Genomic DNA, 61,644 nt, shown 5'->3' with positions numbered 1-61,644 from the left:
TTTTTTTTTTTTTTCTTTCTGCTACCAAACCCAGACATTTACCTTTTTTCTTTCTACTGATGTGCATAAGCAACAAATCAAACAATTCATCCCCTTATATTTATCAACAAGTAAGGAAATTTATAATTTAAGAACATTGGTAAGAAGTTTTTCCTTAGAAATTTCCAATTGCAGAAAGTTTAACAAACCATTCGGGATTGATGAAAAAAATTGAAACCTAAATACTCATCTTCTAGACTTAAAAAAAAATTGAAATCAAAAGAATAAAATATTCATTAATTGAGTCATACCTTAATTAGAGGATTCAAAACTTCAAAACCACCATCCATCAATAGAAAAACTTGTTTTTCCCTACAAGACCTATTAGGGTTTTAGCCAAAATGAACGTAGGATAAACAAGAAGTGATGGTCGGGTTTAATGGGTCTATTGATAAATTTAAGTTTTATTATTAATTTCATTTTGTACTTAATAGTAATTATGTAATAGGGTAAAATAGACAATTAATAATTTAAATTTAAATTAGGTATAGAAAGAAGTTACATGAGTTCAAATAAAATTTTCCATATATATTACCATAAAAGTGTCATTGCCTAGCAAATATGTTAAAAGTTCTATTCCGATCAAATAGTTACAAGCCTCCATCTGTATCTGTCTTATAGAGGTTATTTATATTTTATTATTTTCATCGTGGAAATTGTTTAGCTTAAGATTTTCAATACATCGTTATAGTCTTGTCTAATATTATGTTTTTTTTTTTTTTTTTTTTCACTAAAAAAACAAATTTATCATATGCTAAGAACCAAGGGTGGATGGAAATGGGGATCAAGGTGGTCCCGAGACCACCCGAGTCTAAAAAATATACATATGAAAATGTTTCGAGGATCCTTCGAACGTTTAGTACAAATGACTTTTGTGCTTACCAAGTGTTCGATGAAATGCATGCTAAGCATATCTCGAGATGTTGTATAAACAACACTCGACAAATTCTCTCTATATCACTCATCAGATTGCTTTAACATATGTCGATATCCGTTGACATGTGCACAATAAGGTCACTATGTGAATAAACGAATTTTTTTTTTACGCACTTCGTGCTATGTTCGTATCTACTGAAGCCCTTTAAGGTTCAAATCATGAATCCGTCACGACTAAGAACGCAATGAATCTCAAGAGTTGGATATGAAATAATCGTACAAGAAATAATCGAAAAAGAAACAAAAAAATTCATCCACTCATTAGTTTTACCATCCAAAATCAAAAGGAAGAATCAATAAAGTTACCACTTGCAACCAAGCACAGATATTTTCTACTTCAAAAAGAAAATTGAAACACAGCATAACTTGTAAACCCCAAAAATAAAGTACGCCAGCCTGGAAGACCCGCAAAAACCATAATTCACCCGCACGCACGGCACTTTCTTTTTTAATTTATTCCCAAAATCCTACTTTCTCTCTGTGTTTGTTTTTCTTTCCGAGAGAGGATACTCGTCGGATCTTTTTTTTGAGAATTTCGAAAATCCTCTAATTATATTCGTTCATCGTATATCGTGCGATTAATTTTTTGTCAAGTATTGTTTATATTTAATTTTAAATAAAAATTTTACAATAATTTTTTACTGCACAATATACGATGAACGGATGTGATTGGAGGATCCCAGGATCCTCACAAAGAGAATCCGGCGAGGATCCTCCTGGTTTCTTTCCAATCTCCGTTCTCGCTCTTTGTTGCGCACAAACTTTACTACAAAAGAAACAAAAAAAATATATATAAAAACGAGTCTCCTCCTTTCGATTACCATCTTTGATAACAAATTCAAAAGTGCTTGACGATGTGTTCTTAGGTCATCTTCAGTCATAAAGGGCTAAAAGTAGCCCTTATAAAGAACATTGTTTTTCATACTCACAACACAGTTTGAAAACACTCATCTACTTTATTCTATAGTTGATTATTCTTAAAGCACAACGATTTCAAACAAGCTCCAAATTTTTCTATCTTGACTTGCGATGTGCATGTGAAAGTCCCATCGATGGGAGAGGGCTTGCCGTATGTCTCTAGCTCTTGGCTAAATTCACGCTGATTCTTTTTGACAAGTTCATTTTAGCCCTTGATGGGAGTTAGATTTTACCAATATTCAAGCTAAAAGTGTCCTATATCCTTGGCTGGAGGTGGCCTTGGTCACTTCGCAACCGTGATAACATTTCTGATATAAAAACAGAGGGAACTTGCAATCTCTCCCTGTTCTTTCTTGTTCTTTCACATGATCTACTTGCACCCTATAAAATTCCCTTCGGCAGCTTTTGACCTTCTCTAAGCAGACACTCCAGCAAACGCATCTTCTTAAACTATTTCTCACTGTCCTCTGCTTTTATCACACTCTCTGTGTCCTCTGTTTTTTGCCTATAAAACTCTGTTTTTTCCTCTGTAAATTTTGTGTAAGCAAATCAAGATGTATGTGAGGGAGAGGTCACCGAGAGAAGAAACGTTTTCGAGGCGAAGAAGAAACCCGTCTTTCTCTTCTTCGCTGCTCGACTCCATCTACCGCTCGATTGATGAATCGAGCGGTGGAGACGGAGATCAGGGTTATGTTCGAGATTCGAGTACAATGGTAAAGAAACAGAGCTGCTCTGCTAAAGGAGGCAAAGAGAAGGTTAATCTACGAAGGGCTATTATGATTGAGAAATGGGTCGAGAAGCAGAATGTTCACAGCTCTATGTTCTCGAACTCCGCTTCGAGTTCCTCGGAGTCGAGCTCGGGAGCTGCATTTTCGTCTTCCGAAACAGATTCGAGCTACAGATCAAGAATAAAGCCGAAGGCGGTCGAGGGGAGGTTCGTGCGGTTCGAGGAGAAGGAAAAGAGTGAGAGTAGCGGAGGAGGCGGGTTTTCAAAGACAAAGCTCCGAGCTTTGAAAATCTATGGAGAACTGAAGAAAGTGAAGCAACCTATTTCCCCCGGCGGGCGTATTGCGAGCTTCATCAATTCAATTTTTAATTCCGGGAACGTCAAAAAGGCAAAACTGTGTCATGTTGGAGCTGTGGAAGATGTGAGCATCACAGAGCATGTGTCGAATTCGAAATCATCTTGTTCTTCTTCTTCTGCGCCGGCTTCTACTTTCTCAAGGTCTTGCTTGAGCAAACCGTCTTCAAGAGCGAAAAAATCGAGCAATGGCATGAAAAGGACGGTTAGATTTTACCCGATGAGAATGATTCTCGGTGAGGATTCTCAGCTTTCAAGCGACCACAAATGTGTGTTTGAAGAAGACCCAAGCTTGATGCCAAAACCCTCTTTTCAAAAATATGCAAGGTCTTGTCCTGCTAATTATGATACGCTGATCCAATCGGGCGAGAGTCGAACGCAAGACCTGGTTACATTCAATTGTACCACAAAATCAACGAGTTACAGGAAGACTTGTGCGGTTAGTCCAACAAGTTATAGGACGACGGGCGCGGTTGGTCCAACTTTTGTGAGAAGTTTTTGTGACAATGCAGATGATGAAGGAAGTGATCATGATGCCGCGAGTTGTTCAAGTTCTGATCTTTTTGAGCTGAATCATCCAGTTGGGGTTGGAAGGTACATGGAAGAACTTCCAGTGTATGAGACTACTAATTTCAGAACCAATCAAGCTATTGCCCAAGGGTTCTTGTAATTTTCTTTTTTCTTTATTTTTTTCTAGTGAAAAGGTTGAGCAAATTAATTAAAGGTTTCTACTTTCAAATTCTTGAGTAAGTTATTATTTAGTTAATTTTTACGGTTTAGATTCAGTGTCTAATAACATAAGTTTGACAAACGAATTTACTTAAACTACAAGTACTTCGAACGACCTTTCTGCCAGAAAATGTGTTTAGGTTTACAATTTTACAACATAAACATTATCGTGATAAAATAAAATTTGATGAGAAAACAATACTCAAGCTACATATAAGCGCTTTCTTGCCGATGTACATGGTTTGAATTTACACTCCCAACAACACAAACATGATAAGATAGCGTTGCTCAAACTGCAAGCACTTTGGAAGCACTTTCTCTGTTGATGTCACATTCACACGCTTAAGCTATAAGTACTATAAAAAAAAGCAGATTGAAAAGAGAGAATGGAAAAAGTAAAACCACACCAATGTTATCTGCTAGAGAAGAGAGAAAGTGAAAGCAGCTATCTAGCAGTTCTTGCTTGGTGCTTTAGCACATGGCCTCAACCACCTCAAGTGTTTACAGGTAAAAATTTCAATCACTTTGGCCTCAAAGGGGTTAGAAATGATTAACAACTCAGAGCTTTTCGGCCATTTAATTATTGTCTGCACAGCAGAAATATAAATTATATTGGTCAGCACAGCAGGATTGGCAAGGGTTTTCAAAAATTGTGTTGCCTGGTTACTCAACTAAAAATATATGCTCATCGGTCTTTTAATTCGTCAAAACATATATCTATGGTCTATTTCGTCAATTCCACTAGAACTTTTGTCAAAATGAGTGTTGGTGGAAGAACCATTGCTACAATTGGTTTAAAGTTGAGGGATCATTACTTCAATTGTGTTAAAAGTGAGGGATCATTGCACAATTTTTTCATTTGATTTTTCATATTTGCCCCTTGATTCAATCTCGTGTGTGTAGCACGTGACTCATTTCGATAAAAATAACGAAAAGAACCATAGTAGCACGTTTTGATGAATTAAATGACCAATAGTCACAGATTTTTAGTTGAAGAACTATTACTCCAATTCAGTTAAAGTTGTGAGACTATTGCTACAACCTGCTCTTTTCTTTACAGATACAAAATGATTGAATTTCAATAGATTGTGACAGCAAAGTTATTATGTCACTTAAAATATTTCATTACATATTTAAGTCGAACGCATAAAATTCTACTCCGTCGCTCGGTAGAGATACAGTAGGATTCATTATTGAGTTGGCCATTAGACACATTGCAACATCCATGAACAGGAAGACAATGCTAAATCTTAAAGATGATCTGAATGTGCAGAAATGAGATTAGGGATTGAAATTTGAAGAGTTTTGAACCTTGGGAGACAAGGAGGGGGCCACTCATGGAGGAATCTAAGAAGTCAATATATTTGCAGGATCAAGCATTAAGGCATATATCCCAACAAAACTTTTACACCATAGGAGAAGATTAAAGTTCTTAGATCTTCAAATCTATATATATTCTTGGGATGGCTAATGGGACACCTATATTGGCCCCCCTTCATTGACTTTGAGCACATTAGCTCTCAATTGCTTCTCAAAAGTGAAAAAAAAAAAAAATTTGAATAAAAATTACAAAAATTTGGTATCTTAGTGAAACGGGATGGAAGGTAAAGTAAGAGTGGCGGCAATTGAAAATAAGATTTATAGATGCTCCAATTTGAAGATGCAACTATAACAAGGAGGCTCATGCAAAAAGGGTAAACGAAGGCCTGAAAAGAAGGTGCAAAACCGAATACCGTGATGTTCTAGAATTCATACACCTAAATCCTGTTGAGTGAAATAATATTTGGTGGTTGTTGTAGTGAAATGAGAGGGAAAATTTAGTTAGTCAAGATATTAAGTTAACATATGGCTCTATATATCTTGGTTAATCAGTGTGTTAACATGAGTTGAAGATCTGAAAGCAATACATGTCTTCAATTTATATTTGTGGTCACCAATTTCAATTTTTAAGGGCGAAACACGATCAATAATGTCTTTTTGTCAATTGTAAATTTGAACAACACATTTTAGTGTAAACCAACATGATCAACATATCAATAATTTAAGCTAAGCGAGATCCGCAAAATATGATATCAAACTCATTATCTACATGAAACGAACTTAAAGTTTCTTACTTAGTGAATAAAAATACCGTACTGTTCTAGTGATCGCATAAGCACGTATAAACAAATAGGAAATTGCAATCTACCAAATAAATCACTTCGTGTTTCTCAACAACCGTGCATAAATCCGTGGCAAATAGCCTGGAAAATTGATTAATGGAGGATGATTTAAAACAAATGCATGTGAGCAAATTGATAGTAATTCTTTATATAATTAATTTGAATTATATGAACACAGAGCAGATATATATAGAGGAGCAGGACTGGAGGAGGACCACGCACCAGCTATCTGTGGTTGGATCTTCTCCATATTTGTCTGTGACTAATGATCTTAACGGGTGGCCGCTGCAGAGAACTGGTTAGGTTCTCTGCAATCTGCCAGATTGCCAGTATGCCAGTTGCCCATTCTGCATTATTTGCATGATTTCCATAACATATGTGAGTCCAAAATAAAATTATGCAATTGTCTTTTCAGCTACAAGGATTTATCCAGTGTTTCGGAATATTGAATATTTTGAGTTGATAAATGTTAAGGTGATTTTCTCAAAATAAAATTTTTATCTTATATTTTTTTTGCATAATATTTAATGTTAGTACGAGAATTAAAGTTAAATTGTGTAGTGACAGACAGTCTATGGAGAATTCCTGCTTTGAGAAAGTCTCCTTAGCATTTTTTTATGGGTTTTATAATTGTTAAATTTTTGGTCCAATACACAAAAAATGAAGGGGAAATTTGGAAAAATAACCAAAATTTGGACCTCATATAGAATTATGACCACCGTTTTAAATTTATGATAATTATAACCAAAACTTAATACAAAATTACCCATACACCTTTAAACCTAGCTTTTTCACACAGAGTGGCATCCTAGAAAGCTTCATTTCTGCTGAAAAGTAGAACCCTGTTTCTTCATATCTTGTTCACTGAGGACAAATTGCCTCATTAGCATAAATTTGCTGGCAATCTCTAGGAATTCAAATGAAACCCAAAAGCATAGTCTACAATTTTGTCCCAAATGTAGCTTTGCTCAAGGCATATTTACTTGGTAAAGGATTATCTAAAGGTGGAAGAAGTTTGGATATTTACGGCAGTGTAGAGAAAAACCAGAAAGAAAACGGAACCAGACGCAAAGAAAACCATTCCCAAATCAATTTATGTTGCTGCATTTCCTTCCACGTGTATGCTCCAGACTTGTGACTCCAAAAGCAAACAACAAAATGTCAATTTTTTTGGGTCTGATTGTATAAGCAGAAGAGAAGTACCAAATTAGAGAAGGAAGAGTCGAAGAGATCTATGGTGGAGTATGGAGGAAAAAGAAGTGGAGTTCATTGGAGAACTGTATGGGTATATTAGTACTTTCATATTAAATTTTGGTTATAATTATCATAAAATTAAAAATGTGGCTATAATTTCTATATGGGGTCTAAATTTTAGTTACTTTTACAAATTTCCCAAAATTAAGGTCTAATAGTTAAAAAGTTTGAAATATCTTATATTTTGGAGTACCGTAGAATTTTGTACAAGCAATAGAAATCTACTATGCTTATTGTTTGAAAGAGCAATTTTGAGTATTGATGGTAGTAAATTGTTCAGTATTTGGTCATTAAATAAAAGTTTCCTGCGAAGGAGAACTAGCCTTTGTTGATATTCTTGAAAATGTATCGAATTAGTAGGTTTTCTTATTGAAAATGATATTTGAATTTCATAATAACAACACGTTCTTCAATAAAGAATGAATGCGCATCCCATAGTTAGACTCCATAGAATTCAAATCCTCGTTATAAAAATTGACCGTAAAATATACGATGAATGAATACGATTTACGGATCTCCAGGATCCTCATCAAAAGGATCCTGAAAGGATCTTGTTGGCATATTTAAAGCAAACATCGGTTAGAGTTTGTTTTCAAATGACTAAAAGTGTTTTTGTGGATTCATAATCATTTTGGACATGATTTTTATAGAAAAGTTTAAGGGGCAGTTTTAAAACTTTAGATTTCAGTTTTCAATTTTTAGTTTTGTACTTAAGGAAAAACTTGACATAAGAAAACTTGTTTAGTAACTATCATTAGTTTTCAATTACGAAAAAAATAAAAAATTGAAAGATAATTTTTGAAAACGCAAAGAAATAGTTTTTTCGAATAATTTTGATTTAAGTGTTCAAATTAGAAACAACTGAAAATAAAAAATAAAAATAAAATAGTTATTTAACAGTCATACAAATTTTCAAAAACATTAATTCTTCAAGAAACACTCAAAATGTTTATGAAACTTACTTCATGCTTTCATTAGAAGCTTTTTTTTTTTTTTTTTTTTTTTGAAAGAGTTATGAAATAAGTACTTCCGAACAAACCGTGAGTTCCAAAGGCGGATGCTAAAGGAACAGTATATTATACTCTCACGTACGACGTAGTGGGACAACCCGCACGTGACTCCCTGAACCCTGTCTGCGTCTTCCCGGTGTCTTTAAGACCAATGCTCCCCACGTGCACCCGTGCGCTCTGTTGCTGTCAGCTGCAAATGTACAGCTTTCACTCGGCGGTTTAAACAAAAAACCGTAAAAACGCCAGACGCCTTTTCCCGCGTGCGGTTAAACCAACCAACTTCTGACAAAAACGCCGACCCCCAAATATGGGCCTCCATTCAAAGCCCAAATATCACCGTACGGGCCTCAGATGCAATTTGAGAAGGTCCATTGGGCCTTCGAGAAACAGTTTAACAAAAATCGTACGAAAAAAACGATCGTGCGGGGCCCAGCACTAGAGGTTTGCAGCGTTTAAGGTGTGTCGTCGTCGTCGACGACGCTTCCATTCCTTAACCACTACACAAACACACCGCGTGAAGGGAAAGCTCGACGAATCGAGAGGCAAAAGCTTTGAAAAGCCGACGAATTCAATCGGTTTTCTGAGAAATCGGAGTCGAACGCGCGCAGGGACGATCTGATCCGATCCGGGCAGGAGAAGTTTCAGATTGATTTTCGACCCTTCGATCCGGCGCCATGAGTTTCCTCTTCGGGAAGCGGAAGACGCCCGCAGGTTCGTAGATTGATCCAGTTTTGGTGAATTTGGTTTGGTTTTATGTTATTGAGGGTTTTGATTTGTTGAATTTCTTTGATATTTGTCTTTCCTGATGTAAAATTTGTAGCATCTTTGAACAAAATTGGGAATTTTGTGTTATGTTTTAATAGATTTGGAAATTATAGAGGGACTGATTGGAGCAAATCGAGAAATTTAAATAATTTGTGTGTTAATCAAAGAATTTAATGATTTTTGTTGCTAATTATTGATGCTTAGGAGCTGATATAAAAAATTTATGCTTTACAATTCAATCTAGTTAGTCAATGCTTTTTCCAGTGCTTAGTTTTTCAATATATCTGTATACGTAGTAGGCGTCGTAATGATTATAGACCTTAAATTCCACCCGATATCCGGAGTTGAACCTGTAGTGGTGTGTAAATTTGTAATGTGTAACCTTCAATTGGGTTATGTATAGACGAAATGAAGAAATTCTAAGTACTTGAAGCACAAGGATGTCTATAATTATTGATAATCTTTGGTTTCTGCATTATACACCGTTATTTGCACATCGATATCTGAATTTGATTGCTCAATTGGTAATCCGGTTGTTTGGTTTTTGGACACGTAACACTATTTTGTTATTCATATCAGTGTTCTTTAAGAATTACTTTTTTATAAGCTGAAATTGTGCTTATGCGTCTGAATTTGAGATTTCAGAACTTTTGCGGGAAAACAAGAGGATGTTGGACAAATCTATTCGAGAAATAGAGAGGGAGAGAGGAGCTCTCCAAGGACAAGAGAAGAAACTAATTCTAGAGATTAAGAAAAGTGCCAAGCAAGGGCAGATGGTATGTTATTTTCTCTCTGCTACTTGTTGTTTTGCTTTATTGTTCGTGAAGGTCGATTTTAGTATCTTCCTCTGTCTGCACTCTGTGGCTGATCTACTGTTGACCGCAGACCTAAACTCCCTCGGCTCATTGTTGCCTAATTATCTGTTGCTGAGTTTTAGTTATGCAGTTGGTGTTATACATGCGTTGAACATTTTCCGTGTTTATCTTGTAGTGTATATGACTTTGATTTGATGGTCACAAAGCCTAACTGTGGTTTTTATTTGTCCAACTTTGTTTCAGGGAGCTGTTAAAGTTATGGCGAAAGACCTTGTTCGAACACGGCATCAGATTGAAAAGTTCTACAAGCTCAAATCACAACTCCAGGGTGTATCTCTTAGAATTCAGGTATATCCTACATTATCCCTTTTTAATTATATGAATGAAAGTTTCTTTCGCAATTTTTAACACCGTCATTTTTTTGTTATCATATTGGATGGGTTGGGTTCTAAAATTCACTTTTTCTTTTCAGACATTGAAATCGACACAAGCTATGGGAGAGGCGATGAAAGGAGTGACAAAGGCAATGGGCCAGATGAACAGGCAGATGAACTTGCCATCACTGCAGAAAATTATGCAAGAATTCGAGAGGCAGAATGAGAAGATGGAATTGACAACTGAGGTGATGGGCGATGCCATTGATGATGCGCTGGAAGGAGATGAGGAAGAGGAGGAAACCGACGAACTAGTGAGCCAAGTTCTTGATGAGATTGGAATTGACGTCAACCAAGAGGTACTTTACATCAGTAGATAAATAGATTTTTCCTCTGCACTCTGATTACCAAGAATTAAAATTTTTGAGCAGCAATAACGATTTTTCGGTTTTCTTCTTCTCTGCAGCTTGTTAATGCACCATCCGCTGCTGTTGCTGCACCGGCTGCGAAGAACAAAGTTCCACAAGTTGAAACAGCGGCAGCTGGAGCTGATGACGGTGGGATAGATAGTGATTTACAGGCGAGGCTAGACAATTTAAGAAGGATGTAGATTTCATCTCTTGTATATTATTGGCATAGTGTGAAGGGTGAGAGTAACTTTGGGCATTGTAATATCTGTGAGAAATTTATGCCGGAATTTATCGAATTAGGATCTGAGACGGACATATTTTAATAAAATTACATTCGATGAGTTTGTACACAAAAAATATTCTGCGAGAGGGAATTTGAGCTTGAACACAATGATGGAACCAATTGAAAGGCAAAATATGTTTACACTCCGTTCATCTAATCGAGTGTACTATGAACGTGGCCAAGTAACATTACTATTCTACTCAAATCACAATAAGTTGATTTGTTTTGTGTTAATATACCCTAAAAGAAGGGTATTAGCTCTATCGTTTATCTTTATTATAATACGTGAAATGGTGTATCACGTAACTTGTGTTCCTGATAATTATAAAAATATCTCCAACTAATCCTTGTTTTCTACAATCCACTCCTTGATACCATCGTCCTACACAAACCAACAAAATCCAAGAAACCCTAGATATGGAAATGAAAAAAAAAGCCGAAAAAAGGAAACCCTAGAAAGCTCACAGTAGCAGGACTTCTCTGGAATTCTCCTCCGGCGTAGTAGTCAGCTGCGGATGACTCCATGAGCTCGCCGGCAGGGGAGTGCGACAGAGCGGGCAGTCGGAGTGAGAGTTGAGCCACATGTCTATGCAAGGAGCATGAAAGGAGCGCTTGCAAGCAGGACTTCTCTGGAATTCTCCTCCGGCGTAGTAGTCAGCTGTGGATGACTCCATGAGCTCGCCGGCAGCGGAGTGCGACAGAGCGGGCAGTCGGAGTGAGAGTTGAGCCACATGTCTATGCAAGGAGCATGAAAGGAGTGCTTGCAAGTAGGAAGCTTTCTTACTTCTTCTCCGTCCTCAAAAACTGACAAGCAAACAGCACATTCGACACAACTTTCATCTTTTGACGTTGACCCCTCGTTCTTCTTGTACATGAAGCTGTCCAAGTTCTCAAAGCTCCTACTCCTCCTTGTTCTTGAGAGATCAACCAAACTGATTGATGATCTTGGTAGCGGAGACTGGTCGTGGCGGTTCGAAGTCAGTTTGACGAAGATAAGGTTGTACATGGCTAGGATTATGGCGGCTACTGAGACGATTATGAGGCCGTAATAGAACATGGGTAAGTTTGTTTTTGGTGGCGGAGTAGGCGGGGGCTGCGGTGGCTGTGAAAAAGGGCTTTGTATTGTGTGGAGCTTGTAACCCATTTTTTTGGGGGGGTTTTGGCGAAAGTGGCAATAGGATTTGGAGGGGAGGAGGGGCGTTAAATTAGTACTAGGTAGTTGTTTTCATTTCATCAAGAAGATTCTCTACCCTAATCCTGTTATTATTAATTAGGTTTAAATTAGATTAAAATAACAATTATGTTGTTGGCCTATTTTACTGTGGGAAAAGAGAAGCATGAAACCGGCGGAAGGGGAAGAGAGAGAACTGCTTGAGGAATTTTGTGTTATATATTCCTTGTGCTTTGTGTCTAGATTAATTAATAATTAAGGGATATTTCTATGTTTTGTTTTTTTTTTTTTAATCTATTTTAATAAGAGAGAGAGAATTCTTGCTCTCCAAGTAATACAATTACGACAAGAAAATTATCTAAAAAATATTGTAGAATTATGCAAATAATCTACTAAGATTTACATAATTACACTACTAATGAAATTAGGAATGCAACAAATAATACTACTTAGTCTTAGACACATAAAATTGACACATTTGCTTATACACACATTCTTCAACACAGTTGAGAGGATTCATTGTAATTTTCACCTATGTTAGATAATGTATATACAAAATAAGTTTGGACACTCGATTGGAAATGTTTTTAAATGACTAACAGTGCTTTTAGAGAAAATATTTGAAGTTTCAAAAGAACTTAGTGTTTTTTGTAAAAAGCACTAAATGTTTTTTATGTGCTCCTTTCAGGAAACATTTAAGTTTCTCTAAGATTTACTTACATTTGTACTAAAATTGGTTCCAAAAATATTTTTCACAAAAAATGCTTTCAGCCATTTTAAAAACGCTTTCAGCCATTTTAAAAACGCTTTCAAACGAGCTCTTAATCTAGTATATCAAGATAACCATTTTTATTATAACAAGTAGTTAATCGAAAAGCCGTGGTGGTTAGGTAGTTGTGGAAATAATAAACTTTGTTTAATAATCTGTCGGGGGTAAGGAATGATTGGAAGAAGACAAAAGGAATGCACAGTTAAACACAAGATAGCAAGCAAGGGTGGATGAGACTTGAGAGGGACTTAAATTTATAGATAAGAATTATTTCACTCTCAGTCTGCTGCCTTATTCTTGGCTAAGACAACAATTAAATAAATATATTATTGTTCGATTGTTTGACAGGAAAATTAATAAAAAAGGTTTGAAAACTTTGATTTTTAACGATAAGGATAAAATAAAGGGTAAAATAAATAGTATCAGGATTGACTTTTTAGTGTAAAAATGTGATTTTTCGTTAAAATGAACAGTACCGAGAAATGTTTGTTAAATTCCCTTGTTTTATTTACTAATATTGTGTAAGTATTTGTCCTTCAATTGGTAAACCATGGCTTTACAATTACAATTTTTCAATTTGAGTTGAAACTTACATACAACAATCAAATCTTATCTCGCTAGGTGGAGTTAACTGTATAAATAATTAACTGGTAAATATAGAATGTCTAAATGCAGAGACTCAGAATGCCTTTTTAACTGTCTAGCGCAATAGTCGGTTTCAATAATAGACATTTCCTAAATTTTTTTCCTTCAATATGAGACTTCTAAATGTTTTTTTACTATAAAATAGAGATTTGGAGGACTTACTCATGAAGTAACCAAAAGAACTAAGAGTAAATTGTAACAATGGTCCCTCAACTAAAAATTCATTACCATTGGTCCTCAACTCATCAAAACGTGTAGCTATAATAATTTTTGTCAACTTTATCAAAATGAGTTATGTTGGAAGAACCATTTCGCCAGTTGGGTTAAACTTGAAGGACCATTTCTCTAGTTGGATTAAAGTTGAGGGACCATTGGTAATGAATTTTTAGTTGAGGGATTATAGCTGCATGTTTTGATGAGTTGAGGAACCAGTGCTAATAGATTTTTAGTTGAAGAACCATTGCTCCAATTGAGTTAAAGTTAAGGAACCATTGCTACAATTTACTCAAAGAACTAAACCTCTTGATCTAATATTTTTCTAGTAGCATCTTGCTATTTATAGCATTTGTGTTGTAAGAGGAGTGGCACGGTTTCTGGGTCTTTAATTCAGAACAAATATCATCAACCTTGGTCTGTTGATAACAAGTCCAACAAGACTTCAATACTTTCATCGCTACTAAACTTCATGCCTGTTCCTGTCTAGATCAAATATGTGAATAGTACTCATGACCTACTGTTTTGCATGAGCCAAAACCCTAGAAGCTCCTCTGTGGTACCTGAATAACTGCCATGGTTATGTTGATCGAGCTCGAAACCTTTAAGGTACAAGATTAATCGGTTCTCAAATCCTAAAACTCCAATCTCCGTCTACAAGCCCCTTACCATAAACTAAAAAGCTACGACAACCTAATGGGCGAGGTGTCTGATTCAAACAGTTGGGCATGGAAGAAATTGAAGGATGTTATTAGTTTACCCTCTTGTGTTTTCTTCAGTTCTTATCACCAACCTTGTGTAACAGCATGCGGCACGTGTACTGGCTTCTGACGAACAACCAATATTCGCTTTTTATTAGGAAGATCATGAAGATCGATGGGAAATTACCACAGCCGGTAAGTGATAGTGAATGTTCTAATTCCAACCAACTCGTGGACTACCAAGTTCGCCTATGGTTTGATTTATTTTGATAGAAGAGAGACGTTCATGAACTTATAAGTCATGGAGATCATGATAAAAAAGTATGGAGCAAGAGACAAGCATTGAACATCAGTCTTGTAGTTCTTGGAGATCTGCAATCTACCGTGCTCCTCCTTCTCTTGTAGCACTTTACAAAAGTGATATTGCACTAATGAGAGGGTACCACAGAGTAATCTTTTACAAATTTCAGGATTCTAGTTGTAACGTGGTTAGGCTAAAGGATCAACAACCTGATGAGATTTTTAAGCTGCAGTCGGATTTTGAGAAAGTTAATTTGAAGGGTCCATGGAGATGGCAAGATTTTAGCTTCATCTTCTTCTTGTTTGCGTTTGCTATGTTTAGTTATGGTTTATGTTTTGTGTTAGGTTTATAAGTACTGCCTTTGTATTTTAGTTAATTAATTTCTTGTCTAATGATTTACTTATGATCTACTTTGCTAGGTTTTTTTTGTATTGTTTTTGGTGTTGTACACAAAGACATGTCATATTTGTGGAAAGGTCTACAAAATTATCATTGTTACTAATTTTCATTCTACTCAGGGAGAAATTTTTGGTGTGACGGGAGTACGGCTCCATACATTAAGTATCATAATATTAGGGGTTTGATACTTAAAAAAAAAAATAAAAAAAAATACAACCACTTATACTATGCCTCTTGATGTATTGGCCTGTATTCCCGGCACACTGAAAAATCTCTCCTACCTATAGACTTTTTTTAATCAGTTTCTGATAAGCTCATATTTACGTATATTTTACATCAAATTCACTTGTCTTTTCTTAGTTAGTTCCTTATATTTTTTTAGCTATTTACTTTGTTTTTGTATTTTGTAGGATTTGTCAAGCAAATAAAAGAAAAATAGCACAAGTGGGATTTTTAGTAACAAATTCGTTAAAACTGCCTGTGCAAATCAGCTGACTTTGGAAGCAAGTTGCGGACAGCTCAGAATGAATTAGAGAATGACCCTTATATTCTTGGAAAGTTACGGATGTCTATTTTCTGGAGCATTTCGCAGATTGCTAATATCATTTTTCTAGAAGAAGTTATGGCCGTTTTAATACTAAAATATTCAAAAGAGACTGAGCAGTTTGTAACTGCTATGAAAGTAATAAACCCAATAAATCTAGCAGCCAAAACTGATGCAATCAAGAACAAGTCAGCTGACACCTGTTCAAATATCAGAGGAAATGAAATTAAAGATGAGGATTAAGAGGGAGTAATTGGCATAAAAGCTGCCCAAAGAGTTACAATTGTTTTACCATTTTCTCTCACTTATTGTCAACACTAAATTGCTATTAGTGGGGGGAGTTATGGAAATGATGCAGCAAGAATTGGTTTAAAGGAGCGTTGGGGGAGGAAATAAAGGGTATTTTTTACGGAAATAATTTTGAAAAAGAAAAAAAAAAAAAAGGGTAAAAAAAGGCAAGGCAACATCGTTAGGGAAGGAAGGAAAGGAAGAAGGAGGTCTTGGCATTCTCTTCTTTCGGTTTTATCTTCTCAAACTCATGTCTTTCTTTTGGTTTTATTTAAGGATTATGTGTAACTAATTTTTAGAAGTTAGCGGCTGTTTTGAAGCCCCAAATATGATTGCAAGTTTGTTATGACATTTTATTTGAATTACTTTTATGAATGGATGAAAATTGGTTCACTACTTGTCTCATTGATAAATTCTTTGTGTTTTCTACGGATGCATACTTAGTAAGCATATCTAGGATTCTAACGCTGTGAATATGTGTGTGCATGCCTTTGTCGAATGAGGACCTACATATGTTCTAGAGTAGTACTTGTTAATTGTGATTAACATGTGAACCAATTTCTAAGATAAGTAAGACAACACTAGTACTTACGATGTCTTATGATGACTCAAACTCTTTTCGTTCTTAATGATTTCTACTTGTTAATCTATGAACACGTCATTCTAGATTGCATGCTAGGGACTAAGTTAAGTTGAAAACGCCATTCTCTTAACATATTACATAAGAAAGAGTAATAGGTTGAGTTCTAACATTGAGCCAACTTGAGCATCTTCATCCAGAAATAAAAGGAATTTCAATGAAACATAACATGTTTGCATGATTATTTGGTGGTGGATAGCAATTCCCCTAACTCGCTTTTCTTAATTTGTGAACTACTTAAAATCTGTTTATGTTCTGTTTTTGTTCGATTTAATTTAAACAGAAAATCAACTCCAAAAATCACAAAAATTTGTGTGAGTGTAGCTCTATGTGTCTAGTGTCTTCATATAAAATTTCGTAGACTTTAGATAAGTGTAAGTCGGTCTAATAATTATGTTTCGGTGGCTGGTTAGTAGAGACATCAATCCAGTTTTTGTGACATTTTAAGTAGTTAGATAAAACAATCTTCTACAGGAAATACCCTTATTTTCATATGCTACAATTGACAAATCTTAAATACCCTTATTTTCATATGCTACAATTGACAAATCTTAGTGTTAATAAGGAAAATCAATAGGATATTTATGTTCTACATTGTGGTGTGCTTTTAATCCTATCCGTTTCTCCCTAGGGACTTGTTCAAGCAATTTCTTTTTCTTTTTCTTTTTGGGGTAAAAAGTTGCTTTCTATTACCAACCAACAAAAACATATATACAAAAAAAACTAAAGGCCCAAAGTAAACATATAAACAAACAAAAGATGGGCCAAAAACAAAACAAAATACAAAATGAACCAACTAACAGATTAGCCTAAGACCAAAACTAAACAACATAAACTAGAAACTTCACGCAATCTCCGCCTTCACAGTTCCACACGATCCATCCAATTCCTATTCCTCCATCAAGCATCGCCTCATCAATCACAACTTCCAACTCCAATTTGCTTCTTGAGCACAACCATAAAAACAGGATGGTTGGCAACCAATCAAGAGAAGCCAACTACCAAGATGAAATTTGTGGAAACCCACGAGCGGCACTGCCGGTAAAGGCAGACAACATAGATAAGGTGGTAGTGTTGGAAACACCCGAGCCGGTGAAAAAACTGGATCTCTACACACAATCTCAACAGGATGCATGACTAAAGATTGGAATAGGGATGAGCCAAGAGGAGGGATATCCACAAGAGCAGAAGAACCGTACAAATCAGTAAAGAAATTAAGGGGAAAAACCAATTAAAGCCAGGAAAAGAGAAGAGGAAGAAAGAAAAGGGAGAAAGACGACCAACCATGGCCGAAACTAGGGTTGAGACCACTGGATATGCTCAAGATTAAAAGTCTCACACTAGAAGTGAGAAAAATTCTCAATATAGAGAGAAAGGCTCTCTCTCGGAGAGAACGAACCTAATGATTTGTTCAAGCAATTTCTTTGGTCCCATTGTTCCAAAAAAAAAGAAAAAAAAAAAAAAATCTTTGGCCCCAAGTTTCCAACAGCAAGTTAAACGCAAAAAAACAATAAATTTTTGGGCATGCTATTTCTAGAGTGCAACAAGAAATAAATAGTGAAACTGGAAGCTTGTAGTGAAAGAAAATATCCTAATGTTGTGAGAGAGGGGAGATTGAAACTTAATTTTTGGACCTTTTTGAAACATAAAGAAGAGATACAACTAGACTAATACCTAATTGATACATTGTGCTAATTAAAATCACATCACATCTCGACACCCTAAGGTTCATGAGAAAATTCCAATCCTAATTCAGTCGCTCTCGAATGGCCCAATTACTTCAGAAATAGGGTTTGGTCATATTCTAGCACATAACATCACCCAATGAATTCCTTGATTAGTTGTACATGACAATTTAATGAAATTGTTTTGGTGTAACTGTTACAACCGTCATATATATCACTAACTAATTCACATGGTATACTTTAAGTGAACGATATAGGATTTCTACGTACGAGTAAAGTCCTATATTTGAGATTGGCATAATTCCTTATTTTGATCTCTGTGATTGAAAATCGATGGACCTTGTCACTAAATTTGTCCACCATCAATCACTTTAGTCATTCATTGAAAAATCTCTATTAAATAAGAGTTAAATTGAGAGTATTTTTGTCATTTTATTCTTATTTAACCGAGATTTTCTACGGAATGACCAAAATAATTGACGTGGGCAAACTCATTGACCCATTGTATCGATTTCAAATATTAGGGACTAATTATGAAACTGGAAACAGATTCTTCCCATCAATCTTGAAGTGCTTCGACATCTGGTGGCTGTTGTGCTCATCCTTCTCCTGTAACATTTTACAACAGTGACATTAAACTAATTAAAGACAGGGTTCCACAAAGTAATCTTTTACAAATTTCAGGATTCTAGTTGTACGTAATGTGGTTCGGCTAGAAAATCGATCTGACGAGGTTTTAAAGTTGCTGTCGAATTTTGAGAGAGTTAAATTGAGGGGTCAATAGAGACTGCAAGATTTTGGTTTCATCTTCTTCTTCTGGTCTACTTAGTGGTTTTAAATGCTTATATAAAGACTTGCCCACTTTAGATATAATATAGCCAACTTACAACCCATATACAGCCCACACCGACTGTAGGGAAAGATGATCAGATCAGCAGCAGCCATTGTTAACTTCTCTTCAATTTACTATTCCACAAATTTTTTTATGTTTTATTTTTTTGTCAAACGATAGATGTTGTTAGATTAGTCACCGATGTGGATGATCAGATCAGCAGCAACCATTGTTAACTTCTCTTCAATTCATTATTCCACAAATTTTTTTATGTTTTATTTTTTTGTCAAACGATAGATGTTGTTAGATTAGTCACGGATGTGTTTTTAACTCATACCATCATGTAAGGGCTCAACACCTTTTCACCACTGTGGCAAAGACCACTTGCTTCACAAATTAATTAATCAAACACAGCTTTGACTTTGAACAACAAAAAATTGATTGACAGCTGAGAGAGTTGATCCAGAAGATAAAGGAAAATTGGCAAACCCTAAACACTGAAGCCAAGTTGCTAGTTTAATTTATATTTTTAATTTCCTCATTCTCCACACCTGAGATAATTTGGATTGAAGACGACCTTTTCCTTGATTAGGAAACTGGCTGCGCCATCCACATGCCACCAACCCATGCAAAAAAAAAAAAAAAAAAAACTTGGTTTTCAAACCGAACTGAGTCTTTTTCTTCGATTCGGTTCACAATTTCAGGACCATTTTAAACCGAACCGAGCTGATCCCTACTAACAAGTAATAACGAGAACACAAGAACAGAAATGTTAATATATATACGCATGCGAGCCTCTTCTTAGTATATACAAGAATAATAATATTTTTCTTCATAAAAAAAGAGTAAGATTACATAGAAGATATTCCCACAAATAATTACTGGAATAATGTTTGCATTCTTCCTTTGGGAATATGCTCATTTCCCACTTGCAAATAATATATTCACCATAAAAATATTATAATCGGAGACATTTAATATCTTAATCTTTATTTGAAAATCATCTCTATAAAAAATCATTTGAATCGTGATCGTTTAGTCATCTAAATATATCAAATAAATCAAAGGTACAGGTGCCAAGTAGCATATTTATGATTAACTGTTGATTTCTTTTATACATTTAAATGACTAAACGATATCCAATTCGAGTGACTTTTTTTGTAAAGTTTACCTTCAAATGAAGATTGGAAGATTGAATGGTTCTGATTATAAAAGTTTTACGGTGAAGATACGTCATAAGTAATTGGGAGAATCAGCTCACCCCTAAAGAGGAATGCAAGCATTATCCTAATTATTATATCAAAAGGTGATTGTATTAAAGTTAATACTTGCATTTCTTCTTTGGGGATATGATTTCATTTCCCACTTGCAAATGAGATTCTTTCCTATATAAACTTTATAATTGAAACTGTTTAAATTCTTAACCTTCATTTGAAGATCATTCCTACAAAAATATCATTCGAAATCAAGCTAGTTTACTCATCCAAATATATTAACTGAATCAACGACATAGGTACCAAGTAACTATTAATAACGAGCCATTGATTTATTTGATACATTTTGATGACTAAATGATCTCTGATTCAAATAATTTTTTGTAAGGACAATTTTTAAATGAAGATTAAAAGTTGAACGATTTCGATTATGAATTTTCTAAAATGAAATTACATTTTTTTTGCAAATGTAGGAATGAGGTCATACTTCAAACAAGGAATGCAAGTATTATTCTTGTATTAAATATATGTAATTATTATAACCAATCTTATAAACATGTGCTCTCACATCATTGTTATATTAAATTTGTCTGTAAAAGTGATTAATTGTATAATTGAAAATAGTGTTATATGCCAAATTGTGTTTACAAAAATATTTTTATGAAAAATAATTTTCTCAGTTTCATAAAATTCTTTAATTTTTTAATTAAATAAAGGATTTCAAATTAGGGGGGTAAAAGTCACTACACTTTTTTTATCTTATTTTTCTTTTTTGTTTTGTTTGTTTGTCGTCGGATTTGTTTAAATTCGTTATTATTTCGCGGCTCAAATAAGAACACAAAATGGAAGCCTCCTCAGTCGGTCTCTCTCTATCAGTCGGTCAATAATTTCCAGCGCCATTACAACTTTATATATTCATCAATAAACGTCAAAATTTGTCTTCCCAATTTATGTTTCTAATTTTCTATCACAATCCTTTTCCATAAAATCCTATTAAATCTCTCGTTCTCTCTCCAAAACTCACATTACACCAGCACTCTGCTGCAAAATTGCTTGAAGCTCCGTCTCTCTCCGGACATTGCAAATATTCTCGAGAAATTTGAAAACTTTCCCGGAAAATACAAAGCTTGTTTTGATACTTTGCTCACTGTCCAAATGGGTATCTAAAGCTTGAATCTTCTGCTTCAGTGGCGGAGAAAAGTTACAATGGAAGGGGGAAAAGGCGTGGGGGAGAAGAAAGGAACAAACGATGTGGTTTTGCAGATTTCTGTCGGAGAAGAACAAACGAGATACAGTAACGAAATAAGAGACTCGAATCTCCAGCTGACAGAGCTTCAGAGCCTCAGGGTCTCCGGCTCTGCTTCTCCAGAAATCCCAAAGCCGAGTCCCTCCCCGCCGCCGGGGAAGCCGCCGAAAATCCCAGCCGAACCCACTTCCCGGCGAGATTCGTTTTCCCGGTCGACGTTCTCGAAGCCCAAGTCGAGGTTCGTGGAGCCGGTTCCTCCTGCTGAAAAGAAGGCGACCGACGAAATTCCCCAGTTGAAGTCGACTGCTAATTCCCCCAATGTGGCATCGCCAAGCTCCAAAATCGCAGCCACAGCACCTAGAGACGCTCTGAGATCAGCCCCGATAACCCCACGAACGCCGTTGATCAACGGTAGCGAGGACGACGACGATGAGGAGGTTTACAAGACTGCAAAGCTTAAGGTGCGTGAGAAGTCTGGTAAGAAGATGAAAAAGTTGGCACTAATTGAGTTGATTGCATTTGCTTGTATTGTTGGGTTTTTGATTGCTTGCTTAACCGTTCCTAAGTTGGAAAAGAAGATGTATTGGGGGTTGGAATTGTGGAAATGGTCTGTCTTGGTGTTGGTTGTTTTGTGTGGTAGATTGGTCACAGAATGGTTTATCAATGTTCTGGTTTTCGTGATTGAGTTGAACTTTTTGCTTAAGAAGAATGTTCTGTATTTCGTTTACGGGTTGAAAAGAAGCGTACAGATTTTTATTTGGTTGGGTTTGGTTCTTCTGGCATGGGGTTTGTTGTTCGACCGCGGAGTGAAGAGGTCAAGGAAAACCTCTAGGATTCTAGGTTACGTTACAAGGGGTCTAGCTTCGTGTCTAATTGGAGCGGGCATATGGCTGTTGAAGAATTTGTTTGTCAAAGTGGTAGCTTCTTCGTTCCAATGCAATAGATTCTTTGATCGGATTCAAGAATCAATTTTTCATCAGTATGTTCTCCGCACCCTTTCCGGGCCTCCTCTGATGGAAATGGCAGAAAGAGTCGGGAAGACCCCGAGTAGGGGCCAGTTGAGCTTCAAAAATTTAAAGGGAGGGAAAAAGGAGGGGAAGGAAGGGCCCAAAGAAGAGGTGATCGATGTAGAAAAGCTAAAAAAGATGAACCAAAAGAAAATTTCTGCTTGGACTTTGAAAGGGTTGATTAACGTGGTAAGGAGTTCCGGGCTATCTACCATCTCCGACACACTTGAGAGTCTTGACGATGAGGAGAGTGAGCAGAAGGGTAAGGAGATTACTAGTGAGTGGGAAGCAAAGGCTGTGGCTTATGATGTATTCCTGAATGTCGCCAAGGGTAGCAACAAGTAAGAATTTCATTTTTGTTTATCTGAAAAGTTCCTCCGGCCTTTTTGATGACTTATTTATCTTTAATTTTCTCACTATTTTTACGGTTAAATGGACAAGGTACATTGAGGAAGATGACCTCTTGCGCTTCATGAAAAAGGAGGAGGTCGACATTGTATTACCTCTGTTTGAAGGGGCCGCAGAAACTGGCAAGATCAAGAGAAAAGCTTTGAAGAACTGGCTGGTAAATTCCAGTTGGTTTTTGTATCTGAAACTTCTTATTCTTTTGTTTTATGTACCCACCTGCGCAAAAGTTGCATTTTGAATTCACCTGACACTTCTACACTGAGAAAAAAGCCAACAATGTATAATGCTACCACAAACTACAGTTTACATACTTCTTGTGATGTCCAGTTGTCTCACTAGTCACACACAGTTATAATTCTTATAAACGACCCCTTGATAGGATCTTAATTCTACATGTCGTGAACCTTGAATTTCAATTCTTTTTTCGTCAGCTACATCGGGTTGCAATTCTGGACTCTTAACCTGATTCTTGTTTTCAGGTGAATGTCTACCTTGAACGCAAATCTCTGGCACATTCGTTAAATGACACTAAGACAGCGATAGAGGAGCTGAATAGGCTTGCCTCAGGGGTTTTGCTTCTTGTGATCATTATCGTGTGGCTACTTCTGATGGGATTTTTGACAACCAACATACTGGTCTTTATATCATCTCAGCTTTTACTGGTGGTCTTTGTATTTGGTAATACTGCTAAAACTGTGTTTGAAGCAATCATTTTCGTCTTTGTGATGCACCCCTTTGATGTAGGGGACCGTTGTGTCGTTGATGGAGTACAGGTAACTTCGAAATCTTCATTCCTCAGTTAAATTTTCACTTCTATTAGAACGACTTTACTTGACATATTTCAACCTGACAGCTCATAGTTGAAGAGATGAACATATTGACAACGATCTTCCTAAGATATGACAACGAGAAAATTTTCTATCCAAATTCAGTACTGGCTTCCAAACCCATCAGCAACTTCTACAGGAGTCCGGAGATGGGTGATTCTGTTGAATTTGCTGTTCACGTTTCTACAACGGCTGATACTATTGTGGCTCTAAAAGCCAGAATAAAAGAGTACGTTGACTTAAACTTACTCGACCTCTCAAGTATATATTGCATTCAAATTTCAATCTATGCATAGAGAGGCTCTCTCAGCTCAACAAAACCAACTTATAACAGCATGCTGCTTTGGTCACAATATCATGACATGCAAGATTAGAGTTTAGGATCCTTGGACCAGATAGAGTTTGATAGCTGCTAGCTAGGATTCTCGCATGGATTCGTCAATAAAAAGTTCTGTTTGGGTTATTCTGCTATCCTAGAATAACTTTTTATTCATCTGTTTGTATCTTTTGGTGGTTATGTAGCTCCTTTTTTCGTTTTGCTTCTCTTTTGGTACGGGAATTGTTTACTTGTGGTTTTGGATTGCTGTTGGTATTTCTGGTTTCCTGTCGTATGTTCTCTATACACAAACATCCACTGGCATAAGCGCACCTCTGAACGATAGAAATGAGTTGCTGAAGAAAATTGAATATTTCAGGTACTTGGACAGCAAGAGTCAGCACTGGCGTCCTGCCCATAGCGTGGTGGTTAAGGATATTGAGGACGTCAACAAAATGAAAATGGCTCTTTATGTTACGCATACCATAAACTTTCAGAACTACGGAGACAAGAGCAGTCGGAGATCGGATTTGGTCTTAGAGCTGAAGAAAATATTTGAAGATCTCGGTATAAAATATAAACTTCTGCCTCAAGAAGTTCATCTCCGCTATGTCGGATCGTCCACTGCAGAACTTCCACCAACGTGGCAGTGATTTTTCATTGCGTATGCTGCAAGTATGTACCTTTCTTCTGTTTTAGTTCCAGTCCAGTTTTATGACTATGAGCGAAGATTCTGACTCGTGTCATTAACTTGAAATTTTCGTCGCATTTTCCAGGGGGAGGTGCGAGTGAAGTTGCCACAAGTCTAATCGGAACAACAACGAAAATGTTGGATGTGTTACAATTCATCTCGAGGAAGTTTTGATTGTTCGATTGAAATTATGCACTTTGTATGAGTAAGTTTGATGAAGAATGCTCAGTGGAAAGGGAAAAGGTCTCAACACTGAGATACTGAGATTTGTGAGAGCTGGTGGAAACACGATGTTGTAATTTTAGAATTGATTTGTTTTAATGCATGAAGTTTTGAGTTTTCTTCCTCTCTACCTTTTTCAATCCCTTTGATGAGAAGCCATATGTACATGGAACACTGAGTTTCAATATTAAAACACGATATTAAAGTGATTGGTTGTTGCGTTCAGTTTATAAGTTATAATTGATGACGTGAAAGTATTGATCAAAATAAAGCAGGAGATTAGGCAATTTAATTTATGGTAAACAAGTTAAGAGCGTAGGCGTGAGTGATTTATTATCATGATTCAGATTAAAACACACCTAAGCTCTCAAATTTTGTAAAGCACACTCCCACCTTTAAAGGCTAGTAGCAAATAAAAAAAATTAACTACCTTGAAAAATAATACAAGGTATACCAAACCGATTTCTTTATCCGATCAATTAATTATTATAGCTCGTTTATAGAACCGTAATTAAAATTGGAGGAATTGAATTGAAGAGATTCAGAATCCAAATTTTTGTTAAAAGCAGTTTACTAGAATGTTCTAGAAGCAAAATAGAAATGGTATTGATTCTATAAAACTGCTTATAAATTTAGCAGAATCAGAATATAAATCAGTACAATTATTAAAATGCCCTTGTCCAGTTTTGGCTTGTCCATATATCCCAATTAAATAGCCAAGATAGAATGTAACATCCAAAAATACTCCCCTCTGGGAGGTTTGACGCCATTGGACAATTCGAATGAGAAGGGTGGTGCAAATTCCAGTCTCGATGGTGATTGGTCCAATAAGATAACCTTATCGACCAATCCCAATACAGAAGCTGCCACGTCGGACAAAGATAATTGACAAACTTCCCACCTCTCAGTAAGCTCCTCTTCCCTTCCCCCCTAGCCCCCACCTCTATGACTATCTAGCAAGAAGCACCTCAAATCTGACACAAATTTTACACAGAAAAAAGCAGCCGGTTTAGAAAGAGAAAGCTGAGCTAGTCTAGAGAGAGAAAATGGCAGCAACCGCAGCAGTTGCAATGGCCGTGCCATTGACCAATGCAACCCAAAAGAGGATCCAATCCTCCGCCGAGAGCTTCTTCAAGCCACTGCCACTAAGGCCCTCAAAGGCATTGGCACCCGCCGCGTCAAAATCGAGCGGGAGGCTCCAAGTCAGGGCTTCCTTGAAGGAGAAGGCGGTGACCGGAATCACGGCGGCCGCGCTCACCGCCTCAATGGTGATCCCGGAAGTGGCAGAAGCGGCCTCGGGAGTTTCTCCTTCTCTCAAGAACTTCTTGCTCAGCATTGCGGCCGGCGGTGTTGTAGTTGTTGTGATCGTTGGTGCTGTGGTTGGCGTGGCCAATTTCGACCCTGTTAAGAGAGGCTGAGGATATGAAGCATTCACAAATCTATCTTATTGTATATGTCAAGAAATTTTCTGTCTGTTTTCCATCCGTGTAAGAAGTGACTCTTATTCAACTAGTAATTTGGCAGAAAACTGTGAATTCCGAAATTTCGCTCTTTCGTTTTTCAATTTTTGTGCTACGGTTCGAAACACAATGCAAACGTAGAGGATGAAAATAATAGAGGGCAACGGAAACGAACAAAGAAAGAAAACACCATGAACTCAAATCAGAAATTTATGGAGTTGCCGGCGAGTCCACCTATGTCTACAATACCTTCTATATAAATGCTGATGTGATGACATCAATTCAGAGTCACTAGAGAACAACTTCTGTGTAAACTTATCGAAAAAAATTAAAATAATTTCCGAACAATGCAATCAGCTGCATCTAACTAAATCCGTTCAATTTAACTCGATCATGTACTTTACCTAGAGTGCTTCGAAATCATATCGAGCATGTATCTGCTTTCTGAAGAATAGTTCACCTTATCTGCCTTCACCACAGTGATCTTCACCCTCTGCTCATCGCCATACATCTCCTCTTTGATTTTAAGCTTGAACAGAAACTGATTAAAGATGCTGCTCCGGACTATGTCTCCAAATCTTGATTCATCCTGCTCTTCGTACTTCAACAAGTACAGCTCCTTTGCTGAGCATCCTAAGATCTCTTCCCCAGCTTCCTGAAAAGCTGTCGCCCAAGTAAATCCAGTGTGGTCTTGAATTTGGGCTTGAAGGAGATATCTGTAGTCACACTCCTCGAATTCTTGATTACATCTGTCACATTGCCATCCTCTGTTTCCTGACCTCGACACCTTTTTGTTGCACTGCCTATCCCCAATCATCAACGGACAAGCTGTGTAACAGAAAGAATCTGTTTTAATAAAAGATATCGTCCCCTTCACCGTGACCCAGTCTGGCTTAACTGATCTTCCAAGACCTTCGTCCCTGATCTGAGAAACAGTTTTGCGTATCTCATTCTTAGTTCCTCCTGGAACAATGTCTTTAGAAATGGAGACAGAAGCAATATCCTTGCCCCCTCGGTCAAACCAATCTCTCAAGGTATGAGCATCAGAAATATCTGGGTTTATAAATAGCTGTGTAGAATGAATTGTTCCAACGGACTTCCCACTGAAATCGTTAATCTTCCCAGCTTTAACGGCTAAAACTGGGGAAAACCCAGAAGCCAACATCTCTTCAAGCTTTTGACCTTCCCTGTTGCAGACATCCCCCCAAAGGGTTAGCTCAACGTTCTTGCCTGACCGATCCTTTAGATTCAGAATTCTTCTCTGAGTTTCCATACCGTTCTTCCTCATGATAGGAACAGAAGGATTGACAGACATCACAATACCAATAACATCAACTATAGAATTACTTTCAGCATTTTCAATTTCACTAATCGGCCTGAAGTTGAAGTTTTGAGCTGGTATGGAACCATCTTCATCAGGGCAGAGGTCCACAGTTGAACTTGCATCCAAAGTTATCTCCCAGTCATTCTTCAGATGGTTGAAATTCTTCTGGGCAGGTTTCAAGCTTCCCTTTGAAATCAAGTAAACTCTGCCAACCTCAATAATATCATAGAAGCGGTCAAGAACAGCATTGAAGCAGGTAACTCGTATTTCCCCTCCTTCAGAGTCAAGGAGGTCAAAAGAGAAAACTTTACCATCTCCTTTAGCATTATTATACCGACGGGGATCCCCTTTTGCTGTAACCCTTGCCTTGATAGCCCATCTTCCCTGATAAGGATTCAGAGCATTAATAGGAATGATCCGTGCTGGTGCCTCGTTCTTCATGATTGGGCCATGATTTTTGTACTGTGGAGGTGGTTGGTAAGGAGGCTGAACAGTAGCTCGAAAATTTGGCCCATCGTGTGGAGAGCTTTGAGGATGAAGACGAGGTCTGACACTCAGCCTCTCAGAATGAGAAGTAGGTCTAAGATTCTGCACATTGTGAACAGGATTTTGCGTGCCATTACGCAACGCATTTTGAGCAGCTGAATCAGGTGGACCATATGGTTTTGGATTCCCAATCATGTCAGAGTTCAGTATGATAGTTTCCATGTTCAGCACAACAATAACCCTGTACAAAGAGTACAATTCAAAGCTCGCTGCATACTTAGATACAGAAAAACGAAACAAATAATCATACAGAAACACATTCTTGTGTCAAAACACTGCCGACTCTTTACATTCATTCACAAGGTTTTGCAACTGACAACGATTTCAAGCTCTTCGGTTAATTTTTAAGTTATCTTTCCTAAAATACAAACGGACTGCATTATAGCTTGTGATTAAGAAAAAATCATCCTAGCGTAGCACAAATAACATTCTTCGTTTTTCGAGTTAGATGAACATCAAGCACGGAATTGCGACAGCTAACTTACACCAATCTACACAATCAAAATAAACTAAATTATTATATACAAGCTCATAAATTGATTCATCAAATTTTGAAATCTCAATTTCTTTATAGAAAATCGCATCCGATCATTGCTCAATCAACCATAGTTTTATCAGCTCAGATTCAGACTCCATAGCACTCATTTGGTTCCAAAATCGCAATTCAGATAATTGAATTAGAACCCTAACATTATCACAAACACATTCTAATCACAAGCATAATCTCATCTAGCAATCAAAATTAATTTTAATTAACCAAACTGAAAACGAGAGAGAGGGAGAGAGATACGGACTGGCGGTTCTGGAGGACGGTGCTAATGTACTCGGTGAGCTGGACGACGGAGCCTATCTGGACTCGGTTGGTCTTGATTCGGTCGTTGAGCTGCGAAGAGATCATGGCATGCTGGCACGAAACGCCGTCGGAGACCATGAAACGGTACCTCTCCTGCGTGCCGATGAGCTTAATATCGACCACCTGCACCAACGGCTTCAAATTCACGTCGCCGCCTATCATCGCTACGATGGCGTTCGGCGTCAGGTTCACCGGCATTCTGATAAACCCTAGTGATACGCGTGTGTCGGTTCGAGGAGGACGCCGACGGCGAGGGAAGGTAGATTGGGAATTTGACGAGAGATAGACGACGGAGTGAGAGGCGGTTGTGTAATTGGCGGGGGCGTTTGGGAGGAAACGATCGAGTGAGAGGGATTTTGATTTTTCGAAATTGGTTTTTAGGGGTTTATATAGATAGGCGCTCTGGCTACTTGAAATTACAGTTATGTCACCGCCCTTCCAATTTTTTGTCTTCTTTCCGGCGCATTTGTCCAAATTCGAACGTGTGCTTTTAAAACCATATTATTTTTTGTTGGAAATTTATTAAACAAAATCTAAAATGCGAAAAAAATAGTTTTTTTAATTTTTTATTAAACCATAAATTTTGTTAGATTAGTCATCGATAGATTTCGAACCTAGTTTATCATGTAAGAAATCAACTCATTTTCACTACTGTAGTAAATGATCATTTGCTGAAAAAAAATGATTTGAATTCATGTGGACATGCATTTTAGTCAAGGTTACAGACTAAAAAATAATCCAAAATATAGAAGACTGAATTTTTTCTGAAGAAGATAAAAATGCCCTCATTGAATTATAAAGGTCGTGAATTAATATTAGATTAACGACTATCCATGTGACTATATCAAGAGTCCGAATGATTTCTCTACTTTGCACGCCCGTTGGCGATAAATAAATATGCAACTACCGACTGTTTGGGGACTATTATACGTATAGGACTCACTTCTGCTCATAAATACTTTAGCTAGAAGAGCTTTTACTAAAAGAATTTAGAAAATTCTAATTAAGGGCCCAAGTACTCCGTAGATAAATACACTTCTTCAAGAAGTACCTTCCGTGGTGTAAAATCACTTTTAATCATTCCAGAAGCAATTCCAAACAAATATCTTTTTTTAAATTTTAATTCGGACGCAGGATCCAGTTCTTTCGTTTTAGTTCAGAATTGTAAATTGAACAAAATTGAGCAATTTGAGAAACGCATCGGCCCATATTTTGGTGCCGAAAATTTGACACGGGAACCAATATAAATGAAGAAGTCGACACTCGAGTTAGAAAAGAAAAAATGGATGTCGATCTCGGAACATATGTGATGAAGGACTTCAAGCCACAATCGGGACTGGGGCCTCGACCTCAGTCGGGGCCAAAAAAGGCTCTGCAACAGGGGCAGCTAGTGCCGGCCTGATATATACGTCCTCCTTCGGTTGGTGAATTGTAACAAGGTCGGGTAAGGGGGTCTTGGGGCCTTGCTTGCCCTTGGGATCCCAATCGAGCATAATCTTGACCTTAATACCAAGCACACCCTGTATGCAAATATATGAAGTGATCAGTTGATTAAGAACGGTGAACGATTTGGACAGAACAAAACCAGCCCATGAAACACAATAAGAAGAAGGAAGAAACGGGTGAGTGGGACTAACCTGTCTAAGGAGGACGTGCCTCACAGCAGAATCAATGTATTCATTGACTGGCTGACCAGAAGAAATCATGTATCCGTCTTTGAACTTCATGGACTTGGCTCGTGCAGCTCTTAGCTTTCCACTAATGATCACCTGTTAACATACCACTATCAAATGTTAATGTACCAATAACATCTAACATCAAGTTAAAATTGCAACAGGAAAATCATAGCCGGAAACTGCTAATGACCAACCTCACAACCCTTTGCTCCACTTTCCATGACGAATCTCAAAACACCGTAGCAAGCCCTGAAAGGAACAGTCATTGGCAGATTAGTTACTGGACATCCATTTGACATATTAAAATGCATACCAATATGGAGTCCATTAATAAACATAATTGAGATCATTGGCAGTGCCACCATTTAGATAAACTAAGAAAATCACTCGCCCTCGCCAACTCGAAGATATATAGATTTCAGAGCCACTGATTAAAAAAATAGCCTGATTACTAGAAATCACAGTTCGGCTGAGCATCAGTGCCTTTGTTTATACTTCTGAATGAGTGCCAAGCCTACCTAAAAGTAATAGTGGATTGCAAATATGTTCCCTCCCCAAGGTTACAGCATGAAAACAAGGGCATTTCACAAGGAATATCTCACGGAGGATGTCAATCAATTTTGTCAACTTCCGACACAAATTTGCTATGAAAACACCAATATGCTTTGTAGATGACAGGACACAGAGCCACTAATCCCAAAAGAACGAGCCTAGAGATTATGGTTTCACTAAGCATCGTTGCCTTTATTTCCAGTTCAAAAAGAGTACCAGAAACCACAGGTGAAACTACCAGTAATAGTCTATTATAAACATGTACCCTCCCCAAGGTAACTGCAAGAAAGCAAGAGCATTTCATGAGCAATATCTCATGGAGGTTGTCAATCACTTTTGTCAACTTCCGACACAAAATTGATATGAAAACACCAAAATGCTTTGTAGATGACATGACACAAATCACAACGCCAGTGATTCCAAACAATAGCCTGATTACTAGAAAAATAGATCAAAATGAGTGTCAGATACCCCGGGCCAGACTTACAATAATGATCCATGATAAACATGTACCCTCCCTAAGATTACTACATGAATAAGAACATTTCACGGGATTATCTCACGGAGGATGTCAATCAATTTCGTCAACTTCCGACACAAATTTGGTACGGAAACACCAATATGCTTTGTAGATGACATAAGACCAAATCTAACAAATTGGAAAAATTATCGCTATATGTTTGAAATACAAACTACATCCAATTACCAAAAAAAATAATTTGAAGTCCCATTCCCAATTACTTTAAACGGAATACTGTTGGATTACATATAACTATGGTGAAAGTACACAGGTAGCAACAATTAACCATTTACCCTCCGCACGGTTACTGCATGAAAGAAAGTGACTTTCATGAGGATGATGGAATGGAGGATATGTATCAATTTCGTCAACTTCCGACACAGAGCTGGTATGAGAACACCAATCTGCTTTGTAGATGACATACCCACATCTAAAGAAAGCCAAATCAGAAATACAAATGCTGCACATTTTCAACATACAAAATACCCAATATACCTATTCCTCATCTTTCTCCAACAATGTACATTTTAATAATATTTCTAGACTGTCTAATGAATTGACTCGGCATTCGATCAGTAACGAACTAAAGTTTTGAGATGGAATCATATACCTGCGGACGGCAAGGCCACCGAGAAGCTTGTAACGGAGAGACTCGGCCTGAGCAATAGCGCACAGCCCTCTGTTGTTAACCTTCTCAGCGTAAAGCTCAACGCTGTTTTCCGGAAACTTAAACCGCTTCTGTACAGCAGAGGTTAGCTCCCTAATCCTCCTCCCCTTCTCTCCTAAGAATATACAATGCCCACAAATCTATTAATTATTTAACATAAACACTCAATTAAATCACAAAAACATCGATTATTTAGATCATTTCAAATGAGAATCATACCGAGAACGTTTTGGGTTCGGGTGGCTCGGATGATGATCTCGGTTCGCATCGGCGTAACCCTAACTTCAACGCCGGAGTAGCCATCTTCAGCGAGCTCTCTCGTCAGCACCTCGTTCAGCTCGGCGAAGAAAACGCCGTCGGCGACGAACTGCAACCAAAAACAAAGACGAGAGCTTTAGTTGAAAATGAGATTGATTTTCTCGCTTTTCTCGGGAAACAAACAAGGGAGGAGAGGGGCTGACCTTTCGCTTCTTGCTCATTTGGGTCGCAGCCGCCATGGTTGTGGGTGTGAAAGTTGCAGAGATAGGATCTGAAATGTGGTGGCGGGAGCTCTGAAAACCCTAGCTCTTGTTTGGCACCGGGTTTTGGGGTTATAGATATGAGGCGGTTTATATGCATAGGTGGAGATGGATCGGACGGTTAGATCTATGGACGGACGAGATTTGTCCTAGACTTTATTTTCCATTTTAAAAAAAATTAAAATAAAACTAACACAAGCATCAGTTTTCACTTTTCACTTTTCACTATGTTGGAGCATGTCATGACTTCAATCTCATGGTCATGGATTTAGTTTTTACTATAACAACATCGTTCTAAATTTGAATCTTATGGACGACAATAATTGATAAAAAACGTCGACTAGAGTTTAAAAACATTTATTAGATTGGACTATTGAAGGAGCGGGAAATTCAAGTTTACACATTTTCAACATTGAAAAAGTAATTGCCAAGATGTATAGTTAGTAACAAAATTAACAACTTTGTTGGAGGATTAATGTTTCTTCTTGGTTGGATGTAATCAAGAATGGTGTTCATGTTCACCAACGGAAATGGAAGATTCAAACTTCAAACCTACATACAGTAACATTGAAAGCTTGTTGTCGTAAAATGTTCTTTTTATACATGGAGGAGTATAGATTTGTGTTAAACCACACAACACATAATATAACAACTAGATTTTTTTACCTACAAGTGAAAAAAAGTATCACTACACCAGCGGTTGGTGAGATATATGTTGCCTTATACATTAACTGTTGTGAGTCAGGCAAATATGACCTTAACAAACTCAATTTTGTGCACGTTAAGGCCCAAAAACCAAGAAAGTAGCCCAAAATTTTGTTTTCGGCTATAGTTTGTGGTAAATTATGATGGACCACTGTCCGTCAGTCCATGTCTAGAAGATTTGGGTTGTATAAGTAGAAGTTAACTATGCGACCCAAGTCCTTCCATTATGTTCTTAGCTGAAGAGAATTTTTGAAGGTAACATTGGTACCAATTGTTTAAACGTGGGTTAGGACTAGAGAGGATCCAATTATTAAAGGTGTGATTAGAGAGTAAGTTGATTATCGAGGGGAACGAGGCTAAAGTCAACACAACTAATGAATAAGTTGAACGGAAACCTAACTTAATTAATTGAAAATTCCATAGTCCAATAGACAAATTGATCAGGCATGATTCAAAGAAGTTAACACACTATATACCTCATTTGTATGGTAGAAGAAGTGTGTATTTTGCATAAGTTTTAGGGTATATATTTATAATTAATGACACTGATACCTTATAAATAATAAAATACAGATTGTTGAATATTGGAAGACGGACACCTACCGAACTACAAGCTGAAGAGTAGGGCGAAATTCTGTCTTCAAGACATTGCATTCGTGCAAGCTTGGAGATTGTCAACTCTCTTCGACTCTTTACTCAATTATTCTATTGTTGATGTTGTTTATGAGTTCGTCGTTGTAACATGTTTGCATTGTTAAACTACTTTGTTGTTTGATATAACGCTAATCAATAATTTCGTGCTTAATATAACAAACACATAAAATCATGTTCTTCTTCTTCTTATGTAAATATTACATATTATTGTTTTTCATATTTTCTCATATTGCTGCACATAATATTTGTTAATATCCAAATTATTTGGGGCTCGATGAATCTGTCTACTCACCACCAAACTTCTTTCCTTAGGGAAAAAGAAACAAAGTGGAGAACTTAAGGGACTAATATCATCATTACTGGCATTGTCATTAGGGCATAAATAGGTCCTTTCAAGTATGGGAAGTCGATCATTATAATCTGATTACCTAATTTAGTTCAACTAATAATGATTTAGAGGGATATGTAAAATTACATGACCAATTGGTCTAACGACCTTTAAACTCCGCACAGTTGAATGAGGTTTCATGTTCAAATCACTAGCAGTTGAATGAGGTTTCATGTTCAAATCACTAGAGTGCGAGGATGATATATATTTAACAATTTATAGTAAGTTTGATTAGTTTTTCTTTAATATTACACAACATTGAGTGCTACGTAAAATGAATGGTTGAAAATGAAAATAGAAGATCTAATAATCGTATAAAATAAATCTAATGACTAAAACACATGTAATATTTCTTCGCAGCATTGGAACCATACCCGAGTGTCATGTTTAACTCGCCAAGATACGAAGAGAGTGCACGTTTAGAGTTAGCTCGATACTAAATTGTGATTCATTGTGACTTTTTGTGAGTGGATTAATCAAAGAATTGTAAAACTTTGTCAAAAGGGGAAAACTAGACATTATGGGCTCCTTTCCAACCTGCAGTTTGCTGGAAATGCAAGGAACACAAAAGAAGGAAGGGACACAAAAGTAGATTCCCACTGCAGAATTGCACATGTTATAGCAATGTTTAATTTGTCTGGCCTGGTTTATTAGGGGACCAATTATATCTGATCTTTCTAGTTTTTCTTTTTCTTAATGATAATTTATTATTATACACAAAAGTACATAAAGTGGTCATGCAAAGTTAAGCGCAAATTAAAGATGTGGACAGCCAAGCAACAAAATAAGGGGTCTAATACAAGGACTTCAGCCCAAAACATACGAACAAATCCTAAGAATCCGAACTACTCGTCTACCGCAGGAACTGCCGTCATCGCCATTAGCAACCAAGGAAGAGGCAAAGAACAAGCCTCGATAAAAAAATCTTTAGAGGATGGGGTTGGAGCTTCGCACCCGATTCAATGTGTGTCATTCTCAATCGATCAAGGAAAGGGTCAAAATTGACCTTAGGTCTATCTGTTGATCACTGTAGACTCATAGTCCACATATGTGGTGAGGATGAGGATGAGGATGAGCATGAGCAACAATATGAGGCAAAGAAAAAGCCGAAATTGAAAAATTCAAGGCCCAATACAATTATGTATTTTTTTTTAAAGTATAATTAGACATTTATTTATATGTTATGTAAAAAATATAATTAAAATAAAAATTTTCATGGGCCCCCGTCTAGACGCTTAAGCGTTAGGCCCTTGCCTAGATGCCCAAGCGTTAGGCCCTTGCCTAGATGCCCAAGCGCTAGATCTCTGCCTGCCACTAGCCTAGTGCCTTTTAGAATCTTGGGTTTCAGAGAAGAAGAAGAAGATGGGGCGGATGTGCCAGTGATGAAAGGAAGAGGTGGAGGAAGATGGAAATCGATTGAATTTTTATGACAAATCCCATTAGGGTTTTTTACTCTTCCTTTTTTCTCATTGTCTGCTCTCTTGCCCAAACAAAAACCAAGCTTCCTTGTTGTCGATCCTGATTTCGGTTGAGGTCGGTGGCAACCTCTCTCTTTTCTAAGTGTTTTTTTTTTCTCAATTTTCTGAGCTTCTTATTTTTTAGCAATTGTCTCAGATTTGGATGTTTTCTTCTTGTCGTTTTTCTTCATCCTCTTCCTCAATCTTCCAGCTCTCTTAGCCTAAGGTTTTCAAAACTTTTATCTTAGTTTTTCCGAGTGATTGTCTCAAATTTGGATGTTTTCTTCTTGTCTTAGTTTTTCCTCACCCTCTTTTTCTATCTTCTAGTTTTCTAACCCCTTTGTGATTACCTTAATTTTTCACAATAAACAAAGAATTCCATATTTGTTAATTAATTGTACGATCATGTTTATAACAAAGCATCCCACAATCGTTAATTAATTGTACGACCATGGTTTAGCAGGTTAATTGTTAGTTTATATGTTGAACTTGATCAAGTGGATTACCAAGCAAACGCACTTTTTTATTTGCATTGTTGGCCAGCTCGTATTAGGCGCGATTTGACGGTGTGATCAAGATTATTGTCACTAATTATAATTAGCACATGTGATCATTCTATGTTTAATGTTGTTGATTAGCTGTTGTTCTCATTGTTCATGTTTATTCTATAAAATCTAATTAGGCATGGCCGCATGAGACATACCGTATTTTGATTACAAGGATTAGTGTGATCTTATGCAATATTTAGATGAATCTTCCCGTGGAATATGCACAACTAAGCAGACATACCGTGTTTTGGCGCTTAACGCTCACATACGAGGTCATAGTTGCCTAGTGCAATCTAGGGACAAGCTAACATCTACTACGGATTCAAAGCGAACGTATGATTATTATACGAGTTTTTACATTGACGAGTTGGTATGTTCGAAACATAACTGATTTTTAAAAATCTTTATTTTTTTGTCCACTCACACCTTTTATTTTGCCTCATTTTAATTTATTTACACTTTTTCCACATCACTTACCTTTTATGAATTCGCCACTCTACAATTATTGACCGGAACACTTCGAATGTCCGGTGTCCACGTTCGATATCCGGATCGAAGTGTGTCAATTTAATATCATTATACCGATACGATATATTCGACATAATCTACCCACTCAGGTGAGCGTTTACATAACTTTAATTTATTTTTCAGTTGATCTCACCCCTCCATTGAATATTCAAAAATCCAAAAACCATTTGCAGCAATCACTCATGTGGGCCCCTGCTCCAAAGATCAGGAAATTAGGTTGCAAAATAAATGGGTCCATCAACAGAGACATGTACTCAATCAGAGAAAGTGAAATAGATGCCAAGGAATCATCAACTTGAGAATAGGCATAAAGGATATTTATTGCTTAAAGGCAATAAGTAAATTATAGGAAACATTCATAAATATAACCGGGTGTATATCGTCTCATCAGCGTCCCTCTCAGCATGTGATATGAGCGGATAATAAGAGAGACTATTGGGAGTATACACTCGATTTCAATACAAAAAGTTCCTTTAGTGGGAGAATCACTTAAGTGTATATTGATGACATGCTAGCGTTATTTAAAATCAATCACACGCTGCCACTTGTCTTTATTTTATTTATTTCCGTACGTCAGTGCATAGTTACTTCGAAATATCAATAACGTGACATCCTAGGTGCATAAAATATCTATGAGAGTGGAGGGAATAAGCATAGGATGGGGATTCTTTCCCCTCCCTCCCGTCCTCTCATAGTTTTTTTTTCCTTCTCTCTTTTTTCTATTGTTTTTTTTTCTCTTTCTTTTATAAAGATAAAATCTTGAACATTTAAAGAAAAAAAAAGAAAAAAGAGAATCCTTTCCAAAAGCGTAGGCATGGGGAAGTTGAGTTCAATCTACGAGAGAGTGAGAGAGGGAGGGGAAGCTTTGGGGCCCCTGTCATGTTGTTGGGGTCACTGTTTATACATATCTGTCTGTCTCTTGGAAATATGGTGCTTTGTTTTAAACTGCCTATGGAATACATTATTTTCTCTATCAGTACAATCAAAAGGACTGTCATTGGTTACAGCAAATATAATAAAATTAATAAATAAAAAAAATGGAAAAACTGGTCAAAAAAGCTCATCATCTCTTATCTGAGATTCTGTTCCTGTGGTGGTGTGTGATTGGGAACCAAAAAGATTAATCTAAAAGCTGCTTTTCCTTCCAATTATTTCAGAGCATCTTCACGCTACAGATGTATGTATCATATGCCTGTAAAAATATGTACCTAAACACAAGTTCTCCAGAGTCCACAGCTGAAAACAATAACAAAATCCATAAAAACAGCATAAAGAAGTGTGGGAAAAAGCAGTTTTGGCTTCATGGGAAGCAGATTACTGAGAAAACTCTCTCTCTCTCTCTCTCTCTCTCTCTCCAGTTCTTAGTTAAAATCAAGAAGAAAACTTTGAGAAAAAGGGGAATAAAGGGTTTTTGTTTCTGTGGAAGAATTTGCATCAAAAGTTAATCTTGAACCCTTGATCAAAAAGGGGATTCATAGATAGATAGTCCTTTTTGACAACAGCAAAAGTTAAATAAAAGCTGTACAGCTCTTACGGAATATATCAGCACTCTTTAAATTCCCTGAGAAATTATATGGTTTGACTCTATCAATGTGCTTCTCCATCTGCACCCAAGTTTGGATTGTCCTCTCGGTGATTTGTATTTGATTAATTAGAATATCGCTCCAATTAAGAGAGAGAGAAGGAGGAACACAGATAAACAAAAGGGCAAATATAAACTTTTATTACCAATTAAGAAGATATGGGATTACACAAACACAGCTTAACTTCTTTTTATCTCTTCAATTAGATCCACAGTTACAGACTTACAGTGAAACAGCGATTCTGGGGAATTATTATCTAACAGATACAGCGGAGTTTACAGAATCTGATCAATTTTTCTCCTTTTTTTCTTTCTACCATCTCAACATGCAAAAGAATTAGGAAGACATTATAATCTCTCTCTCTCTCTCTCAAACTTTCTCTCTCTAAGCAGGCCTAATTCTCTTGTGCCCAGCTTTTCCATCAGACTTCAAAGCCCCGCTGGAATCTCCTCCCTCAGAAGAAGTATCCATGGACTTGGTGAAGGAGCTTGAGAGATCAGCATAAAGATCAACCACTCTCCTGATGTTGTTGTTGAGCTCCCTGATCAGACCCACATTTCTGCTTAAATTGTCAGGGATTTTGGATTCATGGTTGTGATTAATCTCATTTATCAGCAGCCTGTTTTGGTCCAAGATATTCTGCACTTGCACAAAGCTCTTCTGAAACGTCTGCAGAACTTTTCCATCAATTTGTGTGCTGCCATTGCCAAGCCCTGAGAATGTGTCACCCTCCATTGACTGGATTAAATTAAAACTCTTTTATTTTCTGAGGACTCAGAAAAATTCGGATCAGATCAGAACCAGTCCTGCAACATCAAGAACAGAAAAAGAAAAAGATTGTGATGATGGTCGAAAAAAAAAAAAAAAGAAACCCCAATAAGCAAAATCGGAAAAGAAGCATACTTTAATCCAATTTAAGATAAAGTTCTTATCTTTTAGTTTTTTTACAAACACCCACAATCATAATTTCCTATCTGAACATGCTTGCACTAACCAAAACGCCCAAAGAAAAAGTAGAAAAGTGATTTCCGCACTCCCTTTCTCTCCCTGCCACACTTATCAACCTTGTTTTTGTCCTTTGATTATGCTTTAACAAGTGTCAGAAGAGAAAAAGAGAGTGCGATAATCACTGCCAGAACATAAGTGTACACGAGACAGTTTCTGTGGAAAAAATCATGACCTCCAAGGGTTCTTCTTTTCCACGGGAGAATCAGAAAACAGACATGAGTTTTGCTGTGATTATAATTATTATTATTGTTTTTATTATTGTTTTTATGTGATTTATGATAAGATGGGGGAAAAAGCAGATCCCATTTCCACAAAAGGGAACCTTTTATAATGTACTAAGAAAATACCCAACTAAAGCTCAGAGTTCCCAAAGAAGAATCTCAAACACCCCAAAATTAAAATAAATAAATAAAAAATAAAAAGTCAGTCAATGATGCAAAGAAGATGAGGCCATGAGAGTACTACTGCTGCAGATACAAACAGCATTCTTTGATCTTTCCAGACAAAAGTACAAGAACTAAATTAAATCTCTTAAATCACAATTAAATAAATTAAATACCCCAATTGGGTTAAGTTAACAACCAAAAAAAAAAAAATCTAAATTGGGTTATTACAAGAAATTAAAAAAATAGCAGAAACCAGAGCTAATTGGGAATTCAGAGGTACATGAAATTTGCAAAAACTCCTGAAGTGGAAAACAATACTGAATAAAGTAAGAAAAAAATAATGCCTGTAATAAAAAAAATATAAATATCTTCACAATCCAAATTTACACACCAAGAAAATATCTCAAATTTCCATTTGGGAAGAACCAAAAACTCCAGAAATCCACAATAAAGATCAGAACTTTGGAGGAAGAACAAGAAGCCGACATGGTCAATGTGTTAGCAGAAGAAAATTAAACAAAACCCATAAATTCAATATACAAAAAAAATACATATAATCGAGCTAAAAAATAAATCTTTTTGCGTTTTTTTATTCAACCCTGTTTTTCTAAATACGTAATTAAATTATAATAAATTCGTACCTTGAAAATCTGGAACATTATATTCTGCGAAGAGACAGAGATTGAATGGAGGAGGAGGAAGACGACGACGGAATCCGAAAAAACGCTGCAAAAGATCGGCGATTGAATCGAATCTCCGGAACAGGAGAACAGAGAGAGAGGAGAAGAGAACAGAACACCACACCTCTGAATTCTGAAAATTTTTAGAGAGAGAGAAGAGAAGAGAGAATATGTAGATTTGACAGTCACGCTCACGCTCGGACCCCCTCAGAGTGTGTCTAAATATTTTAGCTCTCTTAATATATTGTCGTCGTATAATAGTATAAATTCCATATCTACCTGTTATTTCCCTATTTTATTTTAGAATGCATTTTGTTCACCACCTTGAAGTGGCGTTAACGTCACCTTACTTATTACTATTACATGAATTTAAATTTTGAGATTTATGTCTGTCTATTATACATATATTAAAATTTAATCTTATCCAATCTTTAGAAAAAGGGTGAAGACAGAGATTTTTCAGAGTATCGGAAAGATCACTCATTATACCAAGTGTCATAATACAAGTAGTTGGATACTTGAATAATTTTTTTAACAATTTGTAGTATGATACTTGGAATACCAAACCGTGTTCACAGTAAGTAAAAATATTTCCTTTATTTTATTTTGGATTTAGTTGGGATTTGCTTGTGTGTTTCCTCATATCCTAATATGAGTTGTCTATTGGTCTATTTATGAGCCACGTTGCTAGTGATTGATGATAGAATCTACAATTGTTGCCTGAATTAAGGTATCTAGAGGTTTGATCATATTGATGACCACACCTCTGATATAACCGTGTAATTTATTGTAATAGAATCATTTGATATACTCACCACATCTGTAATATAACCATTTAATTGACTGACCACATCTATATACATTGTAATAGAGTCGTTAACACTCATCTTTCTGTATTGTATCACTTTGTAGTACACAAGCAAATGTTGCATATAAGTTTCTTGATAAAGTCTCATTGCTCTTATAAGGCGATTGTCACTGTTCTTTAATTTTTGTGCCATGTGTGAAACCACATTTTTCTCATTTAATAAGCAATCACTTTGTAATTTTTCTTAAAGTTGCGATTGTTGTATTTTGTTTAATTAATAATAGTCGCCTTTTACCCTCCCTCTCCCTCTCCCTCTATTTTATAATTTCATGTGAATAAAAGATATGAATCATTAACAATGTGTAAAACATGCATAAGATTTATCTGTAATGTAGTCTATAAACTCATCTATGTATTAATGATTGAACTTTTAGAATTTAAGAACCAACTTGTTTTAGACTCTAAAGCAATGTTAGTTAGGTTTGCATTTACATGCGAGATTCATCTGATATATACATGGAAAGTCTCTCAAGGGTTGGTTTACGTACGTTTTTGCTTGAAAGAAGTTTTGGTTTTGTGTGTGAATTAGATCCATATTTTTCAGGATGTTTTCTTTGATCTTAAAACACAATTTCGTTTCAATTTTCAATTGTAACATTGTACCTCTAGTTTTATACATATTGCACATAGTGTAATGTAGTACTAATGACGGGTCAGGATTTTCTTCAGATCCTTTCTATCCAGATTTTCTCGATTCTTTAATTCTCTGCGTTCTTCGATGGATGTTGGCCCCAATTACCGACCCACCATGCCCACACCATCGTCTTCTGGCCTCTGGTTGCCCAAAACTGGAACCAAGTAATCCCAGATAAAGAGAGAAGAGAGTCCGAGGGAGAGAGAGTGAGAAGAGGGATGAAGATGAACAAGAAAAAGGTAAAAAAAAAAAAAAAATTCATTAATTTTTTACCTTTCAATGTTCGGTTGAACAGATATAATTAAAAGATTCGAAAAATCTCTTATTCCTCCAATGACATGTCCTGCCGTATCATTAAAAAATTTGATGCGTTTGATTCTGAAACCAAAATAGAAAAATACACATCTAGCCTTTACTTTAAGAAGACCATGAAAGTCAACAAAGTTAGCTTTTCACTTTCACGCTCATCTTTGAATTCAAAGTAGTGGAAGTTTTACAAAAAAGTGTGTTAAGGGGTTGTATAAAAAAAATGGGTGTTCTATCATCCTGATTTTATATATATAATATTCACAAAACTTTCATCATCTTTGGTGCAGTTAAGAAGAAGAACAAGAGTTTAGAGACGTGTTAGAAAATAGAATTCTATAATCAGGCGTACAAAATAAAATATAATTAATATTTGAGGGATTTTACTGTTAACATCAATAATATCTTTTGTGGTAAAATTTTAATAATAAGTAGTTAAGTTAGGTCAATATCGACCATGTTACTAATGAACCATATTGGATCTAAAAAGTTGATCAAGTATGCCCACATTACTTTGGTTATCCATGTTCTTCTCATCCACTTAGAATTTGAATTCTCTTCGTAAAAATATCGTTCTTATATTTTTTTTCGTAAAAATTTGAATTAAGGAAAATTATGACATCCAACTTTTCATTTTTCTAAAAGAAAAATGTATGACTTGATCTACTACACATACACTGCCAGAGTTTGGATCTTATGCTTAATAAAAAAAATATATATAAAAATACTACGATCGTAATTTGAATTTTTTAGTTTTTTGCTCTAACCAGCCGAACAAGCTGAACTACTTTCTTAAAGTATGTTTTTTTCGTCCCTTTCAGAATTGGATTCGAACCAAACTCATGTCCCAATTCTTAATTTTGTTTCGATTGTCCCATCAGAAAATAAATAAATAAACTATGGTATATCTAAAAGCTTGGCTAATCAGGTGAAGACGCGTGTCCTCGGAGGCTCGGGAGATCTGCAAGTTTGGTTCCAAACCTAACCAGGTCCCCAGCCTGCTGATTTGCTGCTTATGCTCTTCCTGCTGCAGTTCTTTCATTCAATCAAAGTGGACCCACTCTCTAATAGTAATATCATGCTTCGACATTATTATATAAATAAATAATTATTCTTAACTTCCTCATGGAAAATTAGAAAATAAAAAAAATAAATGGGGTCTTAAAGAGGAGAAATTTTTTATTGTGACCGGAACACAAGTGGTACACTACGTGTTTTTATATAAATGGTGAAAATTTTTATTTTTAAAGTTATTAACACAAGTGGAACACGAGTGGTACACTACATGTTCCGATCATACTGAAAAATCTCGCCTTAAAGAGGTGTATCATGTGGACACGCCATTCAAGAACAATATTTTGTTTGTTGCTATCTAGTGTGAAGAGATTGTTCGGTTTGTTTGAAATACGAAGTGTTACATTATATGTCATTATACAAGTAAATAAATATTTAAAAAATAAAAAATTTCTCTATTTATATAAACGGCATGTGGATATAGTGTATCACTCTATGTTTTAGGCACACTGAAAAATTTCTCCACATGTGTAACAGATCACTTCACTTTCAAAATCTATTGGGCTATAATTTATCTTATGTAAAAATTGAACAAGGGATTTCAATCAAACATGTTTTGGACGATAATAAGCGCGTCTATATATCTAATTTAGTTCAACAAAAAAACAATCACAATTTTGTTTATAGTGTTTCGGAGTATAGAAAAGTATGTCACAATCAATAAGCATTTTGATAGTTTAGAAGCTAAGGCTTTGACACTACAACAAGTGCTTCAATTGGCATGCCAACTATAATTTAGCACACGAAGGTGACTCCTTAATATCAAATTATCAATAGACTTACAACAAAATATAGTGCCGAGCACACAAACGGGATCCACACACACGAGTTGGTATTACTGTCATTCTCCCCTTTTTAACCATCCAAGAGAAATAGGTATGAGATTTTATCAAAAAATCTTGACAATATATGTGGCACCATTGCTTATAAAGCACTATATGGCTCTCCCTCTAACCAATGTGAGGTACAAATGTGGCTCTAATCCCAGTCACCAAACTCCAACACAAAATAAATTAACTCAAGTTCTTTAGCGCACCCAACCAATTATTTAAGATAATTTGCATCTTTCGGGACAAATCCAGTCTAATTTTTCAACATACTTAATAGACAAGCAAATATGACAACATAGGAATTAGCTAATTTAGAGTATCACTATGATCGTACTTGCGTTTGGTCAGGTTGTACCTACAAATTTCATGATCCTTGGATTTGAATACATTCCCCATATTAGCAAGGCCCGTGATCTCTTGGTTGCAACTTAGTACCTATGTATTTATTCTACGCACACAAATAAAACTCATTTTGAAATTGTTTTTAAAATAATTGAAAGTGTTTTTAATAAAAATGTTTTTAGGTTCCAAAGATGCTAGAAGTGTTTTTCCAGAATTCACTTGTATATTTACCAACGATTGATTCCAAAAGTACCTGCACCAGAAAAACGTTTTCACCCATGTTAAAAGTATTTTCAAACGAGTCTATAATTAATTAACTAATAATGACCTATGATAAAGAACACTTTGATAGTTACGAAGTATAGGAACTAGATAAAATCCAATCCAAAGTTCAAATCATGTTCATGACGACATGCATTTTGTAGCTTAGCATGAATAATGAAAGGATAATTAGAGTCTAATCCAATTGCCAACAAGATTCTCAAGTTATTAATCGTATTAAAAGAACCGTGTGGACCACGCTAATAAAACTATGATTAATGCTAATCTAGGAGCACTTTCACAAGTACACAACGTTATTGGCCACGGTCGTTTTCACAAGTTGATCATAAACAAATAAACAAGCCCATTTGCCTTTAGCTTTTTTTTTCAGATTTTATTTTATTTTTTACTGTGATAAAGGTCCTTCTTGTTGGATTTAGTCTAGTATTTTTTTTTTCCAACTTTAATTAAATTTTCTAATTTATGCATCTTTACTCAAATTTGTTATTTGAATATTTAAATATGAAAATCTAACCACTGTTACGGAAAATAGTTAAAAGAAAATTTATATGTTATCATATATGATACTTATATTGATAAAGTACATTTAACCCGTAATAGAGGTATCCATGAAAATAAATATAAATTAATCTGCCTGTCATCCATGAAAATAGTTCAAAGAAATTTCATCTTTGATACATGTATAAACCCATACTAGCATTTGTAGTGATATATGTAGTACATACAACATAGATTAGTTAACACATTTAACATGCAAGGGAGGTAAAAGAAAAAAAATTGAGATATGAATTAGGAGCAGGAAAAAGGAAAAACAGATTTAATTTTTATAGTTAATCCTAAAATTGAGTAAAGGATTGGGTGGTGCTATCCTGACACACCTATTTTTAACCTCTACACACATCTTGTTAATTTTTGTGTTTGATATTCTTCAATTTATTTGATCTGATGGCTAAAAATTGAGAAGGGAGTGAGAAGTGAAAAGAGTATGTGGATAGAACCAACCAAAAGATACACCTATAAATAAAGGATGACATGTATCACAATTTAATAAAATAAAAAAAATGTAAATAATAATCATCAAATAAACCTAAACCCAATAATAACTCACAAAATTAAACTTATATCAAGTTTACTCCTTATTTTTTTGAGTATCTTTGGAGAAATAGATAAAGAGAGAATATTGAGTATGGATCTGTGCACCGTAAGCTCAATGTTGCTCTCGTCATGAGAGATTTTTCAGTATGATCAGTACACGAGATGATATATCACGTGTCACTATACATATGATGAAATACGTGTGTTAAAAAGTTAATAACTTAAAAATAAAATTTCTCACTATTCTTATTAAAACACGTGTTGTACCATTTATGTTCTCATCATAATTAAAAATATCTCGTTGTTGTAATGAGCATTTAAAACCCCAATGATATCAATGATTATCTTTAATCTCCACGATTGGTTTTCTAAATGGGAGACAATCTGAAGGCAAGTGTTTCAGTCTCCACTAAACACACCAACTTTTTTATAATGGGAATGGTGGTGGCGTCTTGTGTTGAGGGTCTAGATATTGCTTTTCTTTTCTTGAGTTCTCTTTTTATTTCCGGGTCCAGTTATAATATTACGTTTCACTTATGTGAGATTTAACTGGTGTAAATGACACACCTCGATTGAAATCAAAGCGTGTTGATTATCACCAATTGACACACCTCAATCGAAATCAAGGCGTGTTGGCTGTCACGTGAGGGTAACATAATCATGTGCACAGTGCAGAAACAATATTGATATAGAGAAATACGAATAAATAAAAACCCAGTTACCAGCAATACTAGCTAAGAAAAGGTGCTAGTGCAAGATTAAGTGTGAAATACACAATCAGAGCATAAGTAGCCTAAGTGCAATCCAACATGACAAATATTAATTATACAACACCCAAAGGTGACCATACAATGGTGATAATTTGTTAGAGCTGTCGTGGATTCCTCGCAAGCCACCAAAAAACACTCTTAACTAGAACATGGAGAGGCGCAAAACAGAAAGTGTGAGTGGGCTTTTGGTTTTCCGTATATACCTATATACTTGAGATTTTTCCCAGAAAATCGATTTAAATGAAATTATGTTTGAAATGCCATGCCTATTGATTTATGCTTAGACTATAAATTTGTACAATATGTGCATATTGTGATTTGATGCAGTGGACTCTCACATAAGTACCAGGTGAGTTGTAGATTGTTTATGTAAATTGGTTGATTATGTGAGATGTGTTGAGAGCTCATAAACCTGCACCCCGGTGTTAGTACTCCTGCTCAGAGTTAAGGCACAGTTCTTCACGTAATGTTCACCTCCCGCGCCATATGCTCATCTTGGATCCAAGTTAGGTGCACAGTCTTGTCGTACAGACCACTATAGGTGGTTTCTACTCGTAGGTGACCTGCGATTACTCGCACAGTCTTCACGTGATCGTAGCACTTAAACGTATTTATTTACACCCAGTCCTGTCGTACAGACCACTTTAGGTAGTTCCGACTCGTGTGCAAGTATATTTGTTGAGATGTGGATTTGAGCCGTACAGGTCACGTTAGGTGACTCCGGCTGACATATCATTTGCATTAAGTTTTATCACTTGGCTTACATATTTTTTATGCTGAGATATTTGACATGGCATATTGGTGAATTTTTCTATTCTGAGCATGGTTGTGGTATATATATATATACTCCATTTTCTGATAAATTATATAGGTTTTACGGCGAAGGGTTAGAACTTTTTGACGGAATATATTAACGGCGTCAGTATATATAACGATATATTCCATTTTTGGACGAAATATTCCCTAACAATGTTAGGGTTTCCGTACCTGCGCAAGGCACGTACCTGCGCGTCTGGCAATGCCTTGGCCGGCGCGTGACAGTCAGCACGTCTTGATTTCGGTTAGAGTGTGTCAGTAAAGATTTATTGAATTTATATATGCAAGATCTATTGATTTTTTAAACCACTCAATAGTACATTACACGAAAAAAAAAAAACTGCTCACTTCCAACTCAAAACGACAAATGTGCTGGAGATAAAATTGATGTGCATAAAGTCTTATTTGTTAAATTTATATATGCAAGATTTAATTAATTTTTTGAATAGGTCAATTTCAACTGAAAACGACAGACGTGCATGAGATAAAATTGAGATGCATAAAGTCTTATACAAAAACAGTTTTTTTTCTCGAACTCTCTCCATTTTTTTTTTTTTTTTTTTCTCTTTCTATTTTTTTAGTTTACGACAGGTAAACAGTGGTGCTTCTCTTCTTAGTATCGTTAAATGCTTTGCTTAAAATTCTTCTCACCCACACTAGTCCACATCCGATTGTATAATAATGTGTACTACCCCATACCCACCCGTTGCTAAAATAGTTATCCAAATCCGACCCACCAACCCACCATATTAACTTTTGCTGGTAGTTTTCGAGAATGAAGATGTATTATTTTAAATTTTATGCTTACATTATCTCTGAAAAAAACACTTATGCTTATGTAAGTATTCAGGCACCAAACACTCAATAGACTGGCGTTATGCGCATGATCATTTAATTTAATGATATTGATTTTTTGCTTAGTTGAACGAGGTTATGAGTTCAGATTTTATGTGCAATAGTTTAATCAAAATAGAAGGATATTCATATGAGAATCTATTGCCTAAGAGTTGGTTTGGGGTTGCCTAAAAGCACATTCTTAAAAAAGCTAGGGTCTTAATTGTGTTTGTTAAATGAAAAAAAAAAAGTGTTTTTTCTTCAAAATTATAGATCCAAAATCGTAGAAAGCAAAAATAGCTCTACACATGCTTTCTTAAAAAACCTTTTTTCCATTGGAGACAGGTAAACAATACCGGTTAATGAAACTTTTATATTGATTATCATACTCTCATCTTTGTTTTGCTAAACGTACTTTTAGCATTGTAGCTTACCAAACATTTACCTGATTTCTTTTGTACTATTTATTATTACAGTACAACAAAAACAGTTTGAAAAAAAGAATACAGCCCTCCGAAACTAGCCCTCGAAACGTGCGACACATTAATGGATGGGGAAGATGATTTCGACTAGGAGTTTTGGAAAGGGAATATGTGGACGATGAAGATAAGTGAAGTCCCATATGCGAAAAAGCAAGCACATGGGTTGGGAGATGTAGAACCCCCTTGGAAACATTATTGGACACAAATTTGCAATGACAAACCCCAAATGCAATGAAGAGATTATGGGAGTGGCTTCACCACTTGACCCAACTCAAGCCTTGTCGCTTCTGGTCAGACCTTCTTTTATTTTCAATTTTTTTTTTTCAAATTTAAAATCCTGTAATAACTTTTGAATGGTGATATTCACATATCTATTTTTATTTTTTACATACGCTTTTCAATTTTTAGTTGTTAGATTGATAAATTGAAGAAGAAAAATGGCCACAAGTTGTGTAGAAGGTAAAAATGAGTGAGGTAAAAATGAGTGTATGAATAGCACCATCCTACATTTTTTTGTTTATTTTTTTTGGGTATTTGATCACTTTTTAGACTTTGCTCTCCCTATATCCAATAAACACACTTTGGTCTTTTCTATTGTGTACACAATAAGCTTTTAACCTTACTAAGCCTACATGACACTATCATATTTTTATGGTGACTTTTGTCTTTTAAAAGTTGTAACATATTTGGTCACCAATGAAATCTTATCGCCTATCTATACTTATGTGTATATAAATGTGTATATAAAAAAAATTTAATATAACAATATATGAAAAGATTTGGGTTTAAGTCCACACAATGTGCATGTCATAATAATTTAATATTGAACTCGTCATTTATAAGAGTCAAACTTAATATCTTTCACTTACAAGTAAAGAGACATATCATTAGACCTTAGTACTAAATATCATACTTATGTGTATTTCTGGAGAAATAATATCGCCTAATTTTTCTCCTTTTAACATAAGCATAATTCAATGTATATAGGTATGGAGAGAGATATCACTCAATCATAGTACAAAGTATCATACTTAAGTGTATATAGATTAACGATTTTTGCACTCGAATTTTCTCTTTATGCTAGTGCTTTATTTTTAAATTTTGAATTGAATATATTAAAGAAAAATTAAAGAACATGAATAGAAGTGAAGAACAAAAGTGAAAATATAAGATTGTGAAAATTATTACCCTACACACCCATATACACATATATTATGTATTCTGTCATCAAAAAGAAAAATGATCTACTAATATATGAATGAAATGCCTTTTTTTTATTTTTTTTATTTTTTATTTTTATAAATTAAATAACAATGCTGTAGTTTGGTTGGGCTACCTACTACAGTATCTAAAGGCCCAAGATGAAGGTGTAAACCCTTAAACCCAATTTGATTAGGCTCATTACTGTTTAAGTTACAATTAGTTTGTATGGTTCTTTTCTGAGCCCAAATCTGTGTTTTCTCTTCTTAAGGAAAATATTGTTGTCTGATCTCTATCTGTGGCTAGTCTTACCATCCCACATGTTTGTTCATGTGTTAGGAGCAAAAGGAGATGCATGTAAGAGGGTTTTGCTGCAAATATCTTTTATAAAATGACTTAAAAGAAATAACTTCAGTATATCTTGTTACCAGTTGATCTTAGGTTTGATGGTCATCACGTTCTGGAAGTTCATTGCTTCAAACCACCTTTTAAAGTAGTTAGAAAGTTTTGGTTTGAATCGTATCTACGACCATGCACACAACATGATATGTACGAGAATTTTATCAAAAAAAATTTCAGTACAATTAAAAGTGAAATCATTTAATATAAGTTATATTTAAATTTGTCAAATTTTCAAGGTGAACCTTGAATTGTTCAACACTTCATAGGTGACAAGTATAGGTCTAAAGGATATTATAGATACACATATCGATATAATCACATTGTGTAGACTTAAGTTGTTTGTCAATGATCCAAATAGGTCTAATGATTGGGCAATCTTTGAGAATATGTAAGTTTATTTAATTTCTCGCAGTACGTATATGTACCCGTAGAGCCTTTTTTTTTTTATGATCTAATTGAATTAATGATTCTTGTGGTTATAAGATATTCGAAAAATAGCATCTGAGCTAAAAAAATTAGGGTTTAATCCTAGCGGTGTAGTCGGCTAAAAATTTCAGTTCAAAAATGAAATTTCTATTAAAAGTACAGGAAAAAAAATGTACTTTTTCATGTGTGCATCTTCTTCTTCATCGTCTCTCTTCTTTCTCTTTGTAATTTGTATTTTCACTCTATTCTTTCTTGTGGTGACAGAAAATAGGAAATCTCAACCACATTCCAATTTGTATTTTCACACACACACGATCTCTGAAAAATAATGAAACAATTTCAAAACGATTTATATAAACTTCTTGCCTTTGTTTCATGGTGTGCTGGAAAACGAAGAAAGCTTAATGGCTGCAGTGATGCAAGTGAACGTGGTGATTTGTACTGTTTTGTTCTCCATCATAAGCTTGTCCGTAATATTAAAAAAGGTTGGTTGCAGGTTGGAAATTTAGGAAGAAAAAGAATCAGCTATACCCACTTTCTGTTTTTGTGATGAGTAAACTGTCAATTTACTCCATAAACTTTCATCTAGTTTTCGATTTTCCCCTTCAACTTTTCTATTGGAAAATTAAGGACTCAAACTAATTTTTTTAGCCGATTTGCCCCCTACCGTTAGTTTTTCATATATTCCATCCATATTTCTGTTAAGTGAGAGACCATGTGCATAACATGTGAGGGTAGTTAAGTAATTTCACTCTTAAAAATGATTAAAAAACTGAATATAAATATAAAAAAAAACAAACTTTCCCTCTAATTCTTATCCTCAATTTTATTTTTCCATCTCATTCCTATGCATGAGAAATGACATATGATGTTATTGTCTTCATAAGTAGCTAAGTTAGTCTTTTTCTTGAAGTATGTACTACCATTTTTATTTATCTAACAAATTAATAATTTGACAAATGCTCATGGTGTTATTGTCTCAAAAGTAGTGCATTAGTATAAGAAACATGTTCATAATACTCATAAAAAAATGCTCAAGATAATTACATACTTTTCATAATGTCATAATAATCCCAATAGAATTCCACAAAATGATCCTTAAGAAGTTGGAAAACATAACACCCTCAACCTTACTCAACCATAAAAAATGAAAATAGGTTTAGGTACAAGATTCCAACCAAACAAGGAAGGCCATGGAAAGCGTAGCTGATCTCCACGTGTCATGTGCGTTTCGAGTAGAATGTTTGTACTCTTGTTTTGATAACTAAAACCTTATTTTGCTTGTGTTTGGTTAAGTGGAATGCCCATATTTTGTAATCGAGATTCTATGGGTTATATACCTTATGGATGGTAAAATCTCTTATGTTTTCCAACTTCTTAAGGATCATTTTGTGGAATTGTATTGGGATTGTTATGACATTATGAAAAGTATGTAATTATCTTGAGCAGTTTTTATGAGTATTATGAACATGTTTCTTATATTAATGCACTGCTTTGGAGACAATAACACTATGAGCATTTGTCAAATTATTAATTTGTTAGAGAAAATAAAAATGGTAGTACATGCTTCAAGAAAAAGACTAACTTAGCTAATTATGAAGACAATAACACCATATGTCATTTCTCATGCATAGGAATGAGAGGGAAAATAAAATTGACGATAGGAATTAGTGGGAAAAAATAGAGGGAAAGTTTTGTTTTGTTTTTTTTTTTTTTTTATATTTATATTCAGTTTTTTAATCATTTTTAAGAGTGAAATAACTTAACTACCCTCACATGTTGTGCACATGGTCTCACTTAATAGAAATATGGATGGAATATATGAAAATCTAACGGTAGGGGGCAAATCAGCTAAAAAAAAATTAGTTTGAGTCCTTAATTTTCCAATAAAAAAGTTTAGGATGGAAATCGAAAGCTAGGTGAAAGTTCAGGGGGTAAATCGACAGTTTACTCTTTTGTGATCCTAGTACTTTGGTTTGAACAGAAAACCCATACAAATGGTTAGGCATAGAGAGAAAGACTTGAGGAAGGTGAAGATACAAATTAGAGACAAAAGGAAGAGAGATGGGGAGAGAAGGTGAAAAGAAAGAAAAAAATGAGATAAAAATACGTTTGGGTAAATTACACTTTCATACCTCAGGTTTGGGGTCTATTTCAATTCCTTACAACATCTTTAAAACATTTCACTTTCATACCTTAACTACTATTTTATTTCAAAATAATACCTCTGTTAGATTTTTCATCCAATGGTCTGTTAAATGCTGACGTGGCTGCCACGTGGCAAAAAAAAAAAAATACATTAACAATATTATAATATTAACCCTATTTATGAAAAAAAAAATTTAAAAAACCAGAAAAACCTAAACCCATATCCCCTTCCTCGCAACCCCACATCCCACGCCCACCCCCTTACCCATCTCTTCCTTCCCGTCCGTTCGTCCCCACCCCCTTACCCATCTCTCCCACTCTTCTTCTTCCTCCACACCAACCCCAACACACTCCCTGACACCCTTTTTTCAATTCCTTCCTTTCCTCTCCCTCTCTAGGGTTTGAATTTCAAATTCCACCCGTCTCCCGCCTCTTCCCCCGCCACCCTCCGTCTCCCACCTCCACGCGTCTCCTTCCCCCAAAACCCATATCCCCCTCCACCTCTCCCACCTCAAAGCCCCCAACTTTAATCACTTCTCTGCTTTTTTTTTTTCACTGGTTTTCTTAGAAACCCCTGCAACCCAAATACCTGCAACACAATACCTGCAAACCACAACCCAAATACCTGCAATCATCGCCGAGGGGGGGAAGGCAAGTGGGTCATCGGGACAGGTTTGGTTTCTTCTTTTTCTAGGGGAAGGGATTTTGTATATATATATAGGAGTTGCAAAGAGGTGAGGGGGAAGGAAGGGGATTTGGGTTAGGTTCGGGTTTTTTTCTGGTTTTTTTTATTTTATTTTTAGAGTTAATATTATAATATTGTTAATGTATAAAAAATTATTATTTTTGCCACGTGGCAGCCATATCAACACAAATGTGGCAGCCACGTCAGCATTTAACAGACTATTTGATGGAAAATCTAACAGAGGTATTATTTTTGAAATAAAATAGTAGTTAAGGTATGAAAGTGAAATGTTTTAAAGATGTTGTAAGGAATTGAAATAGACCCCAAACCTGAGGTATGAAAGTGTAATTTACCCAATACGTTTTTATCTCTGCATTTAATTAAAATATTATTTTAGGACTAAATTTGTTAACGAACTATACCACTAAAGTTTAAATCATAATTTTTGTTAACACTGTAGCTATCTTTTGAATATCTTGTCATCACAAAAACCATTTATGATTAGGTTTTTTTTTTTTTTTTTAAATTTTATTTTAATTTTTTTATATTTATTTATTTTTTTTTTGCCGTGGATGATCGACCAGCATGGTAGGGCAGTTATTCTCACCAATAAAAGTAGTTGGTCAATTGGATAGTTGATTGGACCATCGGTTAGATATTGAATTCAATTGGGAGTTTAAGTGTCATGACTACTCATGCATGATCCACGCATGCAAGGCTAGCCACACAGAAAGAAAGTTGTGTTGCGCATTGTTGCTCACATTTTTTTCATTAGGGTTTGGATCTTAAGACTTATTCTAATATTGGAAGATAAATATATACCTCTTCTAACATATTGTACTAACTACTAATACCTCACAAGGTAGATCACTACAAGAAAAATTGATAATAATTATCAAAATTGGTTGTACAAAATGAGGTGAATAAACTCTAACGGGGTGGCTAAGGAGGCGGATTTGTTTTACCAATTTCATTAGCTTACCAAACTTTACTCTATATGTGAAACTAATGTTAGTGGTTATTGTCAATCTTTTTTTCATAGCGTGTGAAAATAAAACTATTCAAACACATAAAATTGACACATTTGCTGATCTATGTACTGTTAAAATTTCAGAGAGACGAGTCGCGGTTCACCACTAATTGCATCACCAATGTCCCCACTTAATCACTCATGCAATCAATAGGTATGAGGTGTACAATCGAAGTTTCAGAAAGACTGGCTGTGGTCAACTATTAATTGCATTGATATTGTCCTCACAATAACCACCCTACAATCAATATGTGCGGGGCTTTTATGCAAAATACCTCAATACAATTAGAATTTGAATTATTTGACATAAGTTGTGATTTATCTTGTGAAATTACTGATGTGAGACCTTTTATTTTGTTCAATTCGCGCCCCCCCTCTCACCTCACGTGGGTGGGGCACGCATAGAGCCAATTCCATGTTGATCATGTTTGTAAATGAACCCAATCATGCAGGTCAACCCACTCTGATATTATGTTAAACTTTTAGAGAGGCAGACCACGGTCACCACTAATTGTATCAATAATGTCCCTACTTAACTACCCATGCAATCCATAGGTGTGGATGGTTTTTATGCAAAAGGTCGGGACACAATTAGTTGTGGAACCACATGATATAAGTTGTTATTTATTTTTGAGATGACCGATGTGTAAATTTTTACTTCAATCAATACGTCTGGGGCTATGCCATTGTTTGGGCCTATCTTTATGAAAGGTGCGTAAAAAGTGTCACTTTTGTATGTTTAAATAACATTGCTCATAAAAAAATATACATATGTGTGTGCATATCAACCGTGACTCCAGAACCTCTGGCATCGTTTATGCAGTATGGTTTCCTTCCCTACTGAAACCCTAGCAGCTTTTTACATATATACGAGACTAACCAGAGCACACGCATATATATCTACTGTGACTAGGTAGCTTAAGATGTAAAATAGCTTTTACAGTACTGATAAATTATTCCATATGCATCCATGACAGTGAAAAGTACATCTGAATGTCCAAAATACTGTAATTCCCGACAGTGCTCTACTGGGTAAATATATACTGGTTAAAATCAAACTCTGCTTTAACATGTACATCTATATATGGTCCATATATTTATTCGTTTGCATTAATGTTTCTGCTCATTCATTTAAGACAAAACTGATCGGAAACATAACATTATTTTCTAGGTCTTTCTTTCTTTCTCTCTCTCTCTCTCGATCGTCAAAAAATACGTAGTCACGTTTAAATTTAAAAACACACACAAACATACATAGTTGGTAAATTATAAATATTTTGTTTTATTACTGCATTAAGTCGCTAAATCTCAGAAACATTTATTGTGCTAGGACCTTCACTCCAAAAACGGAAACCAAAGTTTAGTTCCTCAATCGCGCTATATATATACCCACTAATGTGCAATGATTTCTCCACCCAGAAAAATTATATACACAGAGAGAGAGAGAGAGAGAGAGAGATGGGGAGAAAACCAGCCGGTGATACAGACGGGCTAAAAAGAGGAGCATGGTGTGCTGAGGAAGATGAAGTCCTTACTGACTACGTCAAAACACATGGAGAAGGACAATGGAGACATGTTGCTAAAAAAGCTGGTTCGTATAGCGAAAGTTTTTATTTTTATTTACATAATAAACTAGTTTTCGTAGTGTTAATATACATATATAATACCATTTCATTGATTGTTACTGTATATATTTGTAGGGTTGAATCGGAGTGGGAAGAGTTGCAGACTGCGATGGTTGAATTATCTTAAACCTGGTGTTAAGAAAGGCAACATTTCTCCTGAAGAAGAAGACCTCATTATCAGATTGCACAAGCTTCTTGGAAACAGGTATGACATATTTTTGCACATTAATAGTGTGAATCCCAGGATGGTGAAGCAAAGGCTTGCAAGAGTGTTTACATGATAAGTCTTCCAGTCAATTGATTTTGGGTTAGATATTCACATTAATTATAACATGATATGAAGTAGACTATTCACGTTCTCATATGTAAGCAGACGTATTGAGAATATAAATTTCACATCAGAGCCTTGCATAAGTGATTGAATTATCCTGAACATCACTATCCATTGTTTATTGGTTTTGGGTTAAATACTCACTTTATAATATTTTTAACCAATAGCTTTTAATTTTTTTTATATAATTAAATTTGATGCAAATAGATAAAGGAGAAATTGTTGTTTGGCCCCTTGAACTCTTACTCCAGTTGAAATTGACCCCCTAAACTATTTTTTTGGTAAATTAACCCCCTGAACTATTTGAAATAAGCCAATCAACCCCTTGTCGTTAGATTATGTCTATTATTCTTTCAAATTCAAGGGGAAATTAGTTTTTTATCATCAATTCCTACATGTCACTTATAATCACCAATAAAATTATGACATGTGGACACATAAAATGTGTAATGACAATATGAAATGGTCCTTATGTAAACGCTTCGTTTCTTTATGTTTCTTACTATGCTATAAGTTTTTGAATTATTCCGTGTCCATGTGTCATTATTTTATTGGTGGTTATAGCTGACAAGTAAGAATTGATGATGAAAAGACTAATTTGGCCTTGAATTTGACAGAATAGTGGACGGAGTCTAACGGCAAGGGGTTAATTGGCTGATTTAAATAGTTTAGGGGGTTAATTTACCAAAAAATAGTTCAAGGGGTCAATTTCAACTGAGGTAATAATTTAGGGGGTCAAACCGCAATTTAAAACTAGTCCTCCAAGCTTTTGATTATATTGTGTATTTCTATGATCCAAGCACACGTACAAAATTAGTTAAAAAATAATAATGGTGGACGCATTGATATATTAGGTGGTCTCTAATAGCCGGAAGATTGCCCGGTCGAACGGACAATGAAATCAAGAACTTCTGGAATATCAGTTTGAGCAAGAGAATTCAAGAAGAAAGACCTCGACGCATAATTAATAACAAGCAAGCGCCTAATGCTGGCGATAATCATCATCAACGTGGTAATTATTGTTCTAATCCTTCCAAAGATGAAGATGATCAATCCAATCCAGTGAAATCCAATCCGGTGGCACTATCAGACATCTCAGATGATCGTGATCAGAATTCGTCGTTGAGTTTTCTAAGAGATTTCGACAGTTACATCCATGGCCTTTCACACGAGGCCGAAATGATCAATGGATTTGGAAATTATATGGTGGATGATTCGAACTTTGTTGGACATGGTGATGGAACGAAGTGTGAGGATTTAGTACTGAGGGAGGATGCAGAAGCTGCAAAGTGGAAAATTTTGGGTGCTACCAGTGATCATTTATTATTTCAACCAAACCATGAAGATGTAGACCTCCATGCAATTTCAGCTTTTCTCAATTCACAAGATGGCTATCATCAGTGGATTAATTAAGATTAATCAAACCCTTATCGCCAGTCCAATTTTGCCTACTCCATCTCGCCACAATCTCCTTCTTAATTACTTAAATAAGTTTGGTATGCATTTCAAATTCACAAAAATACGGGGAAAACGTTGTATAAAAAGGGAAGTGGATGTCATTTTTGAAGTGCCAATAACTATATATTTATTGTATACTTGATGTCCAAATAAAGGTTCATTCGTATGTAACTCAACTTCACCCTTACTAAACATCAATATCCATTATTCACTAGTACAGATGCACCAATATTAATTGTTGTTAATTGTATAATGTGTGTATTGGCGGTGACTCGTGATGATTTAAATGACAATTAACCGTAAGTAGTAAGGGATTGATTATGTGAAAAGAAGTCTTTTTCTTCAACCTTTTGCACCTCAAATTCAAATCCCCATTTTCTTTAGGGAGATGTTATTGACACTTCAAAAATCTCATTCTATACTCCTCATAAGTGTATTTTTCTTTCCTAATAAAGAAAGTTTGCAGTGTAGAATGAGATTTTTGGAGTGGTAATAACAATTCCCTTTCTTTGTTTCTTTATTGTAACTTATAAAATAGTGATATTGCCTACAATAAAAGAATTATAATCGTCATCAAATTTATGTATGTACGGTGACTCTGCCTTGGTTGGTAGAGAACTACAAAGCCATAATTTCTTGCTGAAACCAAGAAAAACCACAGATGAAGTAAATGTTGTTTTGATCCCACACATAATTTTGACATTCATTATTAATATGCTGTGATATTGATCTCCTGGGAAATATTGAACTTTGTTGTGCCTCTAATGCATTTACATCATCATTTATATGCTTTTGTGATCTTCAAACTTCAGTAAGTAATTGTATCCAACAAGCAAAATTGAAAGAAAACTTGATTTTCTGCACCATTTTTTGATACAATTAACAAGCAAGTCCTAAATCAGTTTGTGCAATTTAATAGGACATAATTCCCTTTCTGTATAGGAGGAGAGATTTTACAGTGTATCCGGAACACGAGATGGTACACCACATGTCATTATAAAGTAAAAATAATATTTGAAATAAAATTTCTCTCCACTTATATAATAACATGTGATTCATCATTCTGTATTCCGGACACAGTAAAAAATTTCTCATCTAGAAAAATGATCAAACTCTTGAATTTAATTCTTTCTCACCAACACCAAAAGTTGATGGTCGATGAATAGCTAGAGTCGATCACATGATATATATACTTCCATGCATGTGTTAATGTTGCATTATTGTTTACACACATGCAAACAAAAAGTTATGAAATTAACTACGCATGTATTAATGATTTGAAGATATTTGTAATAGTTTCGAATTTTATCCAACTCTTTAATTTTTATTAATTATAAATTATTATTTTTAAAAGGGCACCCACTCCAGTTACGGAAATACTAGAATACATTGTCTTGTGTTTCTAGCATTATTTTGAGAGAGCTTTAATGAAAAAGGTTTGGGCTAACAAATATTTAACCAAACACCATCCCAAAATGTTATTTAACCAAAATGGCTCAAAGTTTAATAAAAAATCATCAAAAACTATTGTCCATGGGTCAAACTTACAAGCAAAACCCGCTACAAATCTACACTTCCATAAATACCCTAAATGATTCGTTACAAGAGGAAATTGCAGTTCTTCGAGACCACGAACCGCGAAGAGGTTGAAGATATGTTCAGATCGAGCTTTATGATCAACTCTCGTGCCAAAAGGAGCCGCCCATGTACATAAATCAAAGCTGCTTCATGGACTGGTGCCAATTCAATTCAACGGACTACTATTATTACACCTTTTTTCTTATTTATTTTTCACGATTTTTGGTTTCTGGGTTTTATATATGAGGGATATGTACGGTCCAAAACGTGGCAATCACGTCCGCATAATTTGTATTACAAGTTCATGGATAGATTCAAGCCTGGTGGGCAAGATTGAATTTCCAGATTATATATAGGAGGGGTACTTGGATGAGTTTTTCAGACAGTTGGATGTGGATATATATTTGTATTCCTTCATCATCTGTGCGTGTGAATTACTTCAATCATATGAATTACCTTTCCTCCACAACTAGCTAGCTAATTGGTATTCTTTGAATTCTTATTATTTATTCGCTTTGGATGTTGAACATATCTTCAACCTCTTCGTGGTTCGTGGTCTCGAAGAACTGCAGTTTCCTCTTGCATGAAGAACCCACCCTTCTGGCCGGCTTTCTCGGCGCAGGTGGACATGTAAGAAACGTGGGGATTTTGTTCTCTTTGGATGTTGGCGTGCGGCACTCGGAGACAACTCTTCACCAACCTCAACCCGTAAATACCCCTAAGGGAAGAGTCAGTTCAAATCAAAGTTGAAAAAGGAAGCATTCATTAGAACAAAGTTGTCGAATCAAGTTCAAAGAAGTTTAATAGTAGAAACCGACGAAAAAGTGTTTGGATAAAAAAAAAAAGAACCAAAACATAAAATTGTTTCTAGAGAACCCAAAACATAACAGTATTATTGGAAAAAAAAAACCAAAATTCAGAAACAGTGACTTAAATTTTAGAAACAAGGAATTAAATTTCAAAAACAGTGAGTTAGATTCCAAAAACAGTGACTTACATTCTAGAGACAGTCTATTTTTTTAACCTTTGACTATTTCTTTTCTTTCATGCATTAGCTGATTATATTTAAGAAACAAAGTGCTTATTTTGCGTTGAATCCAGATACAGTGAATTTCACTATTTCTTTTCTAGCTTACATTTAAGAAACAGTGTGTATATTTCATTTAAATCTGGAAACTATGACTTAGATTCCAGAAACAATAACTTAAATTTAAAAAACTGTGACTTAGATTACTGAAATAGTGTTACTTAAAATCCAGATACAGTTTATTTTTACAGTCCAGAAACAGTGACCCGTTGTTATTATTGAATAGTATGCAGATCTCAAATTTATTATATGGAGAACCAAACGATGAACTCCACTGACGAAGAAAAATTGAAAAACAGTACCTCGAATACACTATAAATAATAACGACGATTACATTTCAACGAAATAATACAAAATATAAATTAAATAGCATGAGATCTATATTTTTGTTT

At 35.6% G+C, this 61,644-nt stretch overlaps 9 protein-coding genes across 11 annotated transcripts; 5 read left to right on the top strand and 4 right to left on the bottom strand.

The window, feature by feature from the left end:
- Positions 1-2,118: 2,118 nt before the first annotated feature.
- Positions 2,119-3,713, top strand: LOC137747714 (protein BIG GRAIN 1-like C). Its single transcript, XM_068487874.2, has one exon. It carries the CDS (start codon positions 2,448-2,450, stop codon positions 3,642-3,644), a length of 1,197 nt encoding a protein of 398 aa, XP_068343975.1. The 5' UTR covers positions 2,119-2,447; the 3' UTR covers positions 3,645-3,713.
- A 4,889-nt stretch (positions 3,714-8,602) lies between these two features.
- Positions 8,603-10,850, top strand: LOC137747529 (vacuolar protein sorting-associated protein 2 homolog 1). Its single transcript, XM_068487659.2, has 5 exons — positions 8,603-8,840; positions 9,540-9,670; positions 9,953-10,057; positions 10,182-10,442; positions 10,550-10,850. The coding sequence occupies exons 1-5, from the start codon at positions 8,804-8,806 to the stop codon at positions 10,691-10,693; spliced, it is 678 nt and encodes a 225-aa protein (XP_068343760.1). The 5' UTR covers positions 8,603-8,803; the 3' UTR covers positions 10,694-10,850.
- Positions 10,851-10,995: 145 nt separating this feature from the next.
- LOC137747715 (RING-H2 finger protein ATL16-like) lies at positions 10,996-12,033 on the bottom strand. Its single transcript, XM_088688433.1, has one exon. It carries the CDS (start codon positions 11,918-11,920, stop codon positions 11,363-11,365), a length of 558 nt encoding a protein of 185 aa, XP_088544559.1. The 5' UTR covers positions 11,921-12,033; the 3' UTR covers positions 10,996-11,362.
- An 8,976-nt stretch (positions 12,034-21,009) lies between these two features.
- On the top strand, positions 21,010-25,019 carry LOC137746410 (mechanosensitive ion channel protein 10-like). Of its 3 annotated transcripts, none has more exons than XM_088688421.1 (6): positions 21,010-22,772; positions 22,873-22,996; positions 23,319-23,612; positions 23,693-23,895; positions 24,362-24,657; positions 24,759-25,019. In XM_088688421.1, exons 1-5 carry the CDS (start codon positions 21,385-21,387, stop codon positions 24,633-24,635), a joined length of 2,283 nt encoding a protein of 760 aa, XP_088544547.1. In that variant the 5' UTR covers positions 21,010-21,384; the 3' UTR covers positions 24,636-24,657; positions 24,759-25,019. The 3 variants fall into 3 exon arrangements, with proteins under 3 accessions (XP_088544547.1, XP_088544550.1, XP_068342533.2); XM_088688424.1 differs by having other exon boundaries at positions 21,028-22,772; positions 24,362-24,646; XM_068486432.2 differs by having other exon boundaries at positions 21,028-22,772; positions 24,362-24,653.
- Positions 25,020-25,507: 488 nt separating this feature from the next.
- LOC137747379 (uncharacterized) lies at positions 25,508-26,438 on the top strand. The gene has a single exon (XM_068487480.2). It carries the CDS (start codon positions 25,942-25,944, stop codon positions 26,311-26,313), a length of 372 nt encoding a protein of 123 aa, XP_068343581.2. The 5' UTR covers positions 25,508-25,941; the 3' UTR covers positions 26,314-26,438.
- Positions 26,439-26,547: 109 nt separating this feature from the next.
- Positions 26,548-29,434, bottom strand: LOC137747378 (replication protein A 70 kDa DNA-binding subunit A). The gene is made up of 2 exons (XM_068487479.2): positions 29,020-29,434; positions 26,548-28,406 (listed from the first exon to the last, which is right to left on the bottom strand). Exons 1-2 carry the CDS (start codon positions 29,274-29,276, stop codon positions 26,756-26,758), a joined length of 1,908 nt encoding a protein of 635 aa, XP_068343580.2. The 5' UTR covers positions 29,277-29,434; the 3' UTR covers positions 26,548-26,755.
- A 736-nt stretch (positions 29,435-30,170) lies between these two features.
- On the bottom strand, positions 30,171-33,111 carry LOC137747079 (small ribosomal subunit protein uS3x). The gene is made up of 6 exons (XM_068487088.2): positions 32,955-33,111; positions 32,713-32,860; positions 32,437-32,608; positions 30,949-31,003; positions 30,716-30,847; positions 30,171-30,598 (listed from the first exon to the last, which is right to left on the bottom strand). Exons 1-6 carry the CDS (start codon positions 32,988-32,990, stop codon positions 30,398-30,400), a joined length of 744 nt encoding a protein of 247 aa, XP_068343189.2. The 5' UTR covers positions 32,991-33,111; the 3' UTR covers positions 30,171-30,397.
- A 5,985-nt stretch (positions 33,112-39,096) lies between these two features.
- Positions 39,097-41,049, bottom strand: LOC137748677 (protein ELF4-LIKE 3). The gene is made up of 2 exons (XM_068488846.2): positions 40,910-41,049; positions 39,097-39,680 (listed from the first exon to the last, which is right to left on the bottom strand). The coding sequence occupies exon 2, from the start codon at positions 39,607-39,609 to the stop codon at positions 39,259-39,261; it is 351 nt and encodes a 116-aa protein (XP_068344947.1). The 5' UTR covers positions 39,610-39,680; positions 40,910-41,049; the 3' UTR covers positions 39,097-39,258.
- Positions 41,050-56,591: 15,542 nt separating this feature from the next.
- LOC137746515 (uncharacterized) lies at positions 56,592-58,803 on the top strand. Its single transcript, XM_068486538.2, has 3 exons — positions 56,592-56,763; positions 56,873-57,002; positions 57,983-58,803. Exons 1-3 carry the CDS (start codon positions 56,631-56,633, stop codon positions 58,539-58,541), a joined length of 822 nt encoding a protein of 273 aa, XP_068342639.2. The 5' UTR covers positions 56,592-56,630; the 3' UTR covers positions 58,542-58,803.
- The last annotated feature ends 2,841 nt before the right edge of the window (positions 58,804-61,644 follow it).

The sequence above is a fragment of the Pyrus communis genome, chromosome 2 (genome assembly GCF_041283825.1).
Source record: "Pyrus communis isolate YQ-2024b chromosome 2, ASM4128382v1, whole genome shotgun sequence".
Taxonomy (NCBI): Eukaryota; Viridiplantae; Streptophyta; class Magnoliopsida; order Rosales; family Rosaceae; genus Pyrus; species Pyrus communis.
This window is presented reverse-complemented; position numbering and strand designations above follow the sequence as displayed.

What these genes read in the sequence shown, in the direction of transcription:
- LOC137747378 (XM_068487479.2), bottom strand. Translation starts at nt 29,276, where the DNA reads ATGCCGGTGAACCTGACGCCGAACGCCATCGTAGCGATGATAGGCGGC. An exon ending in ACCGTCCTCCAGAACCGCCA is followed by an intron (nt 28,407 to 29,019) that starts GTCCGTATCTCT and finishes CTCTTTGTACAG; the next exon opens with GGTTATTGTTGTGCTGAACA.
- LOC137747379 (XM_068487480.2), top strand. Translation starts at nt 25,942, where the DNA reads ATGGCAGCAACCGCAGCAGTTGCAATGGCCGTGCCATTGACCAATGCA.
- LOC137747714 (XM_068487874.2), top strand. Translation starts at nt 2,448, where the DNA reads ATGTATGTGAGGGAGAGGTCACCGAGAGAAGAAACGTTTTCGAGGCGA.
- LOC137747715 (XM_088688433.1), bottom strand. Translation starts at nt 11,920, where the DNA reads ATGGGTTACAAGCTCCACACAATACAAAGCCCTTTTTCACAGCCACCG.
- LOC137748677 (XM_068488846.2), bottom strand. Translation starts at nt 39,609, where the DNA reads ATGGAGGGTGACACATTCTCAGGGCTTGGCAATGGCAGCACACAAATT.
- LOC137746515 (XM_068486538.2), top strand. Translation starts at nt 56,631, where the DNA reads ATGGGGAGAAAACCAGCCGGTGATACAGACGGGCTAAAAAGAGGAGCA. An exon ending in ACATGTTGCTAAAAAAGCTG is followed by an intron (nt 56,764 to 56,872) that starts GTTCGTATAGCG and finishes ATATATTTGTAG; the next exon opens with GGTTGAATCGGAGTGGGAAG. An exon ending in CACAAGCTTCTTGGAAACAG is followed by an intron (nt 57,003 to 57,982) that starts GTATGACATATT and finishes TTGATATATTAG; the next exon opens with GTGGTCTCTAATAGCCGGAA.
- LOC137747529 (XM_068487659.2), top strand. Translation starts at nt 8,804, where the DNA reads ATGAGTTTCCTCTTCGGGAAGCGGAAGACGCCCGCAG. An exon ending in GTGCCAAGCAAGGGCAGATG is followed by an intron (nt 9,671 to 9,952) that starts GTATGTTATTTT and finishes ACTTTGTTTCAG; the next exon opens with GGAGCTGTTAAAGTTATGGC. An exon ending in GAATTGACGTCAACCAAGAG is followed by an intron (nt 10,443 to 10,549) that starts GTACTTTACATC and finishes TCTTCTCTGCAG; the next exon opens with CTTGTTAATGCACCATCCGC.
- LOC137747079 (XM_068487088.2), bottom strand. Translation starts at nt 32,990, where the DNA reads ATGGCGGCTGCGACCCAAATGAGCAAGAAGCGAAAG. An exon ending in AAATGAGCAAGAAGCGAAAG is followed by an intron (nt 32,861 to 32,954) that starts GTCAGCCCCTCT and finishes TTTTGGTTGCAG; the next exon opens with TTCGTCGCCGACGGCGTTTT. An exon ending in GGCACGTCCTCCTTAGACAG is followed by an intron (nt 30,599 to 30,715) that starts GTTAGTCCCACT and finishes ATTTGCATACAG; the next exon opens with GGTGTGCTTGGTATTAAGGT.
- LOC137746410 (XM_088688421.1), top strand. Translation starts at nt 21,385, where the DNA reads ATGGAAGGGGGAAAAGGCGTGGGGGAGAAGAAAGGAACAAACGATGTG. An exon ending in GTGTCGTTGATGGAGTACAG is followed by an intron (nt 23,613 to 23,692) that starts GTAACTTCGAAA and finishes TCAACCTGACAG; the next exon opens with CTCATAGTTGAAGAGATGAA. An exon ending in CTAAAAGCCAGAATAAAAGA is followed by an intron (nt 23,896 to 24,361) that starts GTACGTTGACTT and finishes TGAATATTTCAG; the next exon opens with GTACTTGGACAGCAAGAGTC.